Here is a 72,089-nt window from a genome sequence, read left to right on the forward strand (position 1 = left end):
AGCCAGAAGTTGTGTTGGTCAAACCTCCTATAGGCAACCATTTGACCTCCCTCACACTAACAGGCCACCTTACTTTGGTTTGAACTGTAAATTTTACCCTGTTCCTTTCACCCATTGCACCTGAGATCTCTACCTTTAAGGAACTGTCTCCCTGCAGATTCACTGTGAGGAAGACTGTGGGGTGGGAGGGGGACTTCTGACACCACTGAGCACTACTGCTTTGTCTACCTTTTCTAGAGACCCTAATAAATAACTGCTTCAAGCATTACAATTAGGAAAACATTTCCCAATTTTCCACCCTTCCATCCTGGCATGCAGGCAAAATGCCCCTATCTTATATATGTGTGTGTACACATACACACACACACACACACACACACGCTCTACTCTGGCATTCATTTTCTGTCTTTCCAGCTTCAAGATTTGCTAATACCTTACCATTCTGCCTGGAAAATATACCCATATTTCTTTCTTTCTTTCTTTCTTTCTTTCTTTCTTTCTTTCCTTCTTTCCTTCTTTCTTCCCTTCTTTCCTTCTTTCCTTCTTTCTTCCCTTCTTTCCTTCTTTCCTTCTTTCTTTCTTTCTTTTTCTTTCTGAGAAAGAATGGTGTGCCAAGGCCTCCAGCCACTGCAGAAGAACTCCAGACTCATGTGCCTCCTTGTGCATCTAGCTTATGTGGGTCCTGGAGAGTTGAACCAGGATCCTTTAGCTTTGTAGGCAAATGCCTTAACTATTAAGCCATCTCCAGCCCTTTTTAAGTATATATATAATTTTTTTGTTTTTCGAGGTAGGGTCTCACTCTGGCTCAGGCTGACCTGGAATTAACTATGTAGTCTCAGGGTGGCCTCAAACTCATGGCGATCCTCCTACCTCTACCTCCAGAGTGCTGGGATTAAAGGTGTGTGCCACCATGCCCAGCTAAAATGATATATTTTAAAGAATATTTTTGTTTATTCAAGATAGGGAGAGAAACAGAGTATGGGTGCACCAAGGCCTAAACTTTCATAGATGGCTTTACATAGGTACTGGGGAATCAAACCTGGGCCATCAGGCTTTGCAAGAAAGTGCCTTTAACTGCTGAGCCATCTCTCCAGTCCTTTATTTAAATATTTTAATTTATTTATTTGAGAGAGACAGTATGGGCACACCAGGGCCTCTTGCCACTGCAAATGAACTTTGAATGAATGCTCCCCTATGTGCATCTGGCTTTACATGGGTACTAGGAAATTGAACCTGAGACATCAGTCTTTGCAAGTGAGTACCTTTAGCCACTGAGACATCTCTCCAGTCCTTCCTTCCTCTTTCTTCCTTTCTTTTTCCTGGGCTTTTCAAGGTAGGGTCTCACTCTAGCCCAGGCTGACCTGGAATTCACTATGGAGTCTCAGGCTGGCCTCAAACTAACAGTGATCTTCCTACTTCTGCCTCCCAAGTGCTAGGATTGAAGACATATGCCACCATGCCTGGCTTTTTTTTCTTTATTAAAATATTTTTGTTTTTTAATTTTTTTAAAAAGTAGTCTTTCCTTGTACCCCGACATGTCTAGTAACACAATTACAGATATACTTTCTTTTTTTAAAATTTTTATTTATTTATTTGCGAGTGACAGAGAGAGAGAGAGAATGGGTGGTCCAGGACATCCAGCCACTGCAAACGAACTCCAGACACGTGCACCCCCTTGTGCATCTGGCTAACGTGGGTCCTGGGGAATTGAGCCTCAAACCAGGGTCCTTAGGCTTCACAGGCAAGTACTTAACCGCTAAGCCATCTCTCCAGCCCTCTTTATTAAAATATTTATTTGCATGTGTGTTAATGTGTGCACCATGATCTCTTGCTGCTTCAATTAAATGCCTGTCAAACTTTATGTGGGTGGCTAGGGAATTAAACCCGGGTCAGAAAGCTTTGCAAGCAAGTACTAAACTCTGTGTATGAGGGGGGGAGGGGAGAGGATAACCAGGGCCTCTTGCTGTTGCAAAGGGATGCCAGACACTTTCACCTTTTTTTTTTTTTTTTCAAGGTAGGGTCTCACTCTAGCCCAGCTTGATCTGGAATTCACTATGGAGTCTCAGGGTGGCCTAGAACTCACAGCGATCCTCCTACCTCTGCCTCCCAGTGCTGGGATTAAAGGCATGTGCCACCAAGCCCAGCTCTACTTTGTCACTTTTGTGCAGCTTACATGGAAAACTTGGGACTTGAACCCTGATGTCAAAGCTGAGACTACCATAGAGGTGAAGTAGCTTGTCTAAAGTCACATTTGCAAAATGACTGAGTAAGACTAGAAACTAATTTTTTGTTTTGTAGTACCAGGGACTAGATAGCCCAGAGCTAGAAAACACTCTGCCTCTGACATACAAGTTTCTCATTTCTCACTAATTCTGTGAGACAAATTTTAATTCACTATGTAGCTCATGCTGGATTTAAACTTCAACTAGTGATCCTCCTACCTCATCCTTCTGATTGCTGGGATTATAGGCCTGGCTTTTAAAATACATAATTAATTAATTTACTTATTTGAAAGAGAGAGAAGAGAGAAATGAAAAGGTACAGAGAGAGAAAGAGCGAATGGGTATGCCAGGGCCTCCAGCCACTGCAAATGAACTCCAGACACGTGTCACCTTGTGCATCTGGTTTATGTAGGTACAGGAGAATCAAACCTGGGTACTTAGTCTTCACAAGCAAACATCTTAACCTGTAAGCCATCTTTCCAGCCCCCTAGCTTTTTTTTTTTTTTTTTTTTTTATCAGAGAGAGAGAGAGAATTGGCACAGCGGGGTCTCTTGCCCCTGCAAACAACCTCTAGATACATGTGCCACTTTGTGAATATGGCTTTTCCTGAGAGGGGTGGGTACTGGGGAATCAAACCCAGGCCAGCAGGCATTGCAAGCAAGCACCTTTAACTATTGAGCCATCTCCCCAGTCTTTTTGTTTGCTTGTTTTGAACCAGGGTCTCACTGTAGCCCAGGGTAACAGGGAACTCACTGTGTAGCCCCAGGATGACCTGGTACTCACAGCAATTCCTACCTCAGAATCCTTTAGTACTGGGACTATAGGAATGTCCCACCATATCCAGCTTCTTCTTTTATTTGCAAGGAGAGAGAGAGAAGGGAGAATGGCTGTGCCAGGGCCTAATGTTGCTGCAAGTGAATAGCATATATACACCTCTTGATGCATCTGGCATTTTTTTTTTCAAGGTAGGGTCTCGCTATAGCCCAGGCTGACCTGGAATTCACTATGTAGTCTCAGGGTGGCCTCGAACTCATGGCAATCCTCCTACCTCTGCCTCCCAAATGCTGGGATTAAAGGCATGCACCACCACGCCCAGTTTTATATATCTGGCTTTATGTGGGCACCGGGGGAATCAAACCCAGACCAGCAAGCTTTATAAGCAGTCACCTTTTACTACTGAGCCATCTCCCCCACTTTTGTTTCCTGAAACAGGGTTTTGTTAGGTATCCCAGGCTAGCCCTAAATTCACTAGTTCATCATGTAGCTTAGGCTGGCCTTGAGATCTTGTGTGTGCATGTGTATGTGCCCATGTAGCGCCCTGTGCACTCACCTGCACAGGGTGCGCTTGTCAGTGGTAGTGAGGAATGCTAGGTGTTCGGCTCCATCACTCTTCCACCCATTCTTACTTGAGCCAGAGTTTCTTACCAGAGACTCTGATCCCAGAGCTTACCATTTATATATATATTTTCAAGGTAGGGTTTCACTCTAGCCCAGGCTGACCTGGAATTCACTGTATAGTCTCAGGGTGGCCTCAAACTCACAGCAATCCTCCTTCCTCTGCCTATCAAGTGCTGTGATTAAAGACGTGTGCCACCATGCCTGGCAAATTTTTTTTTGTTTATTTTTTTATTTTTTGAGATAGGGTCTCACTCTGGTCTAGGATGACCTGGAATTCACTATATAGTCTCAGGGTGGCCTGAAACTCATGGTGATCCTCCTACCTCTGCCTCCTGAGTGCTGGGATTTAAAGGCGTGTGCCACCACGCCCAGCTGCAAAATATTTTATTTATTAATTTATTTAAGAGAGAGAGAGAAATGGGCATACCAGAGCCTCTAACCACTGCAAATGAACTACAGACACATGTGTCACCTTGTGCATCTGACATGGGTGCTGGGAACTCCAACCAGAGTCCTTAGGCTTCACAGGCAAGCACATTAACCACTAAGCCATCTCTCCAGCCCTTTTTTTTTTTTTTTTTTTTTTTTTTTTTGTGGGGAGTGTTTGAGGTAGGGGCTTGCTCTAAGTCCAGACTGACCTGGAATTGACTATGTAGTTTCAGTGTGACCTCAAAATCAGCAATCCTCCTACCTCTGCCTCCAGAATGTTGGGATTAAAGGCATGTGCCACCATGCCCAATTTAAAAAAAAAAAACTTATTTGTTTATTTGAAAAAAAGAGATGGGAGGGGGTAGAGAATGAGCTTAACATTTTTTTCATGAGCTCTGGTGATTCCCGGGTCTCTGCTCCCTGACTAGATTGTGGTTACAGATGCACATGACCACACCCGGCTGTTTTTGTGGTTCTGGAGATTTGAACTCCAGAGGTCTCTCAGACCCCTCACACTTGCACAGCAAGAGCTCTTAACTGCTGTACCATCTCTCCATCCCATTTTCCTTTTTATTTCATTTTTTATTTTAAAGATAGGGTCTTGCTATGTAGACCTGGCTAACCTGGAACTCACTTGGAATATCCCAGGGTAGCATAACATTTGTGGCAATTCACCTGCTTCTATCTCCCAAATGCTGGGGTAACAAGAGTGTGCAACCATGCCCAGATAGGCCTTGAACTCATTTTTTTCTTTTGTGTGTGTGTGTGTTAAGACCTTGAACTCCTGGTCCTTGACCTCCTGAAGGCTGGGATATGTGGAGCTGGGTTTGAACCCAAGGCTTCATGAACGTACTAGGCAGGTACTCAATCAACTCAGCCATATCCCTAGCTTTCATATCATCATTTTGTTATCCAGTTCTACTGTGGATAATCATCTGAGTCATTTCAAGTTTTTGGCTGTCTGAAATAAAATTGCTTAATGACACTCTTGGTTATTTCTTTTTTCTTTTTGTTTTCTTTATTTATGATAGGGTGCCACTGTAGCCCAGGCTGACCAGGAACTCACTATCTAGTCTCAGGCTGGCCTCAAACTCACAGCGATCCTCCTACCTCTGCCTCCTGAGTGCTGAAATTAAAGGCATGTGCCACCGTGCCTTGCTGTATTTCATTTAAAATTTTATTTATTTATGTATTTTTTATTTGAGAGAGAGAGAACGAGTGCACCAGGGCCTCTAGCCACTGCAAATGAACTCCAGATGCGTGCACCACCTTGTACATCTGGCTTCACATGGGTACTGGGGAATTAAACCTGGGTCCTTTGGCTTTGTGTGCAAGTGCCCTAATGGCTAACCTATCTCTCCAGCCCCACAATTAAAAAAAAAAAAAATTTGTAGTTTTATTTTGAGGTAGGGTCTTGCTCTAGTAAAGGCCAACCTGGAGTTCACTATGTAGTCTCAGGCTGGCTTTCAATTCACAAAGATCCTCCTACCTCTGCCTCCCCAGTTCTGGGATTAAAGGCATGCACCACCATACCCAGATCTGTATATTTCTTTTCCTTTCCTTCTTTCTTTCTTTATTTTGATTTTTTATTTATTTATTTTGTTTATTTATTTGAGAGGGACAGAAAGAGGCAGATAGAAAGAGGGAGAAAGAATGGGTGCGTTAGGGCCTCCAGCCACTGCAAATGAACTCCAGACGCATGCGCCCACTTGTGTATCTGGCTAACGTGGGTCCTGGGGAGTCGAGCCTTGAACTGGGGTTCTTAGGCTTCACAGGCAGGTGCTTAACTGCTAAGCCATCTCTACAGCCCTTTATTTTGATTTTTTGAGATAGGGTCTCACTCTAGCCCAGGCTGACATGGAATTCACTATTAATCTCAGGCTGGTCCGAAACTTTTTAAAAAAAATATATTTATTTTTATTATTTTATTTGAGAGAAAGAATGGGTGCATCAAGACTTTCAGCCACTGCAAACAAACTCCAGATGCATGCACCACCTTGTGCATCTGGGTTACATGGGTCCTGGGGAATGTAACTGAGGCCCTTTGGCTTTGCAGGCACGCGCCATAACTACTAAACCATGTCTCCAGCCCTGGTCTTACACCTTTAATCCCAGGACTTGGGAGGCAGAGGGAGGAGGATCACTGTGAGTTAGAGGCCATGCTGAGACTACATAGTCAATTTCAGGAGCTAGAGTGAGACTCTACTTCTAAAAAATAATCAAAACAAAACAAAACAGGGGGTGGGAAGATAACTTAGTGGTTAAGGTACTTGCCTGTGAAGCCTAAGGACCCAAATTCAATTCACCAGTATCCATGTAAGCAAGATGCACAAAGTGGCACATGCATCTGGAGTTCATTTATAGTGGCTAGAGGTCCTTGTGCACCCCTTCTCTCTCCCTCTACATGCCCTGTCCTCTGTCATAAAGTTTTAAAAAAAGGCTGAGTGTGGTGACACAATGAAGAACACAGTCAGTGAAATAAACTTTGTAGCAAATCTCACCAGTAGAATGGATGAAGGGGAGAACAGAATATCTAAACTAGAAGACTGGGTGGAAGATTTAATACAGTCCAATTAAGAGAAACACAAACTAATAGGAAGGTATGAATGGGAATTTCAAGATATTCAGGACACTATGAAGTGATGAAACATAAGAATTCAGGTTATAGTAGAAGGAGAAGAATTTCACTCCAAAGGCATAGTAGGCATTTTCAACAAAATTATAGAAGAAAACTACCCCCAAATTGGGAATACAGATACAGGAAGCCTTTAGAACACCAAACAGATAAAACCTGGAAAGAACCTCTCCTTGCCATATTATAATTAAACTACCATATTATAATTAACAAAGGAAAGAAAATATATTGAAAACAGTTAAAGAGAAAAATCACATCACATACAAAGGCAAGCCCATCAGGATCACAGCAGATTACGCAACACAAACTTTGAAACCCAGAAAGTCTTGGAATGATGTATTCCAAGTTCTGAACCATAACAACTGTCAACCAAGGTTACTTTATCCTGCAAAGCTATCTATTCAAATAGATGGAGAAAAAAAGGACATTCGTCAGGTGTGGTGGCACATAACTTTAATCCTAGCACTCAGGAGGCAGAGGTAGGAAGATGGCCATAAGTTCTAGGCCACCCTGAGACTACATAGTGAATTCCAGGTCAGCCCAATCTAGAGTGAAACCCTACCTCAAATAATAATAATAATAATAATAATAATAATAATAATAATAAATAAAAATAAGGACATTCCACAACAAAAGCAGGCTAAAGGAATATTTAAAGACAAAACCAGCTCTACAGAAAATACTTGAAAGGATCCTCCATGCTGAAGAGACAAAACGCAGATTAAAACTATGTTGAGATTCCATCTCACTCCTATCAGGTTGGCTACCATCATGAAAACAAATGACCATAAATGCTGGCGAGGACGTGGAAAAAGAGGAACCTTTCTACACTGTTGGTGGGAATGCAATCTGGTCCAGCCATTGTGGAAATCAGTGTGGAGGTTCCTAAGACAGCTAAAAATTGATCTACCATATGACCCAGCTATAGCATTGCTAGGCATATATCCTAAGGACTCATCTCATTTCCTTAGAAGTACATGCTCTACAATGTTTATTGCTGCTCAATTCACAATAGCTGGGAAATGAAACCAGCCTAGATGTCCCTCAACTGATGAATGAATAATGAAGATATAGCACATTTATACAATGGAGTTCTACTCAGCGGTAAAGAAAAATGAAGTTATGAAATTTGCAGGAAAATGGATGGATCTGGAAAGGATTATACTAAGTGAGGTAACCCAGGCCCAGAAAGCCAAGCATCACATGTTCTCTCTCATATGTGGATCCTAGCTACAGATGACTTGGCTTCTGTGGGAGAAGGGAAAAACTCAGTAGCAGAGGCCAGTAAGATAGAAAAGAGATATAAAGGGAAGAGAAAGGAAGGGAGGGGGGTACTTAATAGGTTGGTATTGTATATATGTAAGTAGAAGAATAGACTAATGGGGGTGAGAGGCCCAAAATGAGGTCTGGGGAAGAGATTGAGTAAAGGAAAGGTGGAGGGACAGCAAATCAAAATCTGAGAGGATACAAATAAAACATATGTAATCCTACTTTTTTGGACAATGGAACACTCAGGAGCAGTAGATTGTTGCTAGAAACTTTTCAGTGCCAGGATGGGATCTCTTCCAGTGAGTTGTTGGCCAGGGAGATCCCTGATGACCCCAAAACATAATAGACTATTGCCGAGGCCCTTGGTTTCCCACCAGGAATAGATGGTAAGACCCTATTGCTTCAGACTCCACATACTTGGGCTGCAAGGCCACTGAGAAATCTTGCTGGCTCTGAGCTGATAACCTCCTCCATGTAGACCAGCTGACAGAAAGCTGGAAGAAGCCATTCTGAGTGCAGTTCAATGGGAGAAAGAGAAATCACCAGTGAAAATATTCATCAGTGGACACTGCAAGCCTTATAACTGGCCAGCCAGGCCAAATAAGCCAATGGGTGCAATAGTGGCACGTCTGTTATGGGGGAAACCAACTGCCCTCTAATTGGACTGGAGGCCTGCTCCATGGGAAGGGAATACATCCCTGACCCTGAAAACTTAAAATAGGGGTATTCATGAGCCCTCGGGGTGTAACATCTGCTGCTGTCTGGCCAAATGTATATACTATGCACTTCTGTTAATGTTCACACCCTTATATTAATGCTACTCTCACTTTTGGTTGAGAGTCTTCTCTTTTCAGATGGCAGTGACCTTGGGACGGCTCAGAAGGTATCTTGGTGATGGAAAGAAATGACCACAGTGCTCAGTACTGCAATATCTGTATCACACCTTCCAAGGCTCAGGGTCTAATGTGGAAGAGGTGGTAGAAAGAATGTAAGAGCCAAAGGAAGGACAGGACTCCCTCCAGACACAAAATGGCCTGGATATACATGGCCTCACAGTGCCTGACACTACCTGCATAAGACCAACATAAGAGGAGGAAAAGATCAAGACATCAAAAGTAAGAGAGACTGATTGAGATGGGGAGGGGGTATGATGGAGAGTGGAGTTTCAAAGGGATAAGTTGGGGGAGGGAGGGTATTACTATGGGGTATTTTTTATAATCAGGGAAGTTGTTAATAAAATATTTTAAATTTTTTTAAAGAAAATAAAAAAATGAGCATGCAGCCAAAAACAAAAAAAAACACATATAAGGAACCTGGAAAAAAAAAAATACATACTCAAATACTAGTTAATACAAGAGAGCAATGGTAAAACTGAAAGAACTACAAAACAAGAAAAATAAATACACACCTTTCAATAATAACTCTTGGTTTGGTTTTTTTTTTTTTTTGTTGTTTGTTTTTGAGGTAAGGTTTCACTATAGCTCAGGCTGCCCTGGAATTCCCTATGTAGTCTCAGGGTAGCCTTGAACTCATGGTGATCCTCCTACCTCTGCCTCTGGAGTGCTGGGACTAAAGGTGTGTACCACCATGCCTGGTTCAATAAGAACTCTTGATATCAATGGCCTCAATGCCCCAACCAAAAGACATAGATTTGCAGACTGGGTTAAAAAGCAGGATCCTTCAGTTTGTTTCTTCTGAGAAATTCACCTTTCTACAAAGGATGGACACTATCTTAGGGTGAAAGATAGGAAAACCATGTTTCAAGCAAATGGGCCTAGAAAACAAGCAAAGATAGCTAGTCTAATTTCTGATAGGGTTGGCTTTAGATCAACATTAGTTAGGAAAGATAAGGAAGGTCACCTTATATTGATTAAAGGAACACTCCAACAAGAGCACACTACAAACCTAAACATACATACACCTAACATGGGGGCTCCCAATTTCATCAAACACTATTACAGCTAAGGTCACAGATAAAACCAAACACAGTTGTAGTGGGTGACTTTAACACCCCACTCTCATCAATTGACAGGTCATCCTGGCAAAAAATAAACAGAGATGCATCTGTAGTAACTGAGGTCGCAGAACAAATGGACTGGTCACAGAACAAATGGACCTAACAGATATATACAGGACATTTCATCCAAATGCTGCAGAATATGCATTCTTTTCAGCAGCACGTGGAACATTCTAAAATACAGCATACATTAGGACACAAAGCAAATCTTTTTTGTTTGTTTTTTAAGGTAGGATCTCACTCTAGATCAGGCCAGCCTGGAATTCACTATGTAGTCTCAGGGTGGCCTCAAACTCAGCAATCCTCCTACCACTGCCTTCTAAGTGTTGGTATTAAAGGCATGCACCACCTCTCCTAGCTCCTTTTTTTTTTTTTTTTTTTTTTGAGGTAAGGTCTTACTCAGGCCCAGGCTGATCTAGAATTCACTATGTAGTCTCAGGGTGGCCTCGAACTCACAGAGATCCTCCTACAACTGCCTCCCAAGTTTTGGGATTAAAGGAATGCACCACCCACCCAGCTGAAACAAAGCAAATCTTAACAAATACAGGAAAATTGAAACAATTCCTTGTACTCTATCTAATTACAGTGGGATCAAACTACAAATCATTACAAGAAAAGCTATAGAGCATACACAAAGTTATGGAAACTAAACAATAAGCACTACTAAATACTGCATGGTTCGATGAAGAAATAAAGAAGGAAATCAAAAAAATTGTAGAATCAAATGTTAATGACAACACAGCATACCAAAACCTTTGGGACACAATGAAGGCAGTCCTAAGAGGGAAATTTTATAGTTTTAAGTGCCTATATTAAGAAAGTAGAGGGCTGGAGAGATGGCTTAGTGGTTAAGGCATTTGCCTGCAGCATCCCAGTTCAATTCTTCAGGACCCACGTAAGCCAGATGCACAAAGGGGTGCACACATTTGGAGTTCATTTACAGTGGCTGGAGGCCCTGGCATACCTATTCTCTCTCTCAACTAAATAAAAAAGAAATTAGAAAGGTCACAAGTAAACAACTTAATGCTTCACCATAAGACCTTGGAAAAGAAGAACAAGGCAAACTGAAAATCAGTAGATGGGAAGAAATAATAAAGATAAGGGCAGAAGTTAATGAAATAGAAACAAAAAATCCAAAGAATCAATTAAAGAGTTGTTTTTTTTGAAAGGATAAACAAGATTGATAAACCCTTATCAAATCTGACCAAATGAAAGAGAAGAGACACAAATTAATAAAACAATACATGAAAAAGGCACCATCACAACAGATATCAGAGAAATTTAAAAAATCATAGGGACATACTATAAGAATATGTACTCCACTAAGTTTGAAAATCAGAAAGAAATGGATGATTTCCTTGATTTATATGACCTACATATACACCCACTTAATAAATTACCACTTAAATAGACCTATCACAAGTATGGAGATCCAAGCAGTTATCAAAAATCTCCCAACTGATACCTCCAGTGAGTTGTTGGCCAGGGAGGTCCCTGATGACCCCAAAACATTATAGGCCATTGCTGAGGCCCTTGGTTTCCCACCAGGAATTGATGGTAAGACCCTATTGCTGAAGACTCCACATACTCGGGCTGTAAGGCCACTGAGAAATCCTGCTGGAACTGAGCTGATAACCTCCTCCATGTAGACCAGCTGACAGAAAGCTGGGAGAAGCCATTCTACATGCAGTTTAATGGTAGAAAGAGATACCATCAGTGAAGATACTCAACAGTGGACACTGCAAGCCTTATAATTGGCCAGCCAGGCCAAGTGAGCCAATAGGTACAATGGTGGCATGTCTGTCATGGTGGAAACCAACTGCCCTCCAATTGGACTGGAGGTCCACTCCATGGGAGGGAATACATCCCTGATACTGAAAACTTAAAACAGGGATAGTCATGAGCCCTAAGGATTTAACATCTGCTGATGTCTAGAAAAATGTATAAACAATACTTATCAAACTGCCCAGTAAGCACTTCTCTTAATAGTTATACTCTTATATTAATGCTAAACTCACTTTGGGTAGAGAATCTTCTCTTTTCAGATGGCAGTGACCTTGGGATGACTCAGAAGGTATCATAGTGCAGGAAAGAAGTGACTGGAGTACTGAGTAACATCTCGATCACACCTTCCAAGGCTCAGGATCTAATGAGGAAGAGGTGGTAGAAAGAATGTAAGAGCCAAAGGAAGGGTAGGACTCCTTACAACGTGCTCCCTCCAGACATAAAATGGCCTAGATATGCATGACCTCATAGTGCCTGATACTACCTAAACAAGACCATCGTAAGAGGAGGAAAAGACCATGACAACAAAAGTAAAAGAGAGACTGATTGGGATGGGGAGGGGATGTGATGGAGAATGGAATTTCAAAGGGGAAAGTGGGGGGAGGGAGGGTATTACCATGGATATTTTTTTATAATCATGGAAAATGTTAATGAAAATCGAGAAAAAAAAATCTCCCAATTACAAAAAGTCCAGGCCCAGATGGCTTCATAAGTAAATTTGAAAAACCTAAATAAATAACTAAACTATGTTGAGATTCTACCTCACTCCTATCAGATTGGCTACCATCATGAAAACAAATGACTGTAAATGCTGGTGAGGATACAGAAAAAGAGAAACCCTTCTACACTGTTGGTGGGAATGCAGTCTGGTCCAGCTATTGTGGAAATAAATGTGGAGGTTCCTAAGACAGCTGAAAATAGATTTACCATATGACCCAGTTATACCACTCCTAGGCGTATATCCTTAGGACTTGTCCCACTACCTTAGAGATACTTGCTCAACCATGTTTGTTGCTGCTCTTGTCACAATAGCTAAGAAATGGAACCAGCCTAGATGTCCCTCAACTGATGAGTGGATAATGAAGATGTGGTACATTTACACAATGGAGTTCTACTCAGCAGTAAAGAAAAATGAAATTATGAAATTTTCAGGAAAATGGATGGACCTGGAAAGTATACTTAGTGAGGTAACCCAGGCCTAGAAAACCAAATGTCACATGCTTTCTCTCATATGTGGATCCTAGCTATAAATGATTGGACTTCTACGTGAGTAGGAAGAAAACTCAGTGTCAGAGGCCAGTAAGCTAGAAAGGAGATATAAAGGGAATAGAAAGGGAAGAGGGACTTAACAGGATGATATTGTATATATATAAGTAGAAGAACAGATTAATGGGGACGAAAAGTGAGGTCAGCGGAAGAGATTGAGCAAAGGAAAGGTGGAGGGAGGACTAATCAAAATCTAAGAGGATATAAATAAGCCATATGGAAACCTTTGTTGGACGATGGAACACTTAGAAGCCATAGATTGTTACTAGAAAATTTTCAGTGCCAGAGATGGGATACCTTCCAGTGGGTTATAGGCCAGGGAGGTCCCTGACGCCCCTAAAACATTACAGGCCATTGCCGAGACTCTTGGTTTCCTACCAGGAATAGATGGTAAGATCCTATTGCTGAAGACTCCACATACTTGCACTGCAAGGTCACTGAGAAATCCTGCTGGAGCTGAGCTGATGTAGACCAGCTGACAGAAAGCTGGAAGAAGCCATTCTGCATGCAGTTCAATGGGAGAGAGAAAAATGACTAAAAAAAAATGAGTAAAGATACTCAACAGTGGACACTGCAAGCCTTAAATTTGGCCAGCCTGGCCAAATGAGCCAATGGGTGCAATAGTGGCATGTCTGTTATGGGGGAAACCAATTGCTCTCTAAAGGGACTCGAGGTCCTCTCCATGGGAGGGAATACATCCCTGATACTGAAAACCTACAACAGAGGTAATCATGAGCCCTAGGGGAGTAATGTCTGCTGGTGTCTGGCTAAATGTATATACTATGCTCACCAAACTGCACTGTAAGCACTTCTTTTGATGTTCATTCCCTTATATTAATGCTACTCTCACTTTTGGTTAGAGAAGCTTCTCTTTTCAGAAAGCAGTGACTTTGCAAGGACTCAGAAGGCATCATGGTGCTGATAGTGACAGAGGAGTGCTCAGAACTGACATATCTATATCACATCCTCCAAGGCTCAGGGTCAATTGCAGAAGAGGTGGTAGAAAGAATGTAAGAGCCAAAGGAAAGGTAGGACTCCTTAAAATGTGTTCCTCCAGACACAAAATGGCCTGGATATCTGTGACCTTACAGTGCCTGATGCTACCTACACAAGACCATCATAATAGTATGAAAAGATCATGACATCAAAATAAAAGAGAGAATGATTGAGAGGGGGAGGAGATATGACGGAAAGTGGAGTGTCAAAGGGGCAAGTGAGGGGAGGGAGGGAATTACCATGGGCTATTGTCTTTAATTATGAAAGTTGTCAATAAATAAATAAATGAAATAAATAAATAAATAAAAGGGCATGTGTCAGCACCCCAGCCTGAGACTACATAGTGAATTCCAGGTCAGTCTGGGCTAGAGCAAGACTCTACCTCAAAAAAAAAAAAAAAAAAAAAAAGATTAAAATAAAAAACCGTGCACAGTGGTGCACGCCTTTAATCCCAGAACTTGGGAGGCAGAGGTAAGAGAATTGCCATGAATTTGAGGCCACCCTGAGACTACATAGTGAATTCTAGGTCGGCCTTGGCTAGAGTGAGACACTACCTAAAAAAAAAAAATGTGTTACAGAGTAGAGAGAGTGAGGAGGCTGCATCTGTGTCCCGCTCTCCACAGCCATTGCAGTACATTGAGCTCCATACAGACAGCACTAGGGCAAGTGAGAGGCCGACCAGCAACTGGCAGTTTCTTGTACCTCCTTGAGGAAAATAGTCAATTAAATATGGGCAAAGGAGACTTCAAGAAGCCGAGAGGCAAAATGTTATCATATGCGTTGTTTGTGTAAACCTGGTGGGAGGAACACAAGAAGCATCCAGATGCTTTTGTCAACTTCTCTCAGAATTCTCTAAGAAGTGCTCAGAGAGGTGGAAGACCATGCCTGCGAAAGAAGGAAAGTTTGAAGACATGGCCAAGGCATGTCATCATGAGAAATGAAAACCTATATCCCTCCTAAAGGGGAAACAGAAAAGAAGTTCCCGGATTCCAATTCACACAAGAGACCTCCTTCGGCCTTCTTGTTCTGTTCTGAATACCGCCCCCAAATTAAAGGAGAACACCCCAGCCTATCCATTGGTGATGTTGTAAAGAAACTGGGAGAGATATGGAACAACACTGCTACGGATGACAAGCAGCCTTACTAAAAGAAAGCTGCCAAGCTGAGAGAAAAGTATGAATAGGATATTGCTGCCTACAGAGCTAAAGGAAAACCTGATGCAGAGAGAAAAAAAAAAAAGGAGTTGTCAAGCCTAAAAAAGAGCAATTTTTCTTGCTTTTTTAAAGGTAGGGTCTCACTCTAGCCAAGAAGGAAGAGGAGAAAGATAATAATGATGAAGAGAAGATGATGATGAATAAATTGGTTATACTGCAGTTTTTTTTCTTGTCTATAAAGCATTTAACCCCCCTGTACACAACTTGCTTCTTTTTTTTTGTTTTTCAAGGTAGGGTCTCTAGCCCAGGCTGACCTGGAAGTAGACTCAGGGTGGCCTCAAACTCATGGCGATCCTCGTACCTCTGCCTCCCAAGTGCTGGAATTAAAGGCATGCGCCATTATGCCTGGCCACAACTCACTTCTTTTAAAGAAAAAATTGAAATGTAAGGCTATGTAAGATTTGTTTTTAAACTGTACAGTGTCTTTTTTGGTATCGTTAACACACTACTGAATGTGCCTTTCGCTAACCCTGTCCTGGTTGTATTTTCTTTCTTTTTTTAAAAAACTTTATTTTTTACTTATTTATTTGAGAGAGAGAGAGAGAGAGAAAGAGGCAGAGAGGGCGAGAGAGAGAATGGGTGCACCAGGGACCCCAGCCACTGCAAACGAACTCATCTGGCTTATGCGGGTCCTGGAGAGTCCAACTGGGATCATTTGACTTTGCAGGGAAATGCCTTAACTGCTAAGCCATCTCTCCAGCCCTGGTTGTATTTTTCAGTAGCCTCTAACCTTGCCCGGTACAGTATGGGGCATGTAAATTGGCATGGAAGTTTAAAGCAGGTTCTTGTTGGTGCCCAGTACAAATTAGTTATATATGGGGACAGTATTTTTTTTTTATCCTCAATTGTCTTTGTTAACTGAATACCACTCTGTAATTGCAAAAAAAAAAAAAAAAAAAAAATGCAGCTGTTTTGTTGACATTCTGAATGCCTTTAAGTAAATACAATTATTTTTATTTAAAAAAACCTAAAGACACAAAAAAAAAAAAAATGTTGCCGGGCATGGTGGCACATGTCTTTAATCCCAGCACACAGGAGGCAGAGGTAGTTGGATCACCATGAGTTTGAGGCCACCCTGAGACTACATAGTGAATTCTAGGTCAGTCTGGGCTTGAGTGAGACCCTACCTCGAGAAACCAAAATAAATAAATAAAATAAAAATAGCAAATAGAAAAATTAAAAAGAAATAAAATAGAAAGCGGAGTATTTAGAGCGGATTGATTCAATGGAAGGGGTACAAAAGAAAATAAGTCAGGGCTGGAGAGAGAACTTAGCTGCTAAAGTACTTACCTACAAAGCCTAAGGACCCAGATTCGATTCCTCAGAACCCACATAAGCCAGATGTACATGGAGGCACATGGATCTGGAGTTCATTTGCATGGCCAGAGACCCTGGTGTGCCCATTCTCTCCTTCTCTCTAATAAAAAAATAAATAAAAACAACATTTAAAAAAATGGGTGTGGTGGCACATGCCTTTAATCCCAGCATTCAGGTGGCAGAGGTAGGTGGATCACTGTGATTTCGAGGCCAGCCTGAGACTACATAGTGAGTCCAGGTCAGCCTGGGCTAGACAGCGAGCAAGACCCTACCTCAAAAAACCAAAAATTAAAATAAAATAAAACCTTGAAATTAAACAACACAATACTAAAAAACAAAACAAAACAAAAAAACACTTCACAACACACCCTAAAATGCACACATTTTATTGTTGCAGAAATATACTCCCTCTGGCCCCACTTTCCCAATTCTTTTCAACTTATGTTTGTGGGTCCCCAGGCATTTGTCCCAGAGTCCCTCTGTTATCAAGAGGACAGGATTGGACCACTCAACTCAGGGCTGGCCCTATTCTCCTCATCTACCAAAGCTTCGCAGTACTGCGCTGGCCAGTCCGTGGGGTCTTGATTGTGCACCTTGGCCACAAACTTAAGAACTTTCATCTTGCTGGTTTCCAGGTTGGTTCGCGGGCCCCACTGGAACTGGTACTCTGCAGGATCCGTGTGGGGTATTCGCTGGTACTCCAGGTAACGCTGTCTTACAAAATCTTCAGTAATGAGTTTCTTTGGATCACCAAAAATGAAATGCTTCCTGGTGGGGTACACGCCCAACCGCTGCAGGAAATCCCAGACTTCGGATTCCGCGATGCCGTTGCCGTTCATAAAGATGAGTCCTAAGATAATCATCAGGAGGCCCGTGGTGGGCGTTCCCTGATCCCCCCTCACCGAGGCATCCTCCTCCAAGGGTTCCAGGGCATTGACCAAGATGTAGGTGTTCCTCTTGGGTTCAAGTTCCACCAGCTTGTACCCAAAAACGTACTCGAGTCGCTCTACAGCCAGCTTGAGGAGGTCTGGGAAGATGTCCTTATAGTCTCGAATGACATGCTTCAGGATGCCGGTCCGCTTGATGGGCATCTTCTTCTGGTCCTTAATCAGCAAGAACTGCACCAGCTCGGCCACCTTCAGCTCCAGCTGCTTCTGGGTCCGGAGCCCCGGGTAGGTGGCGGTTTGGGAGGAGTGCGAGCCCTGCGATGAGCTGTTCAGGGTGTCCTTAGAGCTGCTCGGGCCGCTGGACACGTTCAGGACCCCTGTGTCTCCCACAGGACCCAAATCCCTGCTGCTGTGGGCCTGGGCGCTGGCGCAGGCTCCATTCCTCGGTTTTTGCAACATGTGACCGGGCAGCCGGCACCGACTCCAGCAGTCAGGGAAACGCTCGCTGCCATAACGGCAAAAGCCGCGCGATTGAGGCGACGCTTAGCGCCCAGGGAGGGCGCCTCACCTTCTGGTTACTGTTTTGTGTGTGGGGTGGCGGGGGTTCTGAGTTTCATTGGCTGATTTTCAAATGTCAACCACCTTTGCATTCCTGAAAGATGGTCTTGCTAACAAAGCATCATCCTTTTCTTAAAATTGTATTTATTTAACTTGATCATATTTTATGATTAGCATCTATGCTCACAAAGATTATTGCTATGTAATCTTTTCTTTTTCAGTGCTGGCTATGGAACCAAGGGCCTTGCTTATCTAGCACTTACTTCTACCACTTCCTCAACCCTCCCTACCTTTGTTTGTTTGTTTTCTGAGGTAGGGTTTCACTCTAGCCCGGCTTCCTTTTATATTTAAAAAATATTTTATTATTTATTTATAAGCAGAGAGAGACAGACAGAAAGAGAATGGGCTGCCACTGCGCTCCAGACACGTGTTACTTTGTACCCCTGGCTCCATGTGGGTAATTGGGAATGAAACCTGGCCCAGTCAGGCTATGCAAGCAAGCGTCTTTAAGTGTTGAGCCATCTCTACAGCCTTGATTACTATCTTTTTTTTATGTCTGCCACTGTTTTTTGTTGTTGTTTCTGAAGTAGGGTCTCATTATAGTCCAGGCTGACCTGGAATTCACTATGTAGTCTCAGGGTGGCCTCAACCTCACAGCGATCCTCCTACCTCTGCCTCCCAAGTGCTGGGATTAAAGGTGTGTACCACCAGGCCTGGCTACACTATCCTTTTAAAAAAAATATTTATCATGCCTGACCTATCCTTGTGGGGCAACAATTTTCCTGGAAGGTACAGCATAAAACAACAAAGTGGTGCTTGCTTCGGCAGCACATATACTAAAATTGGAAGGATAGAAATTAGCATGGCCCCTGCACAAGGATGACACGCAAATGTGAAGCGTTCCATTTTCAAAAAAAAAAAAAAACAACTGATGTACAAAAATTGAATATTTTAAATTTTTCATTATAATTTCATCTTTAAATTATGAGCTATTTATTTATGAGAGAGAGAGAGAGAGAGAGGGAGAGAGAGAATGGGAACGCCAGGGCCTCCAGCCACTGCAAACGAACTCCAGATGCAAACGCCTCCTTGTACATCTGCCTTACGTGGGTCCTGGGGAATCCAACCTGGATCCTTTGGCTTTGCAGGCAAACACCTTAACCACTAAGCCATCTCTCCAGCCTCAAATTATGAGTTATTTAGAAGGAATATTTTCATTTTATGCACGTGGGGGACACACATATGTGTGCAGGTGTGCATGTAGAGGGAGGTTGATATTGGGTGTCTTCCTTTATTGCTCTCTGCCTTTTTGTTTATTTATTTTTTTGAGGTAGGGTCTCACTTTAGACCTGGAATTCACTCTATAGTCCCAGGCAGGCCTCGAATGTACACTGATCATCCTACCTCTGCCTCTCAATTGCTGGGATTAAAGGTGTGCACCACCATGCTTAGCTATTTTTTTTTCTGCCTTATTTTTTGAGACAGGGTCTCTTACTCTATTTGGAATTCACTTATTTTACTAGACAAACTAGGCAGCAAACTCGCAGAATCCTGTACCCACCACACTGGTGCTGAGATTACAGGTGCATGCCACTACACCTGCCAGTTTATGTGAATGCTGGGGACCTAAGCTCAGGTCTCCTCATGTTTGCACAGCTAGAGTTTTACCAACTTAACCATCTCCCTAGTCTTGGTTCCTATCTTTTGGAAACCAGTATATTGTTGCTTTGATTCCTAGTTAAGTCTGGGTCAGAATGTACTACATTATTTCAGTCTCTAAAAATGTTTACATTTGGGGCTGGAGAGACAGTTAAGGTGCTTGCCTTCAAAGCCTAACAACTAGTGTTCGACTCCCCAGTACCCACATAAAGCCAGATGCATAAAGTGGCTCATACATCTGGAGTTCATTTGCTGTGGCTAGAGGCTCTGGTGCACCCATTTTCTCTGTCTCTCTCTCTCTCTGCTTGACAATAAAGATATATTTTTAAGTTTATATTTGTTGGGTGTGCTGTCACATGCCTTTAATTCCAGCACTTGGGAGGATCACTCTGAGTTTGAGGCCAGCCTGAGACTACATAATGAATTCCAGGTCAGCCTGGGCCTGAGTGAGACCTTACCTAAAAGATAAATATTGCTGGGCGTGGTGGCACACACCTTTAATCCCAACACTTGGGAGGCAGACGTAGGTGATAGCCATGAGTTTGAGGCGACCCTGAGACTACATAGTGAATTCCAGGTCAGCCTGGACTAGAGGGAGACCCTACCTCAAAAAAAAAAAAAAAAAAGATTAATGTTTATATTGATCATGTGGACTTCTGGTCAAGATGGTGATGCTAGAGGTCTGGGGGTGAAATCAGAGGGAAGCAAGGACTGAAAACCAAAATTTGTCAAGAAGACAAAATATAGCTAACTTCCTAGCAAGAGATGAACCACCCCTTACACATCAGCTAGGGCCCAGGTGAAACAAGAGGAATTTTCAACAGAGCGCCTGGCAACCTGCACCTAGTGATGGAGAGAGACACTGAGGATACTCAAAACATTTCAAAGCAGAAATCCAAAAGTTGCTGAGAGCACAACACTAAAGTACACTTAAAACACACCCAGCATGGCTTAAGGAACTTTGCAGAAGATGGGGGAGGAAAAATTGTAAGAGCCACCAGGGTAGGAGGGAACATCCAGAGGTATTGTCAGCCTCCCCCTCGCCCCCATAACTGACTGTTGCTCTCACAACTCATAACCCACAACCCTATAGTGAATACCCAAAATCCTACTGAGGAGGGCCCTCAATGAAATGGGGTCAGGGAGAAGGGAAATGATGGTACCAACACATGATGTGTCCATATAAATTTCTACTTAAAATATAAGTTTAGGGCTGGAGATGACTCAGTGATTAAGGTGCTTGCCTCCAAAGCCTAAGGACCTGGGTTCAATTCTCCAGTACCCATGTAAAGCCAGATGCACAATGTGGCACATACATCTGGAGTTCATTTGTAGTGGCTAGAGGTTCTGGCATGCCCATTCTCTCTATCTGCCTCTCCCTACTCTCTTAAATTAATAAATAAAATATTTTTGAAAGTTTATATGTTATAGCCTAAAACAAATATTTCACGAACACTTGAGAAATTGTGTGCTTTGCAGGTGCTGGGTAATTGAGTTCTATAAAAGCCAATTAGATCAATTAATTAACCATGCTCTTTAAATCCTTACTGATTAAATTCCTTACTGATTGTTTATTTATTTTTTTTTTTTGGTCTGCTTCTGTCATTGAGACAGTTGGGTTAAAATCTCTAACTGGAAGCTGGACGTGGTGGCGCACGCCTTTAATCACAGCACTTGGGAGGCAGAGGTAGGAGGATCGTCGTGAGTTCAAGGCCACCCTGAGACTCCATAGTGAATTCCAGGTCAGCCTGGGATACAGTGAGATCCTACCTTGAAAAACCAAAAAAAAAAAAAAAAAAAAAAAAAAAAGTCCTCTTGTAGCTGGGCGTGGTACCACATGCTTTTAATCTCGGCACTCGGGATCGCTGTGAGTTTGAGGCCACCCTGAGACTACATCGTGAATTTCAGGTCAGCCTGGACCAGAGTGAGACCCTACTCAAAAACAAACAAACAAAGTCATTTTTAAAATATATTTTTTAAGCTTCAGTTTTTAAAATTTTATTTATTTTTTATTTATTTAAGAAAGAGAGAGAATGGGCACACCAGGGCCTCCAGCCACTACAAACTCCATTCGATGCATGCATGCACCACCTTGTGCATCTGGCTTACGTGGGTCCTGGGGAACTGAACCAAGGTCCTTTGGCTTTGTAGGTAAACACCTTAATAGCTAAGCCATCTCTCCAGCTCCAAAATGTCCTTTTTATTTCTAGTAATACTTATTTTGTTCTGTCTTTCCAGGGTAGGGTCTTGATGTAGCCCAGGCTAACCTGGAATTCACTCTATAGTTCCAGGCTGGCAATCCTGTGTGCCATCACACTCAGCTCATGTATATTTTAAAACCTATTTTTATTGTTTTAGTTTGTGTGTGTGTTCATGTGTGAGTGCACATGTCTCTACCTCCCCAGTGCTGGGATTACAAGAATGTGCCATCAGACTTGTTTATTTTGTTTGTTTGCTTTGTTTTTGTTTTTCAAGGTAGGGTCTCACTCTGGTCCAGGCTGACCTGGAATTAACTCTGTCATCTCAGGGTGGCCTTGAACTCATGGCAATCCTCCTACCTCTGCCTCCTGAGTGCTGGGATTAAAGGCGTGTGCCACCACGCCCGGCTTGTTTGCTTTGTTTTTTGAGATAGGCTCTCGCTCTAGCCCAGGCTGACATGGAACTCACTATGTAGTCTCAGGCTGGCCTTGAACTCACGGCAATCCTCCTACCTCTGCCTCCCAAGTGCTGGGATTAAAAGGTATATGCCACCATGGCCCAGTAAGAGTCTTCTATTTTAATGCACAGAACTTGAAAACAGTCTCAACCTAGGAAACTCATGCTAGAAAATAAAAACCCCATTCTATTATCATATATGTGTGTATGTGTGTTTACTTTTTTTTTTTTTTTTTGTTTTTTTCAAGTTAGGGTCTCACTCTAGCTCAGGCTGACCTGAGATTCACTGTGACTCTCAGGGTGGCCTCGAACTCAAGGTGGTCCTCTTACCTCTGCCTCCCAAGTGCTGGAACTAAAGGCGTGTGCTACCGATCCCGGCTCCCATTCTACTTTTATATTCACATCTGAAAGAGTTTTTATTTATTTATTTATTTATTTATTTATTTATTTATTTATTTATTTTCAAGGTAGGGTCACACTCTAATCCAGGCTGACCTGGCACTCACTCTGTAATCCCAGGATGGCCTCGAACTCACAGCAAGCCTTCTACCTCTGCCTCCGGATTGCTGGGATTAAAGGTGTGCACCACCATGCCTGGTTCACTGGAAAAGCATTTTTAAAAAATTATTACAGTTGGGCATATTTATTACGGACATATTTAGTATGGCTGCATCATGTGTTGGTACAATCCTTCTCCTAATCCCTGCTGCCATACTGTTGGGGGCCTTCCTCAGTGGGATGCAAGTATTACCCATGGAGTTGTGAGTTATGCATTGTGGGAGCAATAGTCAGTTGTTGGGGGTGGAGGCAATGCCTTTGGGCATGATATCCCAACCTATGGCTCTTATAATGTTTCTGACCCCTCTTCTGCAAAATTCTGAGCAGTGATGGGTGCATTTAAAATCTACCTCAGTGATGAGCTCAGAAAGAGCATTAAAAAAAAATTATTTATTTATTTCAGAAAGTGAGAAAGAGGGGGAGAGAGAGAATGGGCATGTTAAGGCTTCTAGCCACTGAAAATGAACTCCAGACACATGCCGCCTTGTGCATCTGGCTTACATGGGTCCTGGGGAATTGAACCAAGGTCCTTTGCAGGCAAATGCCTTAACTGCTAAGCCATTTCTCCAGCCCAGAAAGAGCATTTTTTAAAAAAGAGTCTACTATTTTATTATTTTGAGAGTGAAAAGTAGATAGACACACACACACAGAGAATGAGTGCGCCAGGGTCTATAGACACTTGCAAACGCCACCTTGTGCATCTGGCTTTATGTGGGTACTGAGGAATTGAACTTGGGTCTTTAGGCTTTTCAGGCAAGCATCCTAACTGCTGAGCCATCTCTCTAGCCCTGAAAGAGCTTTTTTTTTTTGGTTTCTCAAGGTAGGGTCTCACTCTAACCCACACTAACCTGGAACTCACTATGTAGTCTCAGGGTGGCCTCAAACTCACGGTAATCCTCCTACCTCTGCCTCCCAAGTGCTGGGATTAAAGGCATGTACCACCATGCCCATCTTCTGAAAGAGCATTTTTGTTTGTTTGTTTTTTGAGGTAGGGTCTCACTCTAGCCCAGGCTGACCTGGAATTCACTATGGAGTCTCAAGGTGGCCTCGAACTCACAGCGATTCTCCTACCTCTGCCTTCCAGTGCTGGTATTAAAGGCATGTGCCACCACGCCTGGCCATGAAAGAACATTTTTGACTATTTAAAAAAATTTTTTTTAACATTTTCCATGATTATAAAAAAAAAAAATCCCATGGTAGTTCCCTCCCTTCCCCCCCCCACACTTTCCCCTTTGAAATTCCATTCTCCATCATATTACCTCCCCATCTCATTTTTTAAATTTTTTTAAAATTTATTTATTTATTTATTTGAGAGTGACAGACACAGAGAGAAAGACAGATAGAGGGAGAGAGAGAGAATGGGCACGCCAGAGCTTCCAGCCTCTGCAAACGAACTCCAGACGTGTGCGCCCCCTTGTGCATCTGTGGCTACCTGGGGAACCGAGCCTCGAACTGGGGTCCTTAGGCTTCACAGGCAAGCGCTTAACTGCTAAGCCATCTCTCCAGCACACCCCATCTCATTTTTGACTATTATATTTAGCAAACAGTTTAATATGAAAATGTACATGACCTGCTGGGCGTGTTGGCGCACACCTTTCATACCAGCACTGAGAGGCAGAGGTAGGAGGATTACTGTGAGTTTGAGTCCACCATGAGACTACATAGTGAATTCCAAGTCAGCTTGGGCTAGAGTGAGACCCTACCTCAAAAAAAAAAAAAAAAAGTACATGACCTGATTTCATATCAGTAGTAAAATAGGCCCTTTGAGAAAAGGGTATGAATTTCTCTGAAAAGACAAGCCATTGTTTAAACTGGTTCCAAGGCTTCCAACATGATGATGCTATTTCCTCATACGATCACCATCCCAATATTATGCTGCTGCACACTAGTTGCCATTTCCACACATTCATTCATCACAAGATTCAGGAAGAGATCAAATCCCCACAGTATTCCTTGGATATGTCTGCAGCCATTTAATTTCAGTGATAATTTCTTGTCCATAAATTTCTTCAGATCAGGGTGAGCCTTGCTTGTGGAGTCTTGTTAGTGAGCAGCCGCTTGCATTCACACAGCAGCCTTGTTTTGTTGCAGGGAATAACGGCTATCTCCTTGCACACCTGCTTGTTGGTGTGGAAGTCATTGCCCAGTCGTGTATAATAAGTACATCTCAATAATGACCTGGACTGTTTTCTTCACTGTCGTAGTGTGAATGTCACCCATGTTGGCAGGTAAATAAATAATAATTTTTAAAAAGCTGGCCTTTTAAATTTTGGTATTTTCAAGGCATGATCTCACTTTAGCCCAGACTGACCTGGAACTCACTCTGTAGTCCAGGCTGGCCTCGAACTCGTAATGATCTTCCTACCCCTGCCTCCCGAGTGCTGGGGCTAAAGGTATAAGCTACCACGCTCGGGTATGTGTGTTGTTTTATGAGGCAGGGTCTCACTCTAACCCAGGCTCACCTGGAATTCACTATGTAGTCTCAGGGTGGCCTCAAATTCATGGCAATTCTCCTACCTCTGCCTCCCAACTGCTGGGATTAAAGGCGTGCGCCACCATGCCCGGCTTTTTTTTTTTTTTTTTTCTTCTTCTTCTATGTTTTGTATCCCAGGCTGGCCTTAAACTGGTGGGTAGCTTCTTAATCCTTAACATCCCGCCTTGTTCCCTATCAAGTCAGTGTTGAGTCAGGTTTTGGGGAAAGACAGTGTGACAGGTCTTTTTTCCGTCCGTGCCGGCAGAGGTCAAACCCTAATCTCTCTGGCCATCCTCCCTGCGCAGGTGCTGTGGAGGCGCCGCATTCCCGGGCTGAGGACTCTCTTCTTCCTGTTGGGGTGTTAAGGTATGACGGAGCGAAATGGCAATCTGCATCCTTCCTTTTACCTTACTGTCCTTCACAGCCTCCCGACGCTCCCCCATCACCGCGCCTCTGCTGCAGTACACGAGCATCCCACGGAAGGCCACTGCCTGGGAGTTCTCAGCGCCCGGGCAGCCGCACCTCGCGGGCGCGAGAGGACCGAGCGGGAGGGTTGTCCGCAGCTGCGCCTTCTGATTGGGTACGAGGCCCTACCTTGCGTGGCGCTATTGGTTGTAACGCCTGTCAGTCCGGTGGCTTTTAAGCGGCTGCGAGAAGGCCGGGGGGATGGGCTTAGGGCTTCTGCAGGCGGGAGGCCGCGGGTCAACCCGAGGGTCCCAGAGGTGAGGCGCGTCTCTGCGGCGCAGGCGTTCTGGGCCCTGCCTTCTAACGGTCGCGCGCGGCCTTGCTCCTGCGCACTAGCCAGCCTCGCCGTGGGCGGGGCGGCTGAGGAAGGGCCAGGGAGGGAGGGAGGGAGGGTGGGAGGGGAGGGCGGGTGGAGTTGGGGGGTGGGATGGGGGATCCGGAGGACCGGAGGCCATGCTTGTGGAGAAAGGGCTTCCGTTACGCTTTACACACCCGGGCCTGAAGAGGCGGAGGACTAAGCCGTGTGAGGGGCCGAGGGGACGCAGCGAGGCTCGGGGACGGGCGGCCCGTGGGTATTGGCCGCCGGGGCAGCGGGAGAAAACATGGACGCCCTGGAACGGGCTCATGGTGATCGGCAGGAGAGTGACGCTCCTATCGAGAACCTCGCAGAAATGTAAAGTGTGGGACCCGAAGCTTGAGTCTGAACACTGGAGACTGGAGGACGGAGAGAAGAGCCTGGGTCTGGATGGTGACGGGCTGTTTGGGAAGCTCCAGGCCTCCCTTGCAGCGGCGGGCGCGTGGCCGGGCAGACCCATGGAGACTTGGGGAAAGCCGGAGATGATGACCCGCAAATCCCGAGCCGAACCGAGGACTACAGGGTCGACAGCAGAGCTCAAGAGGGATTCCATGTTTGAAGAAAGGCACAAGACTACTAGAAACAAAGTGAAGATCAGTGGAGGGGACTTGAAACCCAAAGGGGATCAACTGAGGCAGAATGAAGAGCTGAAGTGGAGTGGAGAGAAGCTGATGGACAAGACAGGGAAGCTAGGGTTGGCCGAAGAGAGAGTGGTGGACAAGGAGGAGAGGCATGGATCTAAAGCAGAGAAGGTGGTGGACAGAGAAGAGAGGCGTGGATCCAGAGGAGAGAAACTGGTGGACAGAGAAGAAAGGCGTGGATCCAGGGAAGAGAGGCGGAGATCCAGGGAAGAGAGGCGTGGGTCCAGAGCAGAGAAGGTGGTGGATAGAGAAGAGAGGCGTGGATCCAGAGGAGAGAAACTGGTGGACGGAGAAGAGAGGCGTGGATCCAGGGAAGAGAGGCGGAGATCCAGGGAAGAGAGGCGTGGGTCCAGAGCAGAGAAGGTGGTGGACAGAGAAGAGAGGCGTGAATCCAGAGGAGAGAGGCGGGGATCTAGGGCAGAGAAGGTGGACAGAGAAGAGGTGGACAGAGAAGAGAGGCGGGGATCTAGGGCAGAGAAGGTGGTGGACAGAAAAGAGAGACGTGGATCCAGAGGAGAGAGGCGGGGGTCCAGAGCAGAGAAGGTAGTGGACAGAGAAGAGAAGGTGGTAGACATAGAAGAGAAGGTGGTGGACATAGAAGAGAGGCATGGATCCAGAAGAGAGAGGCGGGGGTCCAGAGTAGAGAAGGTAGTGTACAGAGAAGAGAGACATGGATCTAGAGGAGCGAAGGTAGTGGAAAGAGAAGAGAAGGTGTTAGACGTAGAAGAGAAGGTGGTGGACATAGAAGAGAAGCGTGGGTCCAGAGTAGAGAAGGTGGTGGACAGAGAAGAGAAGGGTGTGGACAGAAAAGAGAGGCATGGGAGAGCAGAGGAAGTGGTGGACAAAGAAGAGAGGCATGGATCCACAGCAGAGAAGGTGGTGGGCAGGGAAGAGAGGCGGGGGTCCAGTAGACGAAAAGTGGTAGACAGTGGAGGGAGGCGGGGATCCAAAAGAGAGAAGGTGAAAGATAAAGGAGAGAGGAAGGATTCCACTAAAGAGAAGATAGTAGACAGTGGAGGAAGTCAGGGGTCTAGTACAGAAAAGGTGGTGGACAGTGGAGAGAAGGGGAAGACTGGTGGAATAGATTTGAGATCCACTGGATCCATTGGATCTGAAATCGGAGATGAACAAGAGTCAAATGCTGAGAAAGTGGAATCCAATGGGGAGGAGGCAGAGGAACACCCAAGAATGGGGAGCATCACTGAAAGGGAAAGTGAAAAAGTAATGAAAATTACTGGTGATAGAAATATGATAGAACTTACGAATGAGGAAAGAGAAATTTCTTTTGAAAATGACAGTGATGAACTACAGGGGATGGAGAAAGGGGTAGCAATTGACAGGAATGCCTTGGAAACAGAAGATACTAGTGGTGAATCTGGTTTTATGGAAGAGAAGAGCACAGGAGATGGTTCCAGTGAAAGAAATGGTTGAAGTATTGAAACCGCAGGAGAGACACACAGGTGGGAAAGTATTGAAAGCCAAAGGGAAGTTAGAGCCAAGAAGAACATTGTTGAAGGGGTAAAGACTGGTGAGAAAGAGTCTAGATCTAATGGAAGAGTGTGGAAATGAAGCAGAGCTGCTGCGCATGAGGATAGAGCCACCAATGAGTAAATTCACCAATGGCGAATGGGAAAGAAGGAAAAGGGAACATTTTAAGGAGAAAGAAATGACTTGGGGATGAGTTGATAGGTAGATGAAAATTGGGTATTGAGACCCTGAGAACTGTTTGAGAAATATATTTAGGGTGGACTGGGAGGATTTTGACTTGACATGTGGAGGGTCTGAGATGTAAGAGAATGTCTTTTACAAAGACTAACCAGATAAATGAGGATTGTGGGAGCAGTAGACAAGTGAACAAGGTGTCTGAAAGCAGATTGAGAAGAATGAAGAGTTCCAGCAAGACAAGAGAAGAGATGAGCAAATTCAAAAGTGAAGGAAGCTGGAGCTCAGGATGACAATTAGGTTGGTTTGTTTTTGAATTTATTTTTTAAACTTATTAGACAGAGAGGTAGATAGGTAGAATGGGTGCACCAGGGCCTTCAGCCACTGCAAACCAACTCCAGATGCATGTGTCACCCTGTGCATCTGGTTTACGTGGGTACTGGGGAATTGAACCTGGGTCCTTGGGCTTCACAGGCAAGTGCCTTAACCACTAAGCCATCCCTCCAGCCCTTGAATTTATTTCCTTCACTACTTCTGTACTCCTCTCCCACTCAACTAACTTTACCATCTAATATGATAGGCCTTTTACCTAAGCCTGTGTGTCTGGACCAAACTCATTCTCAATGGTAACCCCCAAATTATAACCAGAATAATTATTGGAAGCCAAGTGTGGTGGCTCATGCCTTTAATCCCAGCATTTAGGGGACTGAGGTAGGAGAGTATTTTTATGAGTTTGAAGGCAGCCTGCACTATAGAGTTGAGTTATGTGTTAGGCTGGGCTCCAGTGAGACCCTGCTTCAACACGCCCTGCCCCTGAAAAAAATCCTGGATGATTGTTGGTTTTTAGTCACTTCACCACAGTGGAGTTATACAAGTTCTCTTCACCCCTACCTCAAATTTGAGTCACCTATGCTTGATGTGAAGTTGTCTGTCTTTTTTTTTTTTTTTTTTTTGTGGGGAGGGGTTTTGAGGTAGGGTCTTGATCTAGCCCAGGTTGATCTGGAATTCACTATGAAATTTCAGGTTGAACTCATGGCAATCTTCCTACCTCTATGTTCCTAGTGCTGGGATTAAAGGTGTGTGCCACCACACCTAGCTCCGTTTTTTTTTTTTTTGTTTGTTTGTTTTTTTAATTCTGTGGTAAGGTCTCGCTCTAGCCCACACTGACCTGGGATTCACTGTGTAGTTTCAGGCTGGCCTCAAACTCACAACAGTCCTCCTACCTCTGCCTCCTGAGAGCTGGGATTAAAGGTGTGTTCCAGTTCTCTTTTGTTTTGATATCATCATCTTTTCCTCCTATTATGGTGGTCTTGTCTAGGTAGTGTCAGGCACTGTGAGGTCATGGATATCCAGGCCATTTTGTGTCTGGAGGAGCATGTTGTAAGGAGTCCTACCCTTCCTTTGGCTCTTACATTCTTTCTGCCACCTCTTCTGCAATGGACCCTAAGCCTTGGAAGGTGTGATAGAGATATTTCAGTGCTGAGCACTCTGTCACTTCTCAGCACTGTGGTGCCTTCTGAGTCATAGCAAGGTCACTGCCACCTGAAAAGAGAAGTTTCTCTAACCAAAAGTGAGAGTAGCATTAATATATGGGTATGAACATTAAGAGAAGTGCTTAACAACCAGGCAGTTTGGTGAGCATAGTATGTACATTTAGGCAGACACCAGTAGACATTACACCGTTAGGGCTCATGACTTCCCCTTGTCATAGCTTTTCAGTAGCAGGCATGTATTTCCTCTGTGGAGCAGGCCTCCAATCCAATTAGAGAGTGGTTCATTTCCCCCATAACAGTCATGCCTCTATTGTACTTGTTGGCTCATTTGGCTTGGCTGGCCAAATTTAGCTTGCAGTGTCCACCATTGTTTATCTCCACTAGTGACTTCTCTCTCTTCCATAGAGCTGCATGCAGCATAGGGTTTTTTTGTTTGTTTGTTTTTTGATTTTCCCCAGCTTTCTGTCAGCTGGTCTATACTGAGGAGGTTTTCAGCTCAGCTACAGCAGGATTTCTCAGTGACCTTGCAGCCCAAGCATGTAGAGTCTTCAGCAATAGGGTCTTATATCTATTCCTTGTGGGAAACCAAGAGCCATGACAATGGCCTGTAATGTTTGTGTGGTGGGGGGTGGCTATCAGGTACCTCCCTGGCCAACAACTTAGAAGGTATCCCATCCTTGGCACTGAAAAATTTCTAGTAACAACCTATGGCTTCTGGGTGTGCTATTCTTCAAAAAAGTAGGTTTCCATATGATTTATTCATATTCCCTTAGATTTTGATTAATCCCCACCTTTTTTTTTACTCAATCTCTTCCCTTGATCTCACATAGGCCTTTTTTGAGACAGTGTCTCACTCTGTAACCTGGCTGGCTTCAAACTCTCAGCATCCCTTCTCCCCATGGTGGTTTTGTTTTGTTTTGTTTTTGCTTTGTTTTGAGGTGGAATCTTACTTAGCTCAGGGTGACCTGGAACTCACTTTTGTAGCCAGATTGGCCCTGAACACAGTGCTGAGTTTATAGGCCTTAGCCACCACATTTAGCTTATGTTTTTTATTTATTATTGATTTATATGTACATGTGTGTGTTCATGCACTAGGGTCTCTTCTGCACAAACAAATGCCTGTCTAGTTTTACATGAGTAGTTGGGGAGTTGAGCCCAGGCCAACAGGCTTTGCAAACAAGCTTGACTTTAACTGCTGAACTACCTCCCTGGCCACTGCCTTGTTTTTTTAACTGTTAAATTTTCTTCATACTCCTAGGTTGTCTCCACCCACCCAACAAAGATCAAAAGAAATCCATTAATCCCTTGTAGTTTTGTGTATATAGGCAAGCCCAAGATAATTTCTCCTTTCTCTCCTGTATTTTGTTCAATTGTGTCATATCAGCTAACAGAGAGTGACATATTTTTCCTCTTCCCCACCCTTTTGTAGGGTCTCACTCTAGCCCAGGCTGTCCTGGAATTTACTATGTAGTCTTAGGGTGGCCGTGAACTCACAATGATCCTCCTACCTCTGCCTTCCAAGTGCTGTATTAAAGGCATGTACCACCACCACCCTATGTAGTCTTAGGGTGGCCGTGAACTCACAATGATCCTCCTACCTCTGCCTTCCAAGTGCTGGTATTAAAGGCATGTACCACCACCACCACCACCACATCCGGCTTCTCTATTCTTTTTGAGATAGAATTTCACTATATATGGCTCAGGTTGGTCTCAAAGTCTCCATCTTCCTGTCTCAGCCTACAGAGTGCTGGGATTGTAAGCAGGTATCACTATGCCTGTTTAGTGTCTAGTATCTGTCCCCACTAGAATGTAAGCTCCATGGGGGTAGAAATGTGGGGGGAGGGGGAGGACCTGCTCGGGCCCAGTAATCAGCACATAGTAGACGCTAAGCGTGTATTCATGGAATCAGTCCATCACATTCAATGACTTTACCTATCTCAATACTTCTTAGTATCAAGGGAGAAATAGTTGGGATAATTTACCAGTTTCTTAGAATATTTTATACTCTGAAGTCTCAAAAGGCTGAACATGTCTTTGTTTGATACATTACTGAAGTACATTCTGTAGGCACAGGATGTACTCTCAGGGGTGTGAATGTGTGCTTTTGTTTTCTTCTCTCCAGCATGGCCACTGGGAGTCAAGATCTATTTTTGTGCTGGAGCTGATTGCATAGCAAGAAATTCTGTGGATGTGGCCTGTTTTCCTTTCCCTGCTATTTCTGCTTCTTCCTTGGACAGAAATTGATTCCTTGCTCTGTCCTCCATTCTCTAGAAATTCAGATCCCATAGTTGGACAATAAAGTATGGGGAGTAGACAGAGTTGTAAAGATCTGCTCCAGGGAACTCAGGCCTACTAGGTTGTTTTACAAATTTTTTTAAATTAAATTTGTTTATTTATGAGAGAGAGAGAGAGAGAGAGAGAGAGAGAGAGAGAATGGGCATGCCACTGAAAATGAACCCAGATGCATGCGTTACTATGTGAATCTGCCTTATATGTATACTGGGTAATTGAACCTGGGTCCCTAGGCTTCACACTATTTATTTATTCATTCATTCTTTTTTTTTTTTTTTTGAGGTAGGGTCTCACTCTAGCCCAGGCTGACCTGGAATTCACTGTGTAGTTTCAGGGTGGCCTCAAACTCACAGCAATCTTCACACCTCTGTCTCCCATATGCTAGGATTAAAGGCATGCTCCACCACACCTGGCAGGAACTTATATTAATTCCATCAGTTAGAAACTACCAGGGCCAGTCCATAAGCAGACCGACTGACCCCAGAGCCACACTGTAAACTACTGTACTGCACAGCCTCTTCCTTTCTAGACCAGCTGACTTAGTTTCCTAGCAAGCCAAAGTAAGCTTTGTCCAGGGTGGGCTTGAAGCGAGGTATCAGGCTTTCCATTCATTCAGGAGGGCTTGCATAAAGATCATTTTAGTGGTATTTTTTTTAATTTTGGTTTTTTAAAGTTTTTTTTTTTAATTTAATGTGCGTGTGAGAGAGAGGCAGATAGAGAGAATGGGCACACCAGGGCCTGCAGCCACTGCAAACAAACTCCAGATACATGTGCCAACTTGTGCATCTGGCTTATGTGGGTATTGGGGAATCAAACCTGGGTCCTTTGGCTTTGCAGGCAAACGCCTTAACTGCTAAGCCATCTCTCCAGCCCCTTATTTTTGTTTCTTTGAGGCAGGGTCTCACTCTTGCCCAGGCTGACCTGGAATTTGCTATGTAGTCTCAAGGTGGCCTCAAACTCACAGTGATCCTTCTACCTCTGCCCTCCAACTTCTGGGATTAAAGGCACATGCCACCAAGCTTGTCTAGTCATATTTTTAAAGAACATAAATGCAGGGCTGGAGGGATGGCTTAGCAGTTAAGGCATTTACCTGCAAAGCCAAAGAACCCAGGTTTGATTCCCCAGGACCCATGTTAGCCAGATGCACAAAGGGGCCTATGCATCTAGAGTTCGTTTGCAGTGGCTGGAGGCCCTGGTGTGCCCATTCTCTCTCCTCTCCTCTCTCTCCCTCTCTCTCTGTTAAATAAAAATATTTAACAAAAAAAAAGATCATAAATGCAGCTGGGCATAATGGTACACACATTTAATCCAGCATTTGGAAGACAAAGGTAGGATTTCTGAGTTCCAGGTTAGCTTGGGAGTACAGAGTAAGTTTCAGGTCAGCCTTGTCTAGAGTGAAACCCTACCTTGAAAAACAAACAAACAAACCAAAACCGAAAAACAAAGAACTTAAAAAGAAACAAGACAGTGATATTTATTTTCTTTCTCAGATGTGAGCCTTCTTGAGATAATCACTGGCAGCTTTCTCTGATAATTTTTTGTGTACTGACGAGTTACCATGTGTTAGAGACATGCATGGGCACAAGGTGAAGACTCAGCATGTTCCATTTTGTGGGAAAGAGGCTGCATGCACTACACAGTGTACAAATCATGACCAAATCATTAGACTTATGTCTTTTGGATAGATGACATTTTTATCTGGAATATTAGATACATTCCACGAGGACCACAGAAAGACACTGACAAATGCCAGCTACTCGTAAGTGCAGATATTTCAACTATCTAGAGAACTACAAGGTTTTTTTTGTTTTTGTTTTTGTTTTTGTTTTTTAAGGCTCTTATCAGGATTATCCTCAAACTCATGATTTGTCTGCCCTCAGGCTCCCAAATAACTGGAACAGCATACCCAGACAATTGCACCTGCCTAAAGTTTATGTACATGTACCCTTTTCTTTACTTTTCATTTTTTCCAGGAGGATCTTACTGTAGCACAGGCTGACCTGGAACTCACTCTGTAGTTCTAGGATGACCTTGAACTCACAGCAATCCTCCTACTTCTGCCTTTCCAGAGTGCTGGGATTAAAGTTGTGTGCCATCACACCCAGCCATAGTTCTCTTTTCTGCTAAAACTACTAAGATGGGAGGGTATTGTGGCACATGCCTTAAATTCCAGCATTCAAGAGAGAGGCAGAGGTAGGAGGATAGCCATGAGTTGGACCAGCCTAGATTTACAGAGTGAGTTCCAGGTCAGCATGGGCTGGAGTGAGACCATACCTCAAAAATAAAATGAAATGAAATGAAATGAAATAAAATAAAATATAAAATAAAATAAAATACAATAAAATAGGGGCTGGAGAGATGGTTTAACAGTTAAGGCACTTACCTGTAAAACCAAAGGACCCAGGTTTAGTTCCCCAGGACCCATGTAATCCAGATGCACAAGATGGTGCATGAGTCTAGAGTTGGTTTACAGCAGCTGGAGGTCTAGTGTGCCCATTCTCTCTCTCTCCTTTCTCTCTCTAATAAATAAATAAAAATAATTTAAAAAATAAAATAAACCCAAGATTCATATAGTTGAGGGCTTCTGGATGGCTTTATGTGTTTCTGTTACTCTTTTCTTTCTATCTTCCCACAGATCCCTGTTTCTTACAACAGAATGTTAAAAGTAATGTTTGGCTTTTGTTTCAATGACTTTATTTATTCAACAAATAACTAAGCTCTTATTATATGGAAGCTGAAAATGCTGAAAAAAAAAAAGGTGAGACGAGGTCCATGCCCACTTCCTTTCTCATGTTGAGACAGATTCTCAGTAACTATACTACAAGGAAGGCCTCACAAACTAGGCTTCAAGAGCACTGGCTACTAAATGTGGGATCTGCAGAGGAGGGAGGGCCAGACTGCAGGGCCTAGCTAGTGAAACAGAGAAGGCTCCACAGTGGAGATGACCATTGAAGCTGGGCTTAGAAGGGTGAGACGGGATCAAGCAGGCAAACATGGAGGACAAACTATCTAAATGGAGTATTGCCAACTTCCAGTGACAGGAAACTTCATGGCTTTCAGGAAAAGGCAAGGACAGGAGGTGTTATGGCCAGACAAAGAATGCTATAGAGACTAGTTGGATGTGAGCATTGGAAGAGCCTTGATTAAAGAACTTCGACTTCTGTAGGTGACAGGAAAATGGCACCATCAGATCTGTGTTTCACTTAGGTAAGTTACTAAGCCAAGAGATGGAATCACCTGGGCATAGGGGAGGGGCCCTTCAAGCAAGAGGTGCAATTATCTGATCATATAATAGTTCAGAGTAGACAGAGTAAGGCTATGAACTAAGGCAGAAGGGGGGAATGAAAAAAGGGTAGTTTTGAGATGGTTTTGGAAGTCATATTCAGCAAGACTGAGGAACGAGGCATTGCAGTCAGATACCAAGGGCTGATGTGCTTTGCATATGTCACCTCACGTAGCCCTGGGACAGCCCTACAGGAGGGGTTTTGTTATTTTGTAGGTAATGAAATTGAAGCCAGAGGGTCAACATAAGTGGCTTTGCTAGTTGGTGATGGTAGTAAGTAGTGGAGGTAGGATTTAAATCCAAGGGAATCTTCTTCACCAGATGACTGTATTACTGTAGCAAGTGACTGGAGGATGAAGTGACCTCCCTTGAAAGTAGTTAACAAAAACTTGGTATGAGCCTGGTATAGTCCCAACACTGGGGAGGCAGAGGTAGGAGGATTGCTGTGAGTTCGAGGCCAGCCTGGAACTACAGAGTGAGTTCCAGGTCAGCCTGGGCTAGAAGTGAGACTCTACCTTGAAAACCAAACAAAAATCCAGAGAGTCGCATGAAAGTCTAGGTTTCTGGATTTTCTTGGAAAAAAAAAAGCAAATCTGGCTACGATGGGCCCATGTTGCAACAAGAGCCATCAGGCTGATTCCTTCAGCTGGGTCCTGTATGTCTTTGTTAGCTAGAGTGCGATTAGCCTGCCTGGGATTCCTGCACACCCCCACAGAGCTTTGCTGTTTCACCACGAGGAATGCCACTCAGCTTAGCTTAGATGTCAGGTTATTCTTTAGTCCTTGTCAGGGTCAGGTCTCCCTGGATGGCTAAACGCCCTTTTTGAGTTTAAACGAACCTAAGATTGAAAAACAAGCACACAACTATGTGTTATGCTTTGTTGGCTTTTTTTCTTCATGCTGTGGGAATTGAGAAAAATTCTAAACCCATTCATGCTTGAGTGCCCAAGGGGAGGAGGATTACATGCAGTAACTGCAGAACAAAGGTGAATGGTCATAGTTTCTGCAACCAGCACAGATTAAAATGCCAGATATAGTAGCATGTACTTGTAATCCTAGCCTTCAAGATGTGGTAGCAGGAAGATCACTGTGAGTTCAAGGTCAGCTTGAGCTATATATTGAGACCCTGTCTCAAAGTACCAGACTAGGGCTGGAGAGATGCATTAGAGGCATTTGGCTGTGAAGCCAAAGGACCCAGGTTCAATTCCCCAGGACCCATGTAAGTCAGATGCACAAGGTGGCACATGCATCTGGAGTTCGTTTGCAATGGCTGGAGGCCCTGGCATGCCCATTCTCTCTCTCGCTCTCTCTCTCTGCTTCTTTCTGTCTCTCAAATAAATAATAAAAATATATGTTAAAAAAACAGACAACAGGGTCTGGAAAGATGGCTTAGCAGTTAAGGCACTTGTCTACAAAACCTAAGGACCCCTGTTCAATTCCCCAGTACCCACATAAGCCAGATGCACAAGGTGGTTCATCTGTCTGGAGTTCATTTGGCTGGAGGCTCTAGCGCATCCATCCTCTCTCTCGCTGTCTGCCTCTTTCTGTGTGTCTCTCAGTGTCAAATAAATAAATAAATAAAATACTTAAAACAAAACAAAAAACAGATGACAAAAAAGCTCAGTGAGCCGGGTGTGGTGGCACACGCCTTTCATCACAGCCCTCAGGAGGCAGAGGTAGGATCACCATGAGTTTGAGGCCACCCTAAGTCTACTTAGTGAATTCCAGGTCAGCCTGGGTTAGAGTAAGACCCTACCTCAAAAAACAAAAGAAAAAAATTATGTGTGTGTGTATATATATATATATATATATATATATATATATATATATATATATATATATTTGCAAGGAAGTAGAGAGAGAGAATGAGTGCACTAGGGTCTCCTGATATTTGCACTACCTTTTGTATTTGGCTTACGTGGGTTCTGGGGAATTGAACCTGGGTCCTTTGGTTTTGCAGACAAGTGCCTTAACCACTATGCCACCTCTCCAGCCCTATTTCATCTATTTTAACACCTATTTATTTGATAGAAAGAGAGAGAGTGTGTGTGTGTGTGTGTGTGTGCCATGGCCTCTTGCCACTGAAAATGAACACCAGATACGTGCACATCTGGCTTTAGGTGGTGCTGGGGAATTGAACCTGAGCTATCAGGCTTTGTAAGCAAGTGCCTTTAATTGCTGAGCCACCTCTCTAGTCCCTAAATTTCTATTTACTATTTATCTATTTGAGAAAGAGAGAGAGAATGGGTACACTAGGGCCTCTAGATGCTGTAATTGAACTCCAGACACAGGTACCACCATGTGCATCTGGCTTATGTGGATTGTGCTTAGTCAAACCTGGATCCTTAGGCTTTGCAAGCAAGTTCCTTAACTGCTAAACCATCTCTCCAGCGCCCCCCCAGTGTTTTAATTTTTTTTTTTTTTCTGGAGGTAGGGTATTGCTCTAGCCCAGAATAATTAATATATATATATATATATATTTATGAGAAAGAGAGAATTGGTATGTTAGGGCATCTAGCCACTGCAAACACTCCAGACACATGCACCACCATGTGCATCTGGCTTACAGGGATACTGGAGAATCAAACCTAGGTTCTTAGGGTTTGCAGGCAAGCACCTTAACCACTAAGCCCTCTCTCCAGTTCCCAGAGTAATTTCTTTTAAATTTTAGAGTGTATGAGAGAGAGACAGAGGGATAGAGAGAGAATCGCAGCACCAGGGCCTCAGCCAGTATAATCGAACTCCAGACACTTTTGCCACCTGATAGGAATGTGTAACCTTGCGCGTGACCCACATTTGTGTGTCTGGCTTATGTGGGCTCTGGAGAGTCAAACATGGTCCTTTGGCTTTGCAGGCAAGTGCCTTAATGGCTAAGCCATCTCTCCACCCCTAAAAAAAATTTTTTTTTAATTAACTAAGGGCTGGAGAGATGGCTTAAAAGTTAAGGTGCTTGCCTGCAAATTGAACCCAGGTTCAATTCCTTAGGGCCCACTTAAGCCAGATGCACAAGGGAGTGCACACATCTGGAGTTTGTTTGCAGTGGCTGGGGACCCTGGCACGTCCATTCTCTCTCTTTGTCTTTCACTCTGCCTATTTTCTCTCTTTCTCTCAAATAAGTAAATAAAAATAAAATATTAAAACAAATTTTTTAAAAAAATTTATTTACAAGCAAAGAGACAGAAACAATGGCCGCAGTAGGTCCTCCAGCCACTGCAAATGAACTCCAGCTGCATATACACTTTATGCATCTGGCTTTATGTGGGCACTAAGGAATTGAACCCAGGTTGCCCATGTCATTAGCTTTTCAGGCAAGCACCTTAAACACTCACTTAAACACTGAGCCATCTCTCACCCCTTAATTTTTTTTTTTTTTTTTGAGAGAGAATGGACATGCAAGGCACTCTTGCCATTCCAAATGAACTCCAGATGTTTGTGCCACTTTGTACATAAGGTTTTATGTGGGTAGCAGGGAATTTAACCCAGGATGGCAGGCTTTGCCAGCGTCTTTAGCTGCTGAGTCATCTCTCCAGCCCAAGCCCTTATTTTTTGGTCAGGTTCTATCCTTTGTTTGTGTGTTTGTTTCAAGGTAGGGTATCGCTCTCTAGCCCAGGCTGACCTGGAACTCACTGTGTTGTCCCAGGCTGGACTTGAACAGTGATCCTCTTACCTCTGCCTCCCAAGTGCCGGGATTAAAGGCATGCATCACCACATCCCTGGCTCTTTTTTTTTCATTAACTTGTTTATTTGTGTGTATGTGCATGTGAACGCATGGGTGGGCTGGGATCTCTTGCTGCTGCAAATGAATGCAGCTTTTCTTCTTCTGAAAGGGAATTGAATTGAACAGGTCAGCAGGCTCCTTAGCCACTGATTAATCGTCCTGGCCCCTTTGTCAGGTATCATTCTGTATATCAGTATTATCATAAACAAAAAAAACCTGTCAGCCAGGCATGGTGGTGCATGCCTTTTATCCGAGCACTTGGGAGGCCAAGGTAGGAGGATTGCCATGAGTTTGAGGCCACCCTGAAACTACATAGTGAATTCCAGTCCAGGTCAGCCTGAGCTAGAGCAAGACCCTATGTTGGAAAACTAAAAAAAAAAAAAAAAAAAAAAAAAAAAAAAAATTAAAAAGTTAAGAAAACTGTCAACCTATGGTATGTTCCAAGAATTTTGAAGAAAAATCAAGAGAGAGAATGACAATGGTGAGATGGTCTGACCTTTCTGAACACAACGCCTTAGTCCACTAGGCCATCCTGACTGCCCTTTTTTTTTTTAACTATATTTTATTTATTTATTTGAGAGAGAGAGAATGGGCATGCCAGGGCCTCTAGCCACTGCAAACGGACTGCAGATGCATGCACCACCTTGTGCATTTGGCTAATGTGGGTCCTGGAGAGTCAAACCGTGATCCTTTGGCTTTGCAGGCAAATGCCTTAACCGCTAAGCCATCTTCCCAACCCCTGCTCTCCCCCCCACACCCCCACCTGACCTTTCTGATGAGAAAAAGCTCAAAACAGAATGAAAAAGAGAAAAAGAGGTGAGTGGCAACCTAGAGGCTGTTTGGAGTAATTTGCTTCCAGGCAGGAAACAGACAAAAGGTTGATCCTCACAGTGGGGAGTGTGTGCATTGCCCAACCAGGAGGAGGAAGTCGTGGATTTATCTGCAGTTCTCTCTCTCTCTCTCTCTCTTAATTTTTAATTTTTGGTTTTCCGAGGCAGGGTCTCACTCTAGCTCAGGCTGACCTGGAATTCACTATGTAGTCTCAGGGTGGCCTTGAATTCATGGCGATCTTCCTATTTCTGCCTCCCAAGTGCTGGGATTAAAGGTGTGTGTTACAACACCCGGCTTTTCTTTTTAAAATATAATTAATTAATTTATTTATTTGAGAGAGAGGGAGAAAGAAAGAATGGGCACACGCCAGGGCCTCCAACCACTGCAAAGGAACTCTAGATGCATGCACCTCCTTGTGCATCTGGTTTACGTGAATCCTGGAGAATAGAACCAGAATCCTTTGGCTTTGCAGGCAAATGCCTTAACCACTAAGCCATCTCCCAGCCCAGTTCTCACTTTTCATAGCCTGCACATCTGTGAGTCTGTCTGGAGGAACCAGTGAAATCACTTCTGTGCAAACATTTCTGTAAACTATTAAGCACTGTATCAAAGCTATTTCTTTATGTTAACTTCATTGAGTATTTGTAGTGTCTAAATCATCAAGGAACATAATTATTTTATTATAGTTCTGTCCTTTCTTTCTTTCTTTTTTTCCAAGGTAGGGTTTCACTCTAGCTCAGGCTGACCTGGCATTCACTATGTAGTCTTAGGATGGCCTCGAACTCATGGCGATCCTCCTACCTCTGCTTCCTGAGTGTTGGGATTAAAGGCATGCGCCACCACGCCTGGCACCCTTTCATTTGTTTTTACTGTTGAGGTGAAATTCACATACCATATAATTAGCCATTTTAAAGTTACAATTCAGTGGCATTTTATGGATTCATAATGTGAAAGCATCATCTCTCCAGTTTCAAAACTTGTTTCAAATTCTAGCTACTAGATCAAAACTAGTTCAAGGGCTAGAGAGATGGTTTAGTGTTTAAGACACTTGCCTGTGAAGCCTAAGGACCCAGGTTCAATTCTCCATATCCCATGTAAGCCAGCTGCACATGGCAGCGTATGCATCTGGAGTTTGTTTGCAGTGGCTAGAGGCCCTGGTGTGCCCATTCTCTCTCTTTCATAAATAAATAAATAAAAATAAAATTTAGAAATTAGTTCAACTCAAGCATGGTGGTACACATCTTTAATCTCAACACTTGGGAGGCAGAGGTAGGTGTATTGCTGAGAGTTCAAGGCCACCGTGAGACTACATAGTGAATTCCAGGTCAGCCTGAGCTAGTGTGAGACCCTATCTCAGAAAACAAAAACAAAAACAAAACAAATAAACAAAAAAACTAGCTCAAAACTAAACTTCTGCTCTTGTATTTTGTTTTTCATTATTTGTTTTCTGGTGTTGGGGACTTAATCCAACACTTATTAGGCAGGGGCCCTACCCCTGGGTTAACACCCCAACTCCCATCTTTTTCAATAGAAACTTACGATATCACTCCTGAAATAGAACTCCCTCATATATGACTAGTCATTCTTTCTACTTGGGCTGTGTGTGTGAGTTCTCATACCCCATCTATGTACTTATTCAACAGGGATTTATCACATACCTCTCCCCCACAGTAGAAAGTATGTTAAGTAGATACTGTATTAAGGATACAACAGAGCCAATAACAAGTAGGACCCTACATCCAAGGAACTCATAATCTAGTAGGGGATTTAGACACTGAATAGATAGTTGACAGAAAATTAGCCAACGTGGTGGTGTACACCTTTAATCCCAGCACTTGGGAGGCAGAGGTAGGAGGATTGCAGTGAGTTCGAGGTCACCCTGAGGCTTCATAGTGAATTCCAGGTCAGCCTGGACTAGAGTGAAACCCTACCTAAGAAAACAAATTAAAAAATTAAATTATAATGCACAATTATAGGAAAAAAAGATGCTTTGGGGCTTGGACTGTAGCTCTATTTGTAGAGCACCTGCCTAGCATACACAAGGACCTAGACTTAACCCCTGGCACCACATAAGAGGGGCAAGGTGATCTAAACCTGTAATGGCAGTACTTGGATCAGGACTTCAAGGTCATCCTTGGCTACATAGCAAATTCCAGTCCAGCCTGAAATTGTGTTAAGAAATATTTGTGGGGCTGGAGAGATGACTTAGCCATTAAGTGCTTGCCTTCAAAAGGACCCAGGTTTGATTCCCCAGTACCCATTTAAGCAGGATGCACAAGGTGGTGCATGCACCTGGAATTCATTGGCAGTGGCTGGAGACCCTGGTGTGCCCATTTTCTGTATCTGTCTTTATCTTAGTCTTTCTCATAAATAAATAATATATATATCTTAAAATGTTGGGCCAGGCATAGTGGTGCCCGCCTTTAATCCCAGCACTCGGGAAGCAGAGGTAGGAGGATTTCTGTGAGTTCGAGGCCACCCTGAGGCTTCATAGTGAATTCCAGGTCAGCCTGGACTAGAGTGAAACCCTACCTAAAAAAAAAGAAAAAAAGAAAAAAAAGAGAAATGTTGGCTTTTTTAAAAAGGGGGAGGAGCTGGAGAGATGGTATAGTGGCTTAGCGGTTAAGGCGTTTGCCTGCAAAGCCAAAGGACCTTGGTTCAATGGTACAATTCCCCAGGACCCACATAAACCAGATGCACATGGTAGTGCATGTCTGGAGTTTGTTTGTAGTGGCTGGAGCCCCTGGTGCTACTATTCTTTCTCTCTGTGTCTCTTTCTCTCTCAAATAAATAAATTTTGGGCTGGAGGGATGGCTCAGCAGTTACAGCATTTGCCTGCAAAGGTAAATGACCAAGTTTCTATTCCCCAGGAATAAAAATGCATCTGGAGTTCGTTTGCAGTGGCTGGAGGCCCTGGTGCACCCATTCTCTCCCCCCATCTTTCTCTGTCAAATAAGTAAATAAATATTTTAAAAAAGAAAGAAATATTTGTGAACAGAGTATGGTGATGTAGGCCTATAATCCCAGGTACTGGGGACAATGAGGCAGAATGATAGCAAGTTCAAGATCTGTCTGGGCTACAGAGTAAGTCTCTGTCTCAGAGTAGAAAGAAGGCTGGGATGTTGCTGACAGGTAGAGCACTTACCTAATATGTGTGTAGACCCTGGATTCACTCATAAGCACTGGAGACTTTTGTTAAAGCTACTAAAAGAGAATTGCCATTCTTTTTTTTTTTTAATATTTTTTGTTCATTTTTTATTTATTTATTTGAGAGCGACAGACACAGGGAGAAAGACAGATAGAGGGAGAGAGAGAGAATGGGCGCGCCAGGGCTTCCAGCCTCTGCAAACGAACTCCAGACGCGTGCGCCCCCTTGTGCATCTGGCTAACGTGGGACCTGGGGAACCGAGCCTCGAGCCGGGGTCCTTAGGCTTCACAGGCAAGCGCTTAACCGCTAAGCCATCTCTCCAGCCCAGAGAATTGCCATTCTTAAAATGACATGACTGGTGTTTTGGAATTGTATTTCTAGTTTAGGGATCCTAGGAGACAGAGCTGGATCATGTGCGGTAGACATAGAGAGGTCCTGGTAAGACAGCAGTGGTTCTTTCATTTGCTGCTAAGAACAGCAAGTAAGAACAGATACTAAGAACACTATTCATTCCTGTTTTATAATGTGGAAATGACCTTGCCTAATGCCACCTAGCAGAGCCTAATTCTGCTGTGGCCAAAGGCTGAAAAACGTTTTGTCCGACAGAGGGCAGGCTGAGAGAAGGAAGACCTGCAGGCCCACAGAAATCAGCCCGACATCTGGCAGCCCGCCTATGCTCAGGGGGTTCCAGCAGAGGGCACTGGGGAGCTGTTTTAGCAACTCCTCCGGGTGCTGTGCTCGACCCTAACACTCCACCCACACACCAGGACTCTGGAACTCCTGACCCAGCAAGCACTTGATGCCCTCGGGCTTTTTCTTGCACACCGGTGCCTGTTTGTATTTTCCTAGATGCTTGTTTCTTAATCAAACTGCACTAACAAATCAAGGAAAGTCACTCAAGCATTCAAGTCACCTCAAGCAATGAACCAGTGACCACAAACATGGGCACGGCACCTGCCCTGTCACGCTCTTTCCATCTGGCAAGCAGCCACACAAGCTTCCACCTAGTTGTGGACACTGCGCCATGGCCTCACGTCCCTCATGTAGGCGCAATGTGGAGTTTCTTCAGGGAGGATGACCTGGCAGCATCTGCACCCCACCCACAGCTGGTTTCGCTTTCCTAATGTTAAAAGTGCTTCTAACTGAAGGAGGGTGGTGGAACAGGTTTCAACATTTTACTTAATTTTTTTATACGCTGATTTGTTTAAGATTTCTTCTTTCTTGTGACTCTCTTCCTGCTCCATTATGAGATGCCCAGAACTACCCTCTTTGGCATTTGTCCAAAGTCCAGGTTCTAATAGCTTTCAGCTAGTTTAATTTTAACCATAAAGCCTTCTTTTGAAATAATTACTTTTTAATCTGGAAAAAGCCAGTTTGATACAAGGCCATAAAAACCTCCTGTTTACAGTTAGTAATTAAATTATATTATGTATATTCGTTTGTTTGTTTGTTTGTTTCCGAGGTAGGGTCTGTCTCTAGCTCAGGCTGACCTGGAATTCACTATGTAGTCTCAGGATGACCTTGAACTTGAACTCATGGCAATCCTCCTACCTCTGCCTCCCAAGTGCTGGGATTAAAGGCATGAGCCATCATGCACCAGATGTATTTTTTAAATTCGTTTGGTTTGGGTTTTGGGTTTTGGGTTTTTCGAGGTAGAGTTTTACTCTAGCCCAGGCTGACCTGGAACTCACAGCAATCCTCCCACCTCTGCCTCCCAAGTGCTGGGATTAAAGGCGTGTGCCACCACACCTGGCTTTTTTTTTGTTTTTTCAAGGTAGGGTTTCACTGTAGCCTAGGCTGGCTTGGAATTCACTCTGTAGTCTCAGGCTGGCCTTGAACTCACAGCAGTCCTCCCACCTCCGACATGCCCGGCCACGATCTCCATTTCTTGTACAAAAGATACACTTGCCCTTTGTGAGATTACCCATAAGACTAAAAATGTGGTCACCTAAGAGGCCTATCACAGGCAGGCAGGCAGAGGTGGGGTTCCCAGAGTTCCCTGAACTGGTGGGAATACTTCTGATTCTACTTCTTCCCTTATCCCAAGCCCTTTGTGATAATTGTATGCATTTGGAAAACTGTAAAGGATTTTTGTTGTATCCAGGCAGAAATTGTCTTCCTTTTTGTACTTGATATGTATGATGGAGACTAATTCTAGGAGAAACTACTTATGCTTGTCTTGGCTGAGGCAAACCAGTTTGGGAAGAATTCATTTAGTAGAAAGTCTTTACTTTGCCATAGATTCATGCTTCAGCGTATATATATATGCATATATATATGCATACATACATATATACATATACATACATACATACATATATATATATACACACACACACACACATATATATATATATTGTGGATCATATGAGTAAGGACAGAAATCCAGAGAACAGTAAATAGCCAGAGGCTGTTATCAGTGGCATGTGATCCTAGAGACAAGAGGGTCCAGAGTTCCTGTAGCCATCATTGGCTGCAAGTTTGAGACTCGCCTGAGCTACTTGGAACCTGTCTTAAAAGAAAAAATACAAGGGCTTGGAAGATGCCTTGGTAGTTAAAAGCACTTGCAAAGCTTGCCAGCTTGAGTTCAATTCCCCAGCTACCCACATAAAGCCTGATAAAAAAAAAGTTGTGCAAGAGTCTGGCATTCTGATTGCAATGGCAAGAGATCCTGGCACACACATGCAAATAAATATTTTTTTATATAATTTATTTATTTGAGAGAGAGAGAAAATGAATGCACCAGGACCTCTAGTCACCCCAACTGAACTCTAGACACCTATGCCACCATGTGTATCTGGCTTACATGTGTCCTAGAGAATTGAATCTAGGTCCTTTGGGTTTGCAGGCAAGTGCCTTAACCGCTAAGCCATCTCTCCAATCCCCTTTTTAAAAAACATATTTATGGGCTGGAGAGATGGCTTAGCGGTTAAGGCACTTGCCTACAAAGCCTGTGAAACCAGGTTCAATTCCCCAGTACCCACATAAACCAGATGCACAATGTAACACATGTATCTGGAGTTCATCTGCAGTTGCTAGAGGCCCTGGCACACCCACTCTCATTGTCTGTCTGCCTCTTTGTGTTTCTCTCTCTCTCAAATAAGTGAACAAAATTTTAAAATAGGGCCGGAGACATGGCTTAGTGGTTAAGGCATTTGCCTGCAAAGCCAAAGGAACTCAGTTTGATTCCCCAGGACCCACATAAACCAGATGCACAAGGTGGTGCATGTGTTGAGTTCGTTTACAGTGGCTGGAGGCCCTGGTGCACCCATTCTCTCTCTTTCCCCCCCCATTTCTTACTTTCATAAATAAATAAATAAAGGGGGCTGGAGAGATGGCTTAGTGGTTAAGGCACTTGCCTATAAAGCCTAAGGCCCCGAGTTTGATTCCCCAGTACTCATGTAAAGCCAGATCCATAGGGTGGCACATGCATCTGGAGTTCATCTGCAGTGGCTAGAGGCCCTGGCACATCCATTCTCTATCTATCTGTCCCTTTGTCTTTCTCTCAAATAAATAAATAAGTAAAATTTAAAAATAAAAATAGGGCTGGAGAGATTGCTTAGTGGTTAAGTCACTTGCCTATGAAGCCTATGAACCCAGGTTTAATTCCCCAGTACCCACATGAGCCAGATGCACAAGGTAGCACATGTGTCTGGAGTTCATTTGCAGTGGCTAGAGACCCTGGTGTGCCCATTCTCCCTCTTTCCTTCTCTCTCTTAAATATATAATATTTAAAAATATATTATTTAAGCTGGGCGTGTGGCACACGCCTTTAATCCCAGCACTCGGGAGGTAGAGGTAGGATTGCAATGAGTTCGAGGCCACCCTGAGACTACATAGTTAATTCCAGGTCAGCCTCGACTAGAGTGAGACCCCACCTTGAAAAAAAAAGTATTACTTATTTGCAAGGGGAGAGAGAATATGAATGGGTGTGCCAGGGCCTCTAGTCACTGCAAATGAACTCCAAATGCATGGACCACTTTGTGCATCTGGCTTTATGTGGATACTGGGGAATTGAACTCAGGTCTTTAGGCTTTGCAAGAAAGTGCCTTAACTGCTGAGCCATCTCTCCAGCCCCTAGGTTCTGTTCTTGAAAGTACAGGAAAACCAGTAAGAACAAAGTCTGCAAAGCAGAAACTCACATCAGCCTTGGGTTATTGGAGCAGATGCCAAAAGTCATGGAAAATCAAAGGTAGCTGTAGACTAAGGAATCCACCTGTGGTGTGAGGTGATTGTTTCTGTATTGGGTCATTGAGACATTCATTCAAAATACTTTAATCCTGGAGAGAAAGGAAGGGAACCAAAAGCTTAAGTCAGAGTATTTGTAGTTGACCTAATTACAAGGTTGTCAGTCCATTTAATTAACAGATAATTCTATAGTGTGGGGCAGCAAGGTTACACAGAGCCCTGAATATTAGCAACACTGTCCTGGGGCTCTGGAAAAAGTGGTGAGGAAGTGTTCAGCTGCAGGCTTGTTTTGTCTTGGACTCCAGGAAGACAAGGATCAGAAATGGAAGAAATAGTAAAATAGCCCCCAGTTTTAGTTCTGGAAAAACAATGGACTGGGGAAAACAAGTATCTATGGCCAAAGGAAGCTACAAATGGCTTAGCTCACCTACTGGTGCCTGGAGGGCCCTGGAGCCTGTGACAACCTTGCAGTCACTTGTGGGACAGTGTTGCTGATGGGGTGTTTTCTGCACTAGAATTACCCTGTCAGCAAGACACTGTATACATCATATGTTTGCCCAGTTGTGGCATAGTATGCAAATCTCTGTTAAGTTCAATTAGTGCTTAGAAATATTATAGATATGCAAAGCTACAAAAGTGCTATAACAAACCATGATTATTAAGGTTAGAGTACTTTGAACTTGAGCATTAGAGGACCTTGTGAATTTTGTTGAATTAGCCAGGTCATTCACCAATCTCTTATGATAAATAGACAAGCTAGTAAAGAACGCTAGCTCTGCCAGGTGTGGTGGTGCACACTTTTAATCCCAGCACTTGGGAGGCAGAGGTAGGAGGATCACCATGAGTTCGAAGCCATCTTGAAACTACATAGTGAATTCCAAGTCAGCCTGGGCTAGAGTGAGACCCTACCTAAGAAAACAAACAAACAAAACAAAACAAAAAAAAAAAACAGGGCTGGAGGAGAGATGGTTTAGAGGTTAAGACACTTGCCAGAAAAACTAAAGGACCCAGGTTTGATTGTCCAGGACACATGTAAGCCAGATACACAAAGTGGCACATGCATCTAGAGTTCAGTTGCAGTGGCTAGAGGACCTGGTGTGCCCATTTTCTCTGTCTCTGTTTCTCTCTCTCTCTCTCAAATAAATAAATAAAAATAAAAATTGAAAAAGAATACCAGCTCTGTGTGAGAAGCCTTAGGCTGATGAAGGCAGGAAGGAAAGAGTAGACATCAGAAAACATCTTCTAATACCAAGTTATTTTCTCCTCCACAAAACATGGGAGGTTGAATTGTCTGGGTGAGTTAACTAGACAGAATAACTGAGGGAGAAGCCCATGTGCAGCTCCGGAAGAAGTGGTCAGGGATAAATACCCTGTGGCAGTCTGTGATGGTGAAATGGTTGAACCCTAGACCTTGATGTGAGGTGTGAAGAGTCACTCCAAATTTATAAGCTCATTAAACTACTAGTATTTTTTACTGTCTTCATGTTTGGTGTAGAGAAAATACACATCTCAAAGCACTCAAGGTTTTTTTTTCAGTTTTTTTTTCTCTAATCACGTAATTGAATGTCTCTGTTATTCACACACAAAAATGTCTCTGTTATTCACAAAGCTTGTGGAAGGCAGGACAAGAGAGATTTATGGTTTGGTACCATATGTAAAGTGGGGAAGGGTCAAGTTCAGCCCACCTGTTCTGATTTAAATTTTATTTAAAATTTTTATTAGTGTACAAATAATTAGGTTCCATTATGGCATTTTTCAAAGTTTATTTTTTGTTTCCTTTATCCCCTCTTATTTGCATTCCCCTTCTCCTAATGCCCCCACCATTAGTCTCATATCCTCCTTCATGTCACAGGTATCCCTTTGCCCTACCTCCAGCCCATTTCTTGACATGAGTCTGAGCTCATTCAGGCTACCAGAATTCTAGAGACGATAATCAACCCAACCCTGCTGTCCCCAAAATCTGATGTCTGTTTAATTTGCCCTGCCAGGGGACCAGGGAACGGACTTTGAGTCATTTGTACTTCTTCTCCAACTTTATAGGTAACAGGTAGCTGGGTCACCTAAAAGGTGTCCCCTCCCATCCATTTTTTTTTTTTATTGTGAATACTATACTTAGTCATCTGTTTACAGCTGAACTCTGGGAATTCAAAATTAATGTCTTTGCCTGTGAGCTTCTTGTAGACACCAGAAAAAGATCCGACCTTGTGCTCCACGTTGTTCTGCTGTCCTTTATGAGCCTGCCGCTGTCATTTTCACATGGATCCTCTTGTCCACAATTTCACTTGGGAAGACTAAGTCCTCGAGGATGCACATTGTGCACAGCAGAGTATGGCTTCTGGGGCGCTTTTACTTATTTTCCGTGTGGCTTTTTCTTTTTCTTATATAATTTTTTTGTTTACTTTTATTTATTTATTTGAGAGCAACAGACAGAGAGAAAGAGGCAGATATATATATAGAGAATGGGCATGCCAGGGCCTCCAGCCACTGCAAACTAACTCCAGACACTTGTGCCCCTTGTGCATCTGCCTTACATGGGTCCTGGGGAATCAAGCCTCAACTGACATGGAATTCATTCTGTAGTCTCAGGGTGGCCTCGAACTCATGGAGATCCTCGTACCTCTGCCTCCTGAGTGCTGGGATTAAAGGAATGTACCACCACGTTTGACTCCAGCTTCTTTAAGAAAATTATTTACTTGCAATCAGAAAGAGAGAGAATGGCCACACCACGCCAAGGCCTATAGCTGCGGCAAATGAACTCCAGTTACATGTGTGGCAAATGAACTCCAGTTACATGTGCCACTTTGTGCATCCAGCTTTACATGGGTACTGGGGAATCAAACCTGGGTTAAGGCAAGTGCCTTAACTGCTGCCAGCTCCCTTTTTTATTTCCCTATGTAGCAATGGATGACCTTGAACTTTTGGCTCTCCTGCCTCTACCTTCCAGTACTAAGATTACAGACATGTTGCCGGGTGTGGTGGCACACGCCTTTAATCCCAGTACTTGGGAGGCAGAGGTAGGAGGATTGCTGTGAGTTCTGGGCTACCCTGAGACTCCATAGTGAATTCCAGGTCAGCCTGGGCTAGAGTGAGACCCTACCTTGAAAAATCAAAAAAAAAAAAAAAGATTACAGACATGTGTTACCATGCCCAGCTTATGCAATACTGAGGATTGCATTTAGAACTCACTATGTAGCCCAGGCTGCCCTTGAATTCCGGGAAGGTCCTCCTGCCTCAGCCTTCTATGTGCTGTGATTAATTGATGAGCCACCACATCCAGCCCCATTCACTTCTTTAAAATTTTTGTTTGTTTATAGGCAGAGAGAAAGAGAATGGACACATCAGGGCCTCTTGCCACTGCAAAAGAACTCCAGATGCATGTGTCACTTTGTGTTTCTGGCTTGTTTGGAGGTTCTAGCAGGAGTGTACAGCTACATGTATACTCTTGACAAAAGACCCATCCTCCTCTATTTCGGGAAGAGAACAGCTTTGGGAGGGACACACTTGAAGCAGTGGGGAGGAAAGGGACACCAGCCTAGCCAGCCAGATCAGCCCAGTCAACCCTGGTTATCAATGGGATGACAGATGTCACAGCCAGATTGCCTTCACATCTGGAACTGGGGAATTGAACCCAGGACTTCAGACTTTGCAAGCAAACACCTTCAACTGCTGAGCCATCTCTCCAGCCTTCACATTCCCTTTTAATTTGGCAGAATGAGAAAGCTTCTGCCACATTCCCTCCCTTTCTCCTTCCTTTCTTAGATGTTTGTGAGATCAAAGACCACTTCAAGAAGACTATAGTCAGGCCCATTATTACATCTGTCTGCTCACAAATCCTCACTGACTAGATTTTCCATCTACTGGCCTACGATGATTCTATTGGTAGGAATTAGTTCTTCCTGATCTTAATATTAACAGCCTTATCTCCAAAAATAGGCTAAGTGGTAGTTCTGCCACTTGGGCTTCTCATCATGTACAGGGTGAATTTATGCCCCTGCTCCTGGAGCTAATAGTAGATGGGATGTTTTGGGGGCATCAGGGACCTCCCTGGCCAACAACTCACTGGAAGGTATCCCATTCCTGGCACCGAAAATTTTCTAGCAACAATCTACGGCTCCTGAGTGTTCCATTGTCCAAAAAAGTAGGTTTCCATATGATTTATTTATATCCTCTTAGATTTTGATTAGCCCTCCTTTCCTTTATTCAATCTTTATTGAATCTTTATTCAATCTCTTCCCCTGACCTCACTTTGGGCCTTTTCACCCCCATTAATCTATTCTTCTACTTACATATATACAATACCATCCTATTAAGTGCCCCCCTCTCTTCCTTTCTCTTCCCTTTATATATCTTTTCTAGCTTACTGGCCTCTGCTACTGAGTTTTTTCCTTCTCACACAGAAGCCAAGTCATCTGTAGCTAGGATCCACAGATGAGAGAGAACATGTGGCATTTGGCTTTCTGGGCCTGGGTTACCTCACTTAGTATAATCCTTTCCAGATCCATCCATTTTCCTGCAAATCTCATAACTTCATTTTTCTTTACCACTGAGTAGAACTCCATTGTATAAATGTGCCATATCTTCATTATCCACTCATCAGTTGAGAGACATTTAGGCTGGTTCCATTTCCCAGGTATTATAAATTGAGCAGCAATAAACATGGTTGAGCAAGTATTTCTAAGATAATGAGATGAGTCCTTAGGATATATGCCTAGGAGTGCTATGGCTGGGTCATATGGTAGATCAATTTTTAGCTGTCTTAGGAACCTCCACACTAATTTCCACAATGGCTGGACCAGATTGCATTCCCACCAACAGTGTAGAAGGTTCCTCTTTTCCACATCCTCGCCAGCATTTATGGTCATTTGTTTTCATGATGGTAGCCAATCTGACAGGAGTGACATGGACTCTCAACGTAGTTTTAATCTGCATTTCCCTGATGACTAGGGATATAGAACATGTTTTTAGATGCTTGTACGCCATCCATATTTCTTCTTTTGAGAACTCTCTATTTAGTTCCATAGCCCATTTTTTAATTGGCTTGTTTGATTTCTTATTTAATTTGTTGAGTTCTTTGTATATCCTAGATATTAGTCCTCTATCAGATGTATAGCTGGCAATGATTTTTTCCTATTCTGTAGGTTGCCTCTTTGCTTTATTCACAGTGTCCTTTGCCGTACAAAATCTTTGTAATTTCATGAGGTCCCAGTGGTTAATCTGTGGTTTTATTGCCTGAGCAATTGGGCTTATATTCAGAAAGTCTTTGCAAAGACCAATATGTTGAAGGATTTTCCCTACTTTTTCTTCTAGCAGTTTCAGAGTTTCAGGTCTGATGTTAAGGTCTTTAATCCATTTGGACTTAATTCTTATGCATGGAGAGAGCGAAGAATCCTTCTATAGATAAATATCCAGTTTTCCCAACACTATTTGCTGAAGAGGCTGTCTTTTCTCCAGTGAGTATTTTTGGCGTTTTTATCAAATATCAGGGGGCTATAGCTACTTGGGCTTACATCTGGGTCCTCTATTCTGTTCCACTGATCTACATGTCTGCTTTTGTGCCAGTACCATGCTGTTTTTGTTACTATGGCTCTGTAGTATAGGTTAAAATCAGGTATGGTGATACCACCAGCCTTATTTTTGTTGCTCAGTATTATTTTAGATATTCGAGGTTTTTTGTGATTCCAAATGAATTTTTGGATTGTTTTTTCTATTTCTGTGAAGAATGCCATTGGATTTTTTTTTTTTTTTTTTTTTTTTTTGGTTTTTTGAGGTAGGGTCTCACTCTGGTCCAGGCTGACCTGGAATTAACTGTGTAGTCTCATGGTGGCCTTGAACTCATGGTGATCCTCCTACCTCTGCCTCCCGAGTGCTGGCTTTGCCATTGGAATTTTGATGGGGATTGCATTAAATGTGTAGGTTGCTTTTGGTAAGATTGCCATTTTCACAATATTGATTCTTCCGATCCAGGAACAAGGGATGTTTTTCCATTTTCTAGTGTCTTCTGCAACTTCTTGCTTGAGTATTTTAAAGTTTTCATTGTAGAAATCCTTTACTTCCTCGGTTAGGCTTATTCCAAGGTACTTTATTTTCTTTGATGCAATTGTGAGTGGGAGTGATTCTCTGATTCATCCTCTGTGTGTTTGTTGTTAGCATATAGGAAAGCTACTGATTTCTGTGTATTTATTTTGTATCCTGATACATGGCTATATGTATTTATCAGCTCTAACAGATTGCTGGTAGAGTTTTTAGGGTCCTTATATAAGGACGAAGAGCCTGTTTCCTCTGATGCACCATTACAAGATGTTTCAAAGATGAAGCTTCAGGGAAAGCGTTAGCCTATCACTTGCGCACTAAGGCATCCCAGTGATAGAAAAACTCCACCTTTCAGGAGAGCTCCTATGCAGAACAGCCTAGTCCTTAGATAGAAGTCTGTGAACATCAAGGTAGCTGGAAACCTTGTAACCTCCATATCATTGGGCTTTGTGGGTGATGCTGTCTGATGGACATCATTGACAGGCTGGTGTGTGGTCAGAGGGCACTGAGGCTTGGACAGGCAACTCTTGCATACCAGCTCTTCTTGGGTAATATGACATTTATAACCTGTCAGAAATCTTTCACCTGTATACTTTTTATGGATTGTAAAGGAGTGGTTTTGTGTGTGTGTGTGTGTGTGTGTTCAGGGTAGGGTCTCCTCTAGCCCAGGTGGGCCCAAACTCATGACTATCCTACCTCTGCCTTCCAGTGCCATCACACTCAGCATTTTTTAATTTTGTTTTTAAATTTATTATTTTTGATTGACAACTTTCATAATTTTAAACAATAACTTATGATAATTCCCCCCTCCCTCCACTTTCCCCTTTGAACTCCACTCTCCATCATATCCCCTCCCCCTCTCAATCAGTCTCTCTTTTATTTTAGTATCCTCATCTTTTCCTCCTATTATGATGGTCTTGCGATAGGTAGTATCAGGCACTGTGAGGTCGTGGATATCCAGGCCATTTTATGTCTGGAGGAGCACATTGCAAGGAGTCCTACCCTTCCTTTGGTGCTTACATTCTTCCCATCACCTCTTCAGCAATGGACCCTGAGCCTTGGAAAATGTGATAGAGATATTTCAGTGCTGAGCACTCCTCTTTCACTTCTTCTCAACACCATGGTGCCTTCTGAGTCATCCCAAGGTCACTGCCATCTGAAAAGAGAAGCTTCTCTAACCAAAAATGAGAGTAGCATTAATATATGGGTATGAACATTAAGAGAAGTACTTACTGGGCAGTTTGGTGAGCATAATATATATATATTTAGCCAGACAGTAGCAGATGTTACACCTCTAGGGTTCATGACTACCCCTGTTGTAGGTTTTCAGTATCAAGGATGTATTCCCTCCCACAGAGAGGGCCTCCAATCCAATTAGAGAGCAGTTGGTTTCCCCCATAACAGACATTCCACTATTGTACTCATTGGCTCATTTGGTCTGGCTGGCCACATATAATTCTTGCAGTGTCCACTGTTGTGTATCTCCACTGGTGATTCCTCTTTCTCCCATTGAACTGCATGCAGAATGGCTTCTTCCAGCTTTCTGTCAGCTGGTCTATATGGAGGAGGTTATCAGCTCAGTTCCAGCAGGATTTCTCAGTGGCCTTGCAGCCCAAGTATGTGGAGTCTTCAGCAATAGGGTCTTACCATCTATTCCCGGTGGGAAACCAAGGGCTTCGGCAATGGCCTATAATGTTTGGGGGGCATCAAGGACCTCCCTGGCCAACAACTCACTGGAAGATATCCCATCCCTGGCACTGAAAATTTTCTAGTAACAATCTATGGCTCCTGAGTGTTCCATTGTCCAAAAACGTAGGTTTCCATATGACTTATTTCTGTCCTCTTAGATTTTGATTAGCCTTCCCTCCACCTTTCCTTTACTCAATCTCTTCCCCTGGCCTTTTCACCCCCCCTTAACCTGTTATTCTACTTACATATATACAGTACCATCCTATCATGTCCCGCCTCCCTCCCTTTCTATTACTTTTTTATCCCCTTTCTAGCTTACTGGCCTCTACAGCATTTTTTTTTTTTTTCCTGTACTGGGGATTGAACCCAGGGCCTTGCACATGAAACTCTCCCACTGATCTACACCCCCCCCAGTCTTTATTTATTTATTTTTATTGATATTGTCCATGATTGTAAACAATATTTTTTTAAAGGTTTGGCTTTCTACTTTTTAATTTTTATTTTTTAGAGTTTGAGACAGGATCTCACCAAGTTACTGGGGATATCCTTGAACTTACTGTATAGCTCAGACAGGAGTTGAACTTGTGATTGTCTGCCTCAGCCTCCCAAGGAGCTGGGATTACAAGTTTTAGCCACCAGCCTGGTATGGAGCTGGCTGGATTTCTTTCTTCTTCCTTTCTCTCTCTTTTTGATTTTTTTCTTAATTTTTATTCATTTGGCAGAGAAAGGGTAGTGAGAGGCACTACAAATGAACTCCAGATGCATGTGCCTCCTAGTACATCTGGCTAACCTGGGTCCTGGGGAATAGAAACTGGGTCCTTTGGCTTTGTAGGCAAATGCCTTAAAACCACTAAGCCATCCCTCTGATCCTTTTTGATTTTTTGAGGCAGAGTCTCACTGTAGCTCAGATACTCACTTTGTAGCCCAGTCTGGCCTGGAACTCATGGCAGTCCTCCTACCTCAGCCTCCTGAGTATTAGGATTAAAGGCATGCACCACCATGCCTAGCTAGAGCTAAATTTCTTGTCTTTTACATTTTTTATTTTATTTAAAAATATATTTTATTTATTTGAGGGGGGCAGATAGATAGAGAATGAGCATGCCAGGGCCTCTAGCCACTGCAAACAATGTGCTACCTTGTGTATCTGGCTTACATGGGTCCTGGGGATTGAACCTGGGTCCCTAGGCTTCACAGGCAAGTGCCTTAACAGTTAAGCTATCTCTCCAGCTCTCTATTTTTTTCTTTTGGTTTTTCTAGGTAGGGTCTCACTGTAGGCTGACCTGGAATTTACTATGTAGTCTCAGGGTGGCCTCGAACTCACAGCAATCCTTTTGCCTCTGCTTCCTGAGTGCTGGGATTGAAGGTGTGTGCCACCATGCCCAGCTCTATTTTATTTTTATTTATTTATTTGAGTGAGAAAGAGAGGGAGAGAGAGAGAAAAAGGGAGAGAAAGAGGGAGAGAATGGGCACATCAGGGCCACTGGCTGCTGTAAATGAACTCTTAGATATATGCACTACTTTGTGCATCTGGTTTACGTGGGTCCTGGGGAGTTGAACCTGGGTCCTTTGGGTTTGTAGGCAAACACCTTAACCACTAAGCCATTTCTCCAGCCCCTAGAGATAGATTTCTATGAAAAGTATATGATGGCTCAGTGGAGGAGGAGCCACTGTCCCCATGAGGGTCATTAACCCACAGCAGAGCTTAAGGACAAAGAGATCTAGAGCGGGTTGGGGTGGGGTGGGGGACAGAAATGTTCTCAGGAGACTTTGGGAAGCCCAGAAGTCTGAGGGTCCTCATTGTGTCTATTGAGAGAAGCTTGGAAGTGCTCTTGCAGCACTGACCAGGAGAGCTTGTGAAGATGGTACAGTAGCTCTGGAGCCCAGGAGGGGTTTAATTATATGAATTAATTAAACCAAAGACATGGGATTAAAACATCCATTTAGGTGCCAAAAGATGCTCTTAACAAAAAGAATGCTAGCAGGTATGGTGGCATGCATGTCCATAAGGTGAAGATAAAAGGGGTAGAAATTCACTGCCAGCCTTGGCTATATAAGACCCAGTCTAAAAACAAAACAAAAAAAGCCAGGTGTAATAGCTCACCCCTCTAATCCCAGCATTTGGGAGGCAGAGGTAGGAGGATCACCATGAGTTTGAGGCCACCCTGAGACTACACAGTGAATTCCAGGTCATCCTGGGCTAGAATGAAACCCTACCTTGAAAAACAAAACGAACAAACAAAAAGAAAACAACTAAAAAAGAATCTGTTGACAAAGCCAATAACCAGCCAATAACCTACGTTCCACCTAGACCCTGTCCAGGAAGATGAGAGCCTCCCAGCCTCATCCTTGCTTTTCTGTGTGGTCCTTCCTCCCATTTTCCATGTAACACTCAACACAAAATGGATTTCATTCTTCTGCCTGGACACTTTTCCTTCTCTTTCTAAATTTTATTTATTTATTTGTAAATAGAGATGATGTGTGGGTGGGGAGAGAATGGGCATACCAGGGCCTCTAGCCACTGCAAACGAACTCCAGATGCATGTGCCATTTTGTGCATCTGGCTTTACGTGGGTACTGGGGAACCAAACCCAGTTGTTAGGTTTTGCAGGCAAGTGCCTTAGCCATTCATCCATCCCTTCAGTCCCACACTTTCCCTTCTTTCTAGAGAGCCAGGCTCTTGCTCTGAGGAGTATGTGCAAGCACATGTGAATGTGCTCTTCTGTGGTGATTGCTACTGATTAATCAAAGGCTTTGGGTTTAGCCAAAGTGAGGCAAAAATGACATCTCATGCCAGAACAAGAGTTTGCCTGCATCATCAGGTGTCTTTGCTATTGGTTGATAGGAACAGGGAGACAGGCTTAGTTTCCAGTCAGCAGCATTTACCTCAAGGGAGGGAGAAGTACAGAGTGTCCAGTTTATGTCCATGTCTACAGTGGTCTTATTTGCATGAAGGAGCTGGCTTTCTGAGAATGGGATGCAGAAGTGAGGCTTTGAGTCTGGCCCATGCAGACACTTGCAATGCTGCCACTTGGGAAGTAGAGGCAGGAGGATCAAGAGCTTAAGGTCAGCCTAGGTTACAAGAGACCCTGTTTCAAAACAAACAAAAAAAAAAATAGGCTTTGAATAGCATTTGAAAATCAAACTTAAATGTTTTTGTTGGCTAAACATGACACAAGGATAATATTCTAACTCTTAATGGCTCCCAACTTTGTCTTCTAGAGAATAATCATGGCCCCTAGCATCAGTAGGACAAGTGGAGGACCAAAGTATCTGTTTGCTCTACAGGCTGCTCATGGGGCAAGGTCTAGAAGTTTACTCTGTTAAGCCAAAGGTGGGAACTAAAAAGTTTCCCAGGAGGCATTGGCTTCAGTAAGACACCAAGGGGGAAAGGATTTGGTGGGTTGCCTGGAGAAGATCCCCAGTGTAGGTGGACCTGTAGCTACTGCCCCAAGGAAGGAATATGGCTGGGTTATCTGCCATCTGGCCAGACTTCGGTGTTAGATGAGGTAGAGAGTAGGGTTGTTTGTCCAAATGCCACTAGTCGGATGACTGTTGCATACAGGAGTGTCCTCAGGGCCCAGTGCCAGGCCAGTCCCACCTAACGTCTCTATTCCTCATTCAGGAGTGCTATAATCAGCAGGTTGATTCAAAACTGGGTGGTGCTATGAAACCCCTTGGGCAGGAGATTTCGAAATGAGATTCTGATTAGGAAAAAAAAAAAAAAAAAAAAACACATAGTGGGTGGGGTTCTAAAGAATGAGGGAAACAGGAAGAACTCCTGTCCCTGACACTCCGCTGGATAGCGGGGATAAGCACAAGAACCTGGAACAGAAGGGTAGTGGCTGAGACAGCAGAACCCAAGTAAGTGCAAGGCTGTTCCTAGCTGCCTGTCCCCACCCTTGACAAGCAGCACCTTGTGCCTTTCAGTTCAACAGACAAGCACACCTGCCACTGTGCTTGCTTTCGGTCTAGGGCATGTCGGCACCAGCAAGGGGTAGATAAACCCAAGGGCTCCCACAGGAGAGGGAGTGGCAGGGGAGCAGGGGGAGAGTTGGCGGGCATACTGGTAGAAAATTGTGGCTATGCTGTTAATTCAGAGATGGGGCTAGAGATGAAACGAGGAGTAAGGAAGCTTGTATGCTCACAGCCTTGGTGGCCTTGGTGGGTGGGGGCAGCTCTCCACTCTCCTGACTAGCTGCTCATTGCACCCATTATCACATGGTCTTCCCTGTACTTGAGCTCAGGACATCTGGTATGGTAGGAGTGGCTCTAGGTGGCAGGTACCTGTGATGTGAAGAGCAAGAAGGAAGTTGTTGGCTGAATCTAGAGGTAGAAAGAGAGACAGACATGAGGTAGGGGAACTGAAGAGGTAAGAGAGGGAGAATAATTAAAGACTCTCCCTCCCCTCAAAAGGAGACAAAACAGAAGGAACAAAAAAGGGGAAAACCAGGTTTAGGCTTGGCATGGTGGTGCATACTTACAATCTTAGGAGGCAGCACCAGAAGCATGCCACAAATTCAAGGCCAGCCTGCCTGTTCTACATAATGAGTCACTGGCCAGCCTAGGCTATCTAGTGAGACTGTTTCAAAAAACAAAACCAGGGCTGGAGAGATGGCTTAGCGGTTAAAGCACTCGCCTGCGAAGCCTAAGGACTCATGTTCTACTCTCCATGTCCCATGTATACCAGATGCTGTGACACAAGCGGTCACACATATGCACAAGGGGGCATGTGTGTCTGGAGTTTGATTGCAGTGGCTGGAGACCCTGGTGTGCCAGCACTCTTTCTCTCACTTGCATTAAAACAAAACAAACAAACAAACAAAAACCACTGTACTCAGTGTGACATACATGTAACACCTGCAGTTGGGAGGCAGAGGCAAGGAGGATCAGGAGTTCAGGACATCCTCAGCTACATAGCAAGTTTGAGGCCAGCCTGGAATACATGAGACACTGTCTCAATTTTTTTTTTTTTTTTTTTTTGAGGTAGGGTCTCATTCTAGCTCAGGCTGACTTGGAATTCACTATGCAGTCTCAGGGTGGCCTCAAACTCTCAGCAATCCTCCTACAGCAATCCTCCTACCTCTGCCTTCCGAGTGCTGTGAGTAAAGGTGTGTGCCACCACACCTGGATCTCAAAACTTTAAACTTTTTATTTCATTTATTTATTTGAGAGAGAGAGAGAGAGAGAGAGAATGGGCATGCCAGGACCTTCAGCCCCTGCAAACAAACCACTTTGTGCATCTGGCTTGCGTAGGTCCTGGGAAATTGAACCTGGGTCCTTTGTCCTTAACCACTAAGCAATCTCTCCAGCCCTCAAACAAAAATGATTTTTTTTTTCGAGGTAGGGTCTCACTCTATGCCCAGGATGAACTGAAATTTACGATGTAGTCTCAGGTGGCCTCGAAATCATGTCAATTCTCCTACCTCTGCCTCTGAGTGCTGGGATTAAAGGCATGTAGCTATTTTTTTTGTTTTCTTGGTTTTGATTTTTCAAGGTAGGCTCTCACTCTAGCCTAGGCTGACCTGGAATTCCCTCTGTGGTCTCAGAGTGGCCTTGAACTGGCGTAGATCCTCTTACCTCTGCCTCCCAAGAGCTGGTAGTAAAGGTGTACACCACCATGCCCAGCTAATTTTTTTTTTTTTTTTGTTTTTTGTTTTTTCGAGGTAGGGTCTCTCTCTAGCTCAGGCTGACCTGGAATTCACTTTGTAGTCTCAGAGTGACCTCGAACTCATGGAAGTCCTTCTACCTCTGCCTCCTGAGTGCTGGAATTAAAGGCATGCACCACCATGCCTGGCTCTAATTTTTTTTTTTTAATGAATAAAGTACATAACTAAATGATAGGGACTTGAGAAATGGTTCAGTACAGCAAAATAGCTTCTTTAAAAAACCTGTTAACACATTGGAACATATTTGAAGCAACCTGAAGCTGTGTTTCTGGGTCACTGTCACTCATATTTTCCTTCAGAATAAATTATCTCTTATGCTCTTTGAGGTGAAAAAAAAGCCATGCAAGCTTGAGGGATGGAGTTTCGATCCCCAGTACCCATGTAAATGTCTATCTTTAATCCCAGCATTTGGAAGGCAGAGGTAGGAGGATTGTTGTGGGTTTGGGCCCACCTGGGCTAGAATGAGACCCTACCTCAAAATCCCCCCCCTGAATAAAAAAAATATTAGGTTGAGAATCACCCCCTCCCCCAGGATCATGTTTCTCATTTGAAGGACTTGGAGTGCTCCAGTCGAGTCTTCAAACATGATTCTTACAGAGCTTATCATGATAAACCCATTTCAACTGGGTGAGCTGAAGAAAGCTGTGCTCTCTGAGGGCATTTGAGACCAAACAATGTGAAAGCCCAGAGTAGGTCTGTAAGAACTTGCTGAGCATCTATGAACAAGAGGGGCTTATGATTCATGAGCATGCTTACCTGCCTCGTGCAGGGTGGAGACCCATCTAACCGGAATCACCGCCCAGCCTCTCCCAGTCTCTTTAGATGACAAGCTGTGGCATCCTTGGTCCACCCAACTCAGCCCCTAAGCATTTTGCCAAAGCATCAGTAAACAAGTATAGGTGAGAGAGGTCATAGGTCTCTGCATTTTGTCCTGTTTTCTCCTCCTTCCTAGTGCCTAGCATGTGACTAGGCAGGATATCTCATCAGGGACTTCATATTCTTTCCTAAAAGAGTAGTCAGAAAATTGCCAGATATTATCCTCTGGGCTCAGAGAAGGTCTATTTTTATCTCATATCTCTATGGATCTGGAAATCTAAAAGTGTGCCTAAAAATTATTTCAACAGCCAGCACAGACTTGTGAGTGTTAACTTGTCAGAGTTAAACAACATGGAATGTCATTAACTAATATATTCAATGTTTGGTTAGGTTTATATTTTACCCATTTTATTAATCCACACAGTGATCCTGCATTAGACAGTCTCAGAAAGGTAAAGTGTCTTCAGCATCAACTGGTGGACCTTGGCGTGGTGGGTGTAGCTTAGAGTCCCCAAGTATTTGTTTATTTGTTTGAGACTTTGTAGCCCAGGCTAGCCCCAACCCATGACACTCCTTCTCCCTTAGCTTTCTGGTGCTGGGATTACAGATGTGGGCAACCATTCCCAATACATTTTTAAAATATTTTATTTATTCATTTATTTGACAGAGTAAGAGTGGGAAAGAGAAAGAGAGAATGGGCGGGCCAGGACCTCCAGCCACTGCAAATGAACTCCAGATACGTATGTCCCTTGTGCATCTGGCTAACATGGGTCCTGGGAACTCGAACCTGGGTTCTTTGGCTTTGCAGGCAAATGCCTTAAACAATAAGCAATCCCTCCAGCCCCTCAATATTTTTTTAAAAACATATTTAATTTATTTGAGAGAGATACAGAGGCAGATATAGTGAGTATGGGTGCTCTAGGACCTCCAGCCACTACAAATGAACTCCAGATGCATGTGCCACTTTGTGTATCTGACTTTACGTGGGTACTAGGGAATCAAACTCAGGCCATTAGGCTTTGCAAGCAAGTACCTTTAATGGCTGAGCCATCTGTCCAGCCCCATTCCTAGTATTATGTTGTTGTTTAAACAGGATCTTGGCCCAGGTTGGCCTTGAACTCCCTATGTACCTGAGGATTATCTTGAATTCCTGATCCTTCTATCAAGTATTGGAATTTAAATAGGTTTTTTGTTTGTTTTTCTTATGATAGGGTCTCACTATGTAGCCCAACTCCTACTTCAAGCCTACCCAAACCCAGCTTTTTTTGTCCTAAGGAAGGGCCTCACCATAAACCAGGCTGACCTGGAACTCACTCTGTTGTCCCAGGCTGGCCTCAAACTCATGACAATCCTCCTACCTCGAGAGCTCGTACGCCACCATGCCAAGGTCGGTTTTTAAAATTTTATTTATTTTTATAAATTTTTAATTATTTTATTTATTCTTGTGTAAGGTTTCACTCTAGTCCAGGCTGACCTGGAATTCACTATGTAGTCTCAGGGTGGCCTCAAACTCACAGTGATCCTCCTACCTCTACCTCTCGAGTGCTGGGATTAAAGGCGGGTGCCACCACACCCAGCAGTTTTTAAATTTTTTATTTACTTTTCATGTGTGTATGTCTGTGTAGTGTGTGCGTGTATAAGTGTGCCTTGGTCTCTTACTGCTACAAACATCTAACTTTAAGTGAGTGGCTGGGGAATCGAACCTGCGCTTTCAGACTTTGTAAGCAAGAGTCTTTAACCTACCTTGAAAAAACAAAACAACAACAACAAAAAAGTTAGCTGCTAGAGATACTCACAGCACAATTTAGTGACCCATTTGGCCATTTTTTTTTTCTCTTTGGTTTTTCAAGGTAGGATCTCACTCTAGCTCAGGCTAACCTGGATTTCACTAGGTAGTCTCAGGGTGGTCTTGAACTCACAGACATCCTCCTACCTCTGCCTCCCAAGTGCTGGGATTAAAGGCATATGCCACCATGCCCAGTCCATCTGGCCTTTATGTTGATCCTTGACATGAACTTCTTTTAATTCCCTGGGGGAAGGTGGGAATGTAGGGCTGTTAGTTTTTGTTGGAAGTTCTCTAGTTGGCATTTTGCAGAAACAGAGACCTCTCCCCTGCCCCACCTATAAAGGTCCCTCTTGCTTCTGGACAAGGCCCTAAATGGCAGGATTTCACTGGCCCTGGATAGGGGTGGCCAGGTTGTCCTCCTCCTCTTCCTAGAGTTCCAGGTGGGTCCGCTCCTTTGCCCTGTTATTACCACTGAAAGATTGTTTGTGCCGCTGGCAGATGGGATGCAAGTCCTTCCAGTTCTCCAGGTCTCCAGCAACTCATCCGTTGCTGCACGAATAGGGAGGGGGAGGTGCCTGGACCTGTTACCTGGAGTCCCCAGGGGTGGAGGAGGCAGGGAGGGGGCTGGAGCCGGCTGGACTGGCCAAGCTGAGGACGGGATGAGTTTCTTACATGACTGTGGAAAACTGGGACTGTAGGAGGGAGGTCAGGGTATGTTGGGGGTGGATGCTGGGAGTTCATGTAAGAGCCCTTTGTGGCTTTGGAACATCCTTTTTTATTTAATTTAATTTTAATTTTGTTTTATTCTAGGTAGGATCTTGTTCTAGCCCAGGCTGACTTGGAATTAGTCTCAGGCTGGCCTTGAACTCATAGCTATCCTCCTACCTCAGCCTCCCTAGAACTGGGATTGAAGGTGTGTGCCACCACACCCAGCAGCTTTGGAACATTCTGACCAACTTTGGATCCCCTGAGCAGTCAATTCATACTTTCCCCTCCAGTTCCAGTGCGGATCATTTTAGGACACCTAGCTGCTTCTGGGCATCCTTGGTCTCCCTTTTGAGGGCTTTGGCTTTTTCCTTGCAGCAGGCTCATATTCCTGTCTTGTGTTTGCACATCTCCTGGGGAAGACAGAACACACATATTCTAGTTGGTGACCTGGGCTGCTTTTTAACGTCTGTAGGTCCATCTGTCCCTGTCATACCACATCCAGCACAGAGTAGGTGCTCATTGTCCACAGAACTATACAGAAGGAAACAGAAAAGATCTCTTGTTTCATACGCAATGAGGATTTTAGGGACAACAAGCCAAACTTCTAAACGCAGCAGACTCAGCTCTGAACCTGGCCTCATCACTTCCAAGTCGTGTGACCTAGAGCAAGATGGTTCATCTTCCGGAGCCTCAAATTCTGTGTCTAAAAATAGCTATAATAATAGCTACCTCTAAGATTGTTGTAGGGATTAGGGATGATGTCAGAGACAAGCCCAGCACGCTGCCCAGCGCATAGTAGGAGCTCAATAAATGGAAGCGGTGATTAACTGTGGTTTCAGGACTGTTTACATATGTGCCTAAAGTAGTCTTGCTCCAAGAACTCTTGTGTTCATAGCAAATGACATGCTGCCTCTCTCAGTGACCCAGGAACCTGCCTTGGTTTGGTGTCATACACGAATGCTAGGGTCCCTCTGATCTGTGGAATGGGACATACAGCTGTGATGCCAACCTAGCAGTGTGGACACTTAGTGGCACTCAACTGTTGTCTGCTCTGGGCAGCCCTGACTAGGTTTCCCCTCTTTGGGTGGCAAGGGTTGAGGTAGAAATGTAAGGGGCCATATCAGCTACTAGCAACTGAGAGTGGAGTCTGGGCACAGGGCCCCATGTCTGGGGTGAGGCAGATTACACAGTGACTTGCTTCCTACCACTCACAACTGTTAACCACATTTTCAGATTCCTTCCTGATATGCTGATATGGCTTTTTTTTTTTAGAGAGAGAGAGAGAGAGAGAGAGAATGGGCATGCCAGGGCCTTCAGCCACCGTGAATGAACTCCAGATGTATGTGCCCCTTTGTGTGCATGTGCGACATTATGTGCTTGCATCACTGTGAGTCTGGCTTACATGGGACCTGGAGATTGGGACGTGAGCTCTTTGGCTTTGCAGGCAAGTGCCTTAACAGCTAAGACATCTCTGCAGACCCTCCTTTTTTTTTTTTTAAAGTAGGATCTTGCTGTAGCTCAGGCTGACCTGGAATTCACTATGTAGTCTCAGGCTGGCATCACATTCAAGGTGATCCTCCTACCTCTGCTTCCATAGTGCTGGGATTAAAGGTGTGCATCACCATACTGGGTCTTAAACTTTTTTTTTTTTTTTTTGTCATTCTCTCCCCTCCCCCCTTGTTTTTCAAGGTAGGGTCTCACTTTAGCCCAGGCTGACCAGGAATTCACTATGTAGTCTCAGGATGGCCTCAAACTCTTGGCAATCTTCCTACCTCTGCCTCCCAAGTGCTGGGATTAAAAGTGTGTGCCACTGTGCCCAGCTTTGTTAATCTCTTATGTTACCTAATTTATAAAGTCCATCATAGATATATATTATAGGAAAAAAATGGAATATACAGGGCTCAATATTTTCTATGGTTCTAATCCATATCCCTAAGGATAAAGGGGGATGACTACTTAGAAAAAGTGAGGAATTAAGGAAATAAGCCACTTGCCTCCCAGCTCTTATGTCCACAAAGAGCCCGGAAGGTCCAGTGCACTCACCTTCCCAGATCAGTGTCTCCACACGTGAGTCAGCCAACCCTCTAGTGCTTGTCCTATTATGGCTCCTGCTTACCTCTAGCCTGGTGCCCCCAGGAAGCTGCTGGTGATGGAGGACACACAAGGCAGTCAAGAGCACTGATGGCTAGCCAGGCATGGTGGCGCACACCTTTAATCCCAGCACTTGGGAGGCAGAGGTAGGAGGATTGCTGTGAGTTTGAGGCTACCCTGAGAGTACATAGTGAATTTCAGGTCAGCCTGAGCTAGAGAGACCCTATCTTGAAAAGAAAAAAAAAAGTACTGATGGGGGTGCTGGGGAGACTGTTCAGTGGTTAAGGGCACTTGCTTGCAAAGCCTGATGACCTGGGTTGGATTCCCCAGTACCCTCATAAAAGCCCATGCACAGCCAGGCATGGCTGGGCTGGGCTGGGCTAGAGCAAGACCGTACCTTGAAAAAACAAAACAACAACAAAGCTGGGCATGGTGGCACATTCTTAATCCCAGCATTTGAGAGACTGAAGTAGGAGGATCACCATGAGCTCCAGGCCAGCCTAGGACTACAGAGTGAATTCCAGGTCAGCCTGGGCTAGAATGAAACCCTACCTCGAAAAAACAAAACAGAAAAAGTTGTGCCAGGGTCCCTCTAACCCTGGCCTCTTTTGGACCTAGTTATGTTGTGGGAACTGGCTAGAACAACTCCCTCCTTCTCCAGCCATGGCTCTGTTTTCCCTTCTCAGGAGGTACCTCCTGAGCCTCATGAGGCCTCATCTCCATGGGGGTTTGTCTGGGGGCTTTTCTTTTTCATTTTGGTTTATTTTTATTTATTAGAGACAGGGAGAAGGAGATAGTGATAATGGGCATGCCAGGGCCTGTAGCCACTGCAAACGAACTCCTGACGAATGCGCCACCATGTACATCTGGCTTACATGGGACCTGGAAAATCAAACCTGGGTCTTTAGGGTTCAGAGGCAAGAGCCTTAACCACTAAGCCATCTCTCCAGCCCTTCTGGGGCCTTTCTAAGGGAGCCTACAGATTGTTTAGAGCAGAGCAGAAAGGGACTTTTGAACTTAGGACCTACCTCATTTTATGGATGAGGAAACTGGGAGAATTTCACACATACTGGGTGAGGGCTGGCCACAGACCCAGTCCCTGGGTTCAGGTCGTACTCTTTCTCTGCCACTCACTGACCCTGAGAACCAGCTGAAAGGGAAGAGAGGACATCATAGTTGTGGAGGCAACACTTCTTCATTTTGTTTGTTTGAAGTTTTTTCTTTTCCTAAATATTTTATTTCTTTAATTTATTTATTCAACAGAGGGAGAGAGAGAGAGAGAATGAGCACACTAGGGTCTCTAGCCACTGTAATTGAACTCCATATGCACGCGCCCCCTTGTGCAACTGGCTTATATGGGTCTTTGGGAAAATCGAACCAGGGTCCTTTGGTTTTGCAGCCAAGCGCCTTAACTGCTAAGCCATTTCTCCAGTCTAAGCGTTTTCTTCTCTTTTTTAATTTTCAAATTTTATTTATTTATTTGCAAGCAGAGAGAGATAGACAGAGATAGAATAGGCACACCAGAGCCTCCAGCCACTGCAAATGAACTCCAGACGTATGTACCCCTTGTGCACCTGGCTTATATGGGTTCTGGGTAATCGAACCTGTGTCCTTTGGCTTCATAGGCAAATACCTTAACCACCAAGCCATCTCTCCAGCCCTTCTTTTCACTTTTAAATATTTTATTTATTTACTTATTTGAGATAAAGAGGCAGATATATATAGAGAGAGAATGGGCACACTAGGGCCTCTAGCCACTGCAAATGAACTCCAGATGTGTGTACCACCCTGTGTATCTGGCTTTACTTGAGTACTGGGGAATCAAATTTGAGTCCTTGGGCTTTACAGGCAAGTGTACTTAACCACTGAGCCATCTCTTCAGCCCCTGGAGATTTTTATTTTTGAGACGGTCTCTCTGTCCAAGCTGGCCTCCAACTTGAGATCCTCCTGCCTCAGCCTTGGAAAATTGACACTACAGGTGTGTAGTACTCCATCCAGGTGAGCTGAGACCAGGCTTCAAACTCATGTTTGCTCTTTTTTGTTGTTGTTTTAATATATTTATTTTATTTATGAGAGAGAGAGAGAGAGAGAGAATGGGCGTGCCAGAGCCTCCAGCCCCTGCAAACCAACTCCAGATACATGCGCCCCCTTGTGCATCTGGCTAACATGGGTCCTGGAGAGTCAAATCGGGATCCTTTGGCTTTGCAGGTAAATGCCTTAACTGCTAAGCCATCTCTCCAGTCCTTTTGTTTTTATTATTTATTTATTTATTTATTTTGTTTTTTTTTTGAGGTAGGGTCTCACTCTAGCCCAGGCTGACCTGGAATTCACTCTGTACTCTCAAAGTAGCCTTGAACTCTTGGCGATCCTCCTACCTCTGCCTCCCAAGTGCTGGGATTAAAGGCGTGCAACACTATGTCCTGCTTACTTATTGGTCTTTTTTGCTTTTTTTTTTTTTTTTTTTTTTTGAGGTAGGGTTTCACTCTAGTCCAGTCTGACCTAGAATTCACTATGGAGTCTCAGGGTGGCCTCAAACTCATGGTGATCCACCTACCTCCGCCTCCCTCCTGAATGCTGGGATTTAAGGCATACGCCACCACACCCAGCTGATCTTTCTTTTTTTTTTTTTATTGGACGTTTCTTCTTTTTGCTTGGTTCCAGGTAGGGTCTCACTCTAGATCAAGCTGACCTGTAATTCACTCTGTAGTTCTGGGCTGGCCTTGAACTCTCAGCAATCCTCCTACCTCTGTCTCCGGAGTGCTGGGACTAAAGGTGTGTGCCACCACACCAGGCTCATGTTTGTTCCTTTTTAGAGGAAGGAGGCCAGCCACATCGTCTTTGACATGTTGAACTTCAACTGAAACCCCTAAATTGTTCTCTAACTTTATTTTGTTCCAGTTGTAAAAATAACATAAGCTCACTATACAAATATTAGAAAAGGCTGGAGAGATGGCTTAGCAGTTAAGGCATTTGCCTGCAAAGCTAAAGGATCCCAGTTCGATTCTCCAGGACCATGTAAGCCAGATGCACAAGGGGGCGCATGCATCTGGAGTTTGTTTGTGTGGCTGGAGGCCCTGATGTGCCCATTCTCTCTCAAATAAATAAATAAGCTGGGTGTGGTGGCGCACGCCTTTAGTACCAGCACTTGGGAGGCAGAGGTTGGAGGATTGCCGTGAGTTTGAGGCCACCCTGAGACTACATAATTAATTCCAGGTCAACCTGGACCAGAGTGAGACCCTACCTTGAAAAACAAAACAAATAAACAAAATAAAGAAATAAAATATATTTAAAATATTTTTTAAAAAGCCAGGTGTGGTGGTACATGCCTTTAGTCTCAGCACTCAGGAGAATGAAGTAGGGGGATTGCCATGAGTTCAAGGCCAGCCAGGGACTAGAGTGAGTTCTAGGTCAATCTGGGCTAGAAAGAGACCCTACCTTGAAAAAAAAAAATAGCCTCTAGCGGTTAAGGCACTTGCCTCCATAGCTAAACGACCTGGGATTGATTTGCCAAGACCCACGTAAGCAGATGCACAAGGTAGTGCACACATCTGGAGTTCATGAGTTTATTTGCAGTGGCTAGAGGCCCTGGTGTGCCCATTCTCTCTTTCTCTGTCTGCCTCTTTCTCTCTTTCATATAAATAAATAAAAATAAACACCCTCACAAATTAGAGGGGAAAAAAAGACTCAAATTCTGGAGTATAAATCTGAGTAATAGTTTCAGTTTACCCCAGCTCTGGGTGCTCTGTTTTGGGAACAACAGGGCTCTGCTTTCCTTCTGGATCAGGCCCCACCCCTCCTGGAACTCTAGAGCTTGTTTTGTTACAAGTCCTTATTCACCCCTAGGCAGGACTCCCAGAACGCTGGTGGCTGACAGAACTGAGCAGGCTGGGGATTAATGGTAGGTCTCCCTGATGGCCACAATCCTGTCCAGTCTTTCCATCTCACCTTTGCACTCTAGGACCACTCTGTACCCTCTTTTGCCCTGTTGTCCTCCTGTATCCTCTCCAAGAAGGCTTTGTGTTTAGAGTTCTCTTATGCTTAAGTTTATCTTTAAGTTGCATTTTGTTTTGTCCTTTTCTTTTTTTTTTAAATTTTTTAATTTATTTATTTGAGAGCGACAGACACAGAGAGAAAGACAGATAGAGGGAGAGAGAGAGAATGGGCACACCAGGGCTTCCAGCCTCTGCAAACGAACTCCAGACGCGTGCGCCCCCTTGTGCATCTGGCTAGCGTGGGACCTGGGGAACCGAGCCTCGAACCAGGGTCCTTAGGCTTTACAGGCAAGCGCTTAACCACTAAGCCATCTCTCCAGCCCTTGTCCTTTTCTTGTTTGCTTTGAAGCAAAGCTTCACTCTAGCTTAGGCTGACCTGGAACTCACAGCCTAACCTTGAACACATGGTGATACTCCTACCTTAGTCTCCAGAATGTGGATTATAGACCTGAGCTACTATGCTCAGCATATTTTTGTCTTTTAAATGCAGATTCTCACTTTGTAGCCCTGGTTGGCCTGGAACTCACTACATAGACCAAACTGGCCTCCAGCTAGTGGCATTCCTCCTCCCTCTACCTTGTGAGCGCTGTGATTCCAGCACGCACCTCACTGTCAGCTCCCTTGGTTATATGCTGACCTTCACTTCCATCTCCTCTCTTGCTGGCCAGTCAGTAGAGGACCCTTCCACCATATACTTTTTCTGTTTCTGTTGGTACCCACAACCCTTCAGTCTGGAAAACTTGAATGCATGCTGATGGCCCAACATTGCTGTGTAAGGGCTTTTCTGAGGAGATTGCACGACACCCTGAGTTCACTCCAAGAATCAGTGGGAGGGCAGAGGCTCAAAGGAGGCACAGGAACCAGCCAATGGCCTACCCCCCCGCCCCCGTCCCGTCCTGTCCCAGCTCCCTGGAAGCTGTCCTTTCTCACTCTGAAGTTGACACAGCTCTAGCAATGGGATCCTCTTTACTCAGATATATAAAACAGGGTTGGTTGAATTAGATGATTGTTTTCCTTTTTCCTCACAATGCTCATCACTACAATTCTGTGCCTCCCAGGACATATTCTAGTGACATCAGCCTTGAAGTTCTCTTGCTCTTCTATGTAGCCCCAGCATGAGGGCAGAACACTGAACCTGTGACTCAGAGACCAGGGTCCCCAGAACAATCCATCTCCTAGAACCATCCTGGGTAGGTGGTTGGCAAAACCAGGTAATCTCCAAATTTCTTTCTAGTTTGAATACCTAGAGAGATGTCCCACTATGTCCTCTTCCAGTTCTGTGCTGGTAGCATGCACCATACTGTTGGGCGGACCCTGAGCCATCCCCGCGTCACTTGGTTAGCTGTGAGACTTCAGGTAGCTCCCTGGCTTCCCTCTGCTGGGCTTGAGGGTGAGCACAGCACCTACCCAGGATAGCTGGAAGATTGAGCAAGCCAGTCTGCAGAAAGGACTTTTTTTTTTGGTTTTTCAAAACACTTCTGAGTGCACCTGGGGATAAGAAGCACTGTTTGAGTGTGGCCATCTGTAGGGGTTTAACTGGAAATTACACCAACTTTGTGCCCCATTACATGGGACATGGTTCCTTTTCCTTTGGCCCAACCTCAGTCAGGTGCTGTGAAGAGGCTAGGACATACCCACAGTAGTTGTGGGGTCCCAGCCTGTGGAGGCCTTTACTGGAATGCCTGAGCATTGGGCAGATGCAGCGAGTCCAGAGGACTCCCAGAGCAGAGCAGGCTGGGGCTCACGAAGGAGAGGGAAAGAGAAAGAAAAAATTGGTGTGCTAGGGCCTCCAGCCACTGCAATCAAACTCCAGATGGGTACACCACCTTATGTGCATGTGCGACCTTGTACGCTTAGTTCACCTTGTGTGTCTGACTTACATGGTATCTGGGGAGTCT

The 72,089-nt window shown here is 44.0% G+C and overlaps 1 protein-coding gene and 3 pseudogenes across 1 annotated transcript; 2 read left to right on the plus strand and 2 right to left on the minus strand.

Annotated features, from left to right (window-relative positions):
* The first annotated feature begins 14,746 nt into the window (after nucleotides 1–14,746).
* On the plus strand, nucleotides 14,747–15,200 carry LOC101599848 (annotated as a pseudogene).
* A 1,833-nt stretch (nucleotides 15,201–17,033) lies between these two features.
* LOC101599558 (non-structural maintenance of chromosomes element 3 homolog) lies at nucleotides 17,034–17,894 on the minus strand. The gene has a single exon (XM_004656466.2). It carries the CDS (start codon nucleotides 17,892–17,894, stop codon nucleotides 17,034–17,036), a length of 861 nt encoding a protein of 286 aa, XP_004656523.2.
* A 911-nt stretch (nucleotides 17,895–18,805) lies between these two features.
* Nucleotides 18,806–18,905, plus strand: LOC123458298 (annotated as a pseudogene).
* A 5,434-nt stretch (nucleotides 18,906–24,339) lies between these two features.
* Nucleotides 24,340–25,391, minus strand: LOC123457648 (annotated as a pseudogene).
* Nucleotides 25,392–72,089: the final 46,698 nt, after the last annotated feature.

This window comes from Jaculus jaculus, chromosome 1 (genome assembly GCF_020740685.1).
Source record: "Jaculus jaculus isolate mJacJac1 chromosome 1, mJacJac1.mat.Y.cur, whole genome shotgun sequence".
Lineage (NCBI taxonomy): Eukaryota > Metazoa > Chordata > Mammalia > Rodentia > Dipodidae > Jaculus > Jaculus jaculus.

What these genes read in the sequence shown, in the direction of transcription:
- LOC101599558 (XM_004656466.2), bottom strand. Translation starts at nt 17,894, where the DNA reads ATGTTGCAAAAACCGAGGAATGGAGCCTGCGCCAGCGCCCAGGCCCAC.